Genomic DNA, 72,089 nt, shown 5'->3' with positions numbered 1-72,089 from the left:
TTATTTATTTATTTGATTTATTCCCATTCGGAAAGAAAAAAATTAATTACTAAGCAACAACTGAATGGAACAACACAAATTATATATCATTTTAAAGCTTAGGATCTCAGTTTTTAATGCATCTAATTACATTTATTAACTCCTAACGAGTGCTGAGTAATCCCTCTAAAACCGAGTGTACCGCCAGCAGGCGCCACCTAGCTGCGAAAATATTCATTACCATATTTTTCAAAAATCTTGCCTTGATTAACACAAAGTTGATGTCATTTGAAAGCTTAGAGTCTGAACTTTACAGTGAATGTTAACTCTTAAGTATTGCTGAGTTATTTGCTGATAAATAGAATTTCTTTTTTTTCATAATCTATAAAATAATGTACTGCAATGTGTCAAAAACATCATATAGCTCATGAAACATTCTCAGATAATTGAAAATGGCACTTCATTTTTTTACAGCATATTATTACAATTAAAATGAGCCCAGAATTAACATAATCTATTGCTTTTATGACAAGATATTCTTCATGGAGAAAAAATTGCCCATGAGGGGGTGTCAAAGACTGTACAAAAAGGCTATCTCTTTTCCAAATGCTGTAACTTTTGATTCCTTTATCCAAAAATTATTATTTTTTTATCCAGATGCAGCTAACATGTTGGGGGACTTCACTAAAAAAGAATTTTCCTCCTACCTTATTTCCTTCCTGAGTTATTCCATGACAAATAAGAAAGATATGCAAAATCATAATAAAAATTATATATATATATTGTCTTTTATCCGCCTTTTCTTGGCAGGACAATGTCCAAATGTAATGTAATTTATATTTTCAAAAAATTTAAAAAGAGTTCTTTCAAACGATACCTACCTTTTGTCTCTCCTTGCTATAGTTTTGGAGTTATTATGATTATATACTTTTTATATAGTTTGGGGCAAAATTTGCTGTTTCAGTCTTACCAGTTCATTTCTCTCTCTCTGTGTGTGTGTGTTTGTGTGTGTGGGTGTGTGTGTGTGTGGGTGTGTGTGTGGGGGGGGAGGGTGTCTTATTTGCACTCTTGATGTTTTAGAGTGTCACCCCTTCATTGCTGTACACTTTTTTTCAGCACAGTGGCTGATCTGTAGCTTGTACCACCAAAAGTTTCTCTGAGTTTTCCTATTTTTTCGTATTTCCCATTCATTTCCTATGTCGCCCGTTTTTGACCGGGAGGAAGCTAAGTGTGACTTTTTTTTTACGACTCTTTAACATATCAGAATCATCTCCTTGATTTTTTTGTGTGTTCATATAGGTAATACAACAAAAGTCACCAAGTTTCACCCCCATCCAATGAAGCAAAAAAATTAAACAATTCGAAACGTTCAAGTTTTCGGTCGTTTTCGGACGAAGAAGCCCAGAGGGTTAAAGGGGTCATATAATGCCATTTTTGTACAAGCTAATATGATTCTTTAGGGTCTAAATTAAAAGTTTGTAATATACTTTAAAGCAGTCTTTTAGTGCCGCTTTCAGAGCGCTCATGTCCGTGACAGAGAACTGTCCCGTTTTTTTTTTTTTGTGAAATAAATTTTTAAATAAATGCGACTTATAGTCCAGTGCGACTTAGGCTATATATGTTTTTTCTTCTTCATGGCACATTTTTTGACTGATGCGACTTATACTCCGGAGCGACTTTTTTATAGTGCGGAAAAAATACGGTAGGTTATTTATTCTTTCTGTGCAGCCCGGTACCAAATGTCCCACGGACTGGTACCGGTCCGCGGCTCGGGGGTTGGGGACCCCTGGTTTAAACAACGTGACCAAAATAATTCACGGTAACGGTATATTGCAATTGTAAGGCCCGCTATATTGGTCCAAATGCCGGTTCGCCAATACACGGGGAAGGTATCACGTGTTCTGTCCTCACTCATGCAAAGTATTGGTTGGTTAAATTTGTAATACATTAACCTGTTAACCATTGCCAGTGCGCAGGCGCACTGAAGCGTTTTTTTTTTTTTTTATATATAGTTCAAAGTTACTATCAGATTTAATTTTATACCTTGACAAACTATACATCATTGAAAAGATATAAGACTCAAGTTTCAGTATTTGACCACTATTGTATTCTGAGAAACTTATAGCGACAGTTATTTCTTAATTTGTGTCAGGAGTTATGAAATGAAAAAATGAGTCGATACCTTTAATATGAATTATGCGCGTCAGCCGCTTTCATTCATAAAAAAACTCTGTGCTGTCGTCATGACAGCGATTCACAAAACAACGTCCTTCAGGGCTTTAAGCTAAAAAATGTGCAGATTTGGAGAAATATTGATATATTCTCATAGGTTTACATCAGATTTCTATAGACAGGAATAATATTTATTGAATTTATACCCAAATGCGTCGATGTAATCATTATGAGCGCTTGGATCCTCTGATACTGTGTTATCAATTCATACCAATAGCCTGAGGGCTATATGCACAATAATAGTCCATATATGGAACATGAAGAAGAGCCATGATCATGTGACATTCCACTATGTCACTGATACACACAAAGCTACAGAGATCGCGCTGTAACATGCAGATAAAGATGTTTTGAAGACAATAAACATGATTGCAATGATATTTGAGTTACCTGTGTTTTTCAAGCCATGCCAGGTATTTCCATAATAATAGATTATATTTATAATGTAATGCTAATCGATATAGACTTTCTCATTGTGCAGAACACTATACAATAGTATATTTTCTGTCTGATTTTTTTATCTGAAGCCAAATTAGATCACAGAAGATTATTTAAAATACTCGACTTGCGTTATAAAGTAAGTTTGGAGCACAAACATGGTTTTAATCTCATAAATTGTCGTGTATTGATGGTGTGCTAAGCTAACATGCTAGCTAGCCCTAGGTGCACCTGCCACTAGCAGTTATACTGTTATGATTTTTTTCTAAATAAGCTTACTGAAATGTTTCTTTATTCAAGAAATTCATTTGATACAGTTTAAAATGTGAGGTGAACTTTGAGAAAAGAAATTAGGGACTGAAAACCTATGAATAGCCTGTGAATAGCCAGTCGTTAGTAACTATAATGCAAACAAAAGAAATGCATATTTAGAGCCATAACCAGGCTGGAGAGGTGTGAATGTGTGCAGGGGGAGACTGAGACTGAATGGGGCTCGTCTGCACCACAAAACAATAGAGACAAAAGACTGAATAGATGTTTAGAAGATGACAATAAACATCAGTTGCATTTTAGAGTCAAATCAAAATAAAGTCATTTGACATGGTCTTGAAAAACATTTAACTAAATACAGAGTTTTGGACTTATTATCTTCAGATTTTAAACATAAAATGTTTAGACATGTGGCTTTAGCTGTAGTGCATTTCTAGATTGCTACAGGGCCAACTTCAATTTTATTTTCATGAGGATGTTTCATAAAAATAAAATTCTAATAACTTTACAAAACTTTGAAGCTATTTATAACAATTTTTTTCATTATGACAATAATTAATTCTACATTTACAATAAACTTCCAGGTGTCAGCTTTCAAATGAGATCATTCTTGTGCTTTTAGTGCAAAGGGTTCATGAACTGTATCTGTTTCAGTTTGGGCATGTCATTTCTGGGGATTTTTCAAAAGTGGGCTTGCATCTTAACAGGTTAATCAAATGTATTCTCTCGTTATTTCATCTGACTCCATAAATGAAAAGGTTTTAATGATATCTGTGGATCATTAATCATGAGTGAATGTTTGACTATTCCGTTTAACTCTTCAATGAAAATAATATCAAAGTCAGTTAGAATAATCAAATGTAACAATTTATTATGTCAGGTAAATGTATCATGCCTATTTCATAATCAATTCAAAGATAATCGATACAAAACATCAAATGCTCTGGAATAGAGAGAAGATGCAAACCCAACTTTAAGAAATACATGAGGCTGAGAGATCTCTCTCTCTCTCAGCCTCACGGACCAATCTGAAGTACAGAAAAGGCCTCGATCTCCCTGCTGCATTTCATTAAATAGTCAGACCTCTTTCACATGGAAACATGTGCTAACAAAATAAATTTGCATTCAGAGGTAGCACCTCTTGGGGGTGAGTGACCATTTGTCTTGAGAGACCACCTTCCTTTGTAAGTCAGCTATCCATAAACTCTTAAAACCTAGTCGCACTGTGACATTTTAAATGATACCAAACATGAAAATACTCTGTGATAATCATTCACATTAAACTGTATTTTCTTGGGTGATCTTCAGGTGATCATCTGAGCATGAGAGAGAGGGGGTGAAGGGAGAGGGAAAGAGATGTAGATTCGGATGACTCAGAGGTGAGACTTTCGTCTTGATGGTGCCTGAGAGCCAGTTCAAATGGTAATCTCCAGAGAGGTTCTTTTGTCCTCTCAGGGTCTGGTCACCCCCGAAACAGACTGTCCGGAATTTTCTAATTTATCAATTCTTACACAATATCAGACAAATATATCTGATATCTGAATATATGCTATCGGACAAATTCATCTTTACTGTTTTTTATTCTGTGTTTTGCTTTCTTTTTTCAGCTAAAATGCTATCCGTTTAGCTTAGCACAATGCCAAAATACAATTGATGAGAATAAAAGCATATTTTACTCCAAAATCGTGTTATAGCGTCAGTCATGATTGAAATAACTTCCTTCTGTGAACTGATGTGGCTCTTATCACAGAATGAGGCAGAAATTATTTGATAGTATTCTATACAGTGATAAAGGCTATGTCAATTAGCATTGCATTAATATACAATGTAGATAACTATTGGGTTTCAACATACTTGAATAATATAATGATACATGAAAATACAATATAAACATAAAGCGGTTCAAATGTTGGCCTATACCTTACCAAGGTGCGATTTTTATATAGTTTATTCTCTTGACCATGGTGAACCCTGTTTTGTTTTTAGGCAGTTGAAGCATAAAAATTAAAAATAATAAATAAATACAGTAAAATAAACTATTTTTTTGAATCCAGTACAAACGTTTCTCGCGCTCATCTTCGGCAACTGTCACAGTTGCAACAAGAACAGTCTTTCATGGTATTTTACAATATGATGCATTATTGTACATTAAACTACCCAACAGTATATAAAGTAGTTTAACTTTAACAACCTTGAACATATTCAGAAGTAAAATGCTGCATAAACAGTGCAGCAGCAATATTATGCAAAACCATCATATCACTGTAAAACGTACTCGGTTACTAACGTAACCTCGGTTCTCTCTAGAGAGAGGAACGAGTACTGCGTAGAATACGCTAGGGGAAAATCCTTTTCCACGAGAATACTGAAGCCAAAAAAAATTATCCTTTAATTTTGTATTAATGTAAAACGCGTTGCGACAGCATACAGACATAGGCGAGGCAGCTCGCGCGCCTATTGGCTGGTCTGCTGGCAACTGCTTAAGCCTATCGAGCGAGACCTAGAGTGACGTCAGACCCAATGAGGGCGCTTCGCGCCCTCTGCGTCACGTCCCGCCGAAACGGGCGTGGCTTAGGTCTATAAATACCGCTCGCAGGCATTATTTCTCTGGTTTTTCATAGTCGAAGCAACCAGAGCGCGTGCAGGCACGGCAGGATACGCAGTACTCGTTCCTCTCTCTAGAGAGAACCGAGGTTACGTTAGTAACCGAGTACGTTCTCTTACGAGAGATACTCTCGTACTGCGTAGAATACGCTAGGGGAACCTACTGTAAAACGCCGTGCGTGCTGGGATCTGATACCATAGACTCAAGGGCGACAGCCCGGAGTTCATACAGTACATAATCACCCAGGGGACTCACAGGGAATCCTGGAAGAGAGGGGGGGGGGGGGGGTAATCACTATCTCCCTTATAGCAGCATAGAGCAAGGATTGCAATACTCAATAGCTGCATAACTGACAGCGCCAGTTATGAGATTTTGGCCATACTAGACCGACAGTAGTCTGGCCTGTAGTGCGGGAACCTCTAGGTTGTAAAACCTTATAAATGTAGACGGAGAGGCCCAGCCTGCCGCCATACAAATATCTTGCAAGGCAATCCCACTTGACCATGCCCACGATGAAGCCATGCTTCTCGTGGAGTGCGCTTTGACACCCAGCGGGCACTGCATGCCCTTGGTTGTGTAAGCTAGCGCTATCGCGTCCACTACCCATCTGGATAGGGTCTGTTTCGAAGCGGCTTGTCCCTTAGAACGTCCGCTGAACGAAACAAATAGCTGCTCCGTCTGTCTGAAAACAGACGAGCGAGACACGTAAGCTCTTAACGCCCTGACTGGGCAAAGGGAGCTTTCGTCCATATGTCCTTCAGTGACCGGCAGGGCAGACAGGGAAATGACCTGTGCTCTGAACGGTGTATTGAGGGATTTAGGAACATAACCGTGCTTAGGTTTGAGTATAACTCTAGAGTCATTCGGCCCAAATTCCATGCACGTCGCGCTTACTGAGAGCGCGTGTAAGTCCCCTATGCGCTTCACTGAAGCGAGAGCCAGAAGAAACGCCGTCTTGAAAGACAGGTGTTTAAGATCAATCTCCTGCAAGGGCTCAAATGGATGACCTTTCATGGCTTCCAGTACCGTAGAAAGGTCCCATATAGGGACTGTGGGAGGTCTGGGAGGATTCAGTCTCTTAGCTCCACGAAGGAAGCGAATAACTAAATCATTCCTTCCAATAGACTGGCCGAGCGTGGTCGAAGAGAACACTGCTATGGCCGCTACATAGACTTTGAGCGTGGAAGGGGACCTGCCCTTATCCAACAGCTCCTGTAGGAAGGAAAGAACCTCCGTCACACCGCAATACAGGGGTGACACACCACGAGCTGTGCACCAGCTAGAGAACACTGACCATTTTGAGGCATAGAGACGTCGCGTAGACGGAGCTCTGGCCTGTGTGATAGTGTTTAGCACTCCCTGTGGGAGGTCAGCGGGTACCCATTGATGGCCCACACATGGAGGGACCACAGCTCTGGGTGAGGATGCCAAATCGAGCCGTTGGCTCGAGAGAGGAGATCCCTCCTCAGAGGCACTGGCCACAGGGCGGTGCTTGCTAACTGCATCACAATTGGGAACCAAGGTTGGCTCATCCAAAGTGGGGCTACAAGCAGCACTGAGCATCCTTCTTCCCTGACCCGTTCTACCACCTGAGTCAGGAGGGAGACGGGGGGAAAAGCGTAGAGAGGACGGCGAGGCCACTCGTGGGTCAGCGCGTCCTTGCACTTCGAGAAAAATTCTGGACAGTGAGAGTTTTCCTGAGACGCGAACAGGTCTACTTCCGCTCTGCCGAATTTCTTCCACAGCAGCTGGACTGTCTGTGGGTGCAAAGACCATTCTCCTGTCGGAACTTGGTTCCTGGACAGTCTGTCTGGTCCTATATTTAGGAGCCCTGGCACGTGCGCTGCTCTCAGCGAGAGCAGGTTGCTGCGGGCCCATATCAGGAGGCGCCTGGTTAGCCTGTACAGAGTCAGGGACCTGAGGCCGCCCTGGCGAATTATGTAGGACACCACTGAGACGTTGTCTGAACGTATTAGCACGTGGTGCCCCTGTATGAGGGGACAAAAGCGCGTGAGCGCTTTGCTCACTGCCAACATTTCGAGGCAGTTGATATGTAAGAGCTTCTCCCGCTTTGACCATAGGCCAAAAAACGGTCTGCCCTCGAGCAGCGCTCCCCATCCCGAGGTGGATGCGTCCGTGGACACCACCATCACTCTCGAGGAAGTCCCCAGGCTTACACCTGATTGGTACCAGTCTTTTGCCTCCCAAGGTTTCAAAGCTGCAATGCATGCTTGATTGACCTTGACGCGAAGCTGACCGGAGGCCCACGCTGAGCGTGGTACTCTCTTTCTGAGCCAGAACTGCAGTGGGCGCATGCGCAGAAGGCCCAACTGGAGAACTGAAGATGCTGAGGCCATCAGACCGAGCATCCTTTGAAAAGCTTTGAGAGGGACTATCGCGCCGCAGCGGAACGCGCCGGCTGCGCGACGAATGTCTAGTGTGCGCTGAGATGACAGGCGTGCTGTCATTAGCAGCGAGTTCAGCTCTATTCCCAGAAAAGATATAATCTGTCTGGGGAAAAGTGAGCTCTTTTCCCAATTCACTGCGAGACCGAGATTCTCGAGGTGATCGAGTAAAATGGTCCTGTGCTCTACGAGCTCTGAGTGAGATTGGGCTAGAATCAGCCAGTCGTCCAGATAGTTCAGCACTCGTATGCCCCGTAATCTGAGGGGTGCGAGCGCTGCATCCATGCACTTCGTAAATGTACGGGGTGCCAGGGACAAGCCGAAAGGCAGGACTGTGTACTGATATGCCTGGCCCTCGAAGGCGAATCTCAAAAATCGCCTGTGACGTGACGCTATCTGTATTTGAAAATACGCGTCTTTTAGATCTATTGACACAAACCAGTCCCCCTGGCGGACGTGCGCGAGGATTTTTCTGGTTGTGAGCATCCTGAACTGGCGCTTCATAAGCGCTCTGTTCAACTGCCGCAGATCTAGTATGGGTCTGAGACCCCCGTCTTTTTTGGGCACCAGGAAGTATCTGCTGTAAAGCCCCCCCTCGCTTTGAGCTTGAGATAGGGGTTCTATAGCCCCTTTGCTCAACAGTTTCAAAATCTCGGCTCGAAGTAGATGGGCTACTTTCGATTCTACCGTGGTCTCGACGCGCGCCATGAAGCGGCGAGGGCGTCGGCGAAACTGCAGCGAATAGCCTCCTTTTATGATGTTCAGCACCCATCTCGAAACCCCGGGAAGCTTTTCCCACGCAGGTGCGCGAGTAGCTAGGGGCCGGATGCGAAGCGCGCTCTGATCGGCTCGCGATACAGCGGCTTTTGTGTGCTGTGACATAAGCGTCGCGCTCATGACATCTGAGGCAGGGGGCGCGCTGATAACAGCGGGCAGAATGCCCGCGCTCGACTCCTCCGCAGTGTTTAGCTGAGAGGAGGAGGGCTGGGCTAGTTTCATGTCTGTGTGTGGGCGTGGGCGCGGACACCACCTTTACAGCATTGCTCGCGTGAGCAGAGCATATGCATACGGGTCCTGTATTTACAGGGACCGTGAGACATGTGGGAAGTAGCGTTAGTGGTCACTGGGTAGTGGGCACTTTTGCTACATTTGAAGCGCATTTTTTCTACACATGAAACACCGTCGGCCGTGGCCGGGACACCAGAAAATACACTCTTTAAGGGATTTATCTGGGTAGCCGTAAAAACGGCTTTTGTGTGCAGGCAAGCGGGTAATGGAACCGGCTTGTTGGCTGCTAAATACGCTGGACCAGTCACATTTCCTGGAACTGGACGAGCGGCAAGCTTTGGTGGAAGTCCGGCCGCAGCGGGACTTGGACACCGTCGCTTTCCTAGGCGTGCTAGGATGATTTCGGGGCCTCTGGCTTCAACACAACCTTCTGCCGCGGGCCACGCGGGGCGGGGCGGCGGCCGGATGAGCGAGAGCGCGGTCTCGAGCTCTGGGCTTGGCGGCGTTGAGAAGAGGAGGCGGCGGGCGGAGGCTTAGGCTGTGAGCTCTGAGCAGACGGTTTCGCACGGCCTGCTGCAGAACTGGAGCGCTTCGGGAGGAAGTGCTTCATGGCCTGGGTCGCTTTCTGCACCTCAGCGAACCTATCGGCGAAATCTTTGACCGAGGTTCCGAAGAGGCCGGCAGGGGAAAGCGGCGCGTCGAGGAACGCGGTGCGCTCCGACTCAGACATGTCAGAGAGCGTAAGCCACAGATGTCTCTCAGACACGGTGAGCGAGGCCATGCTCCGTCCGATGGCCTGTGCTGCTGACTTGGTGGTGCGAAGAGCGAGGTCTGTAGCGCTCCTCAAGTCCGGCACACAGATTGCGTCAGGTCCTCTCTCGTCCAGCTGGCGGAGGAGATCGGCCTGGTATATCTGAAGCGTGGCCATGGTGTGCAACGCTGACGCGGCCTGCCCGGCGGCGGAGAAAGCGCGGCGGAGCAGGGTTGACGTCGTGCGGCAGGCTTTTGAGGGCAGCGCCATCTTAGCACGCCGTCCAGCGGAGGGCGGGCATAAGTGCGCTGCGATAGCCTCTTCAACCGGCGGCAGGGAGTGGTAGCCTCTGTTCTTTGCGTCGTCAACAGCGGAGAACGCCAAAGAGACAGAGGACCGAGTCCTGGCCGAAAAAGGGGAGTCCCAAGATTTAGCGACTTCTTCATGAAGCTCAGGAAGAAAAGGCGCTGGCTTGGATGCAGGTGAAACGCGCTCCCCAGGCAGGAAGTAGCCGTCCAGCCGGTTATGAGCAGGCTGCTCAGGCGTAATCCACTCGAGGCCGAGGCTCGCCGTGGCCTGAGTGAGCACGCGCATGAGCTCCGCCTCAATGCTCGCTCTCTTTCCCGTAGAAGCACGGGCAGGAGGGGTGGGGTCCTCAGAGCCCGCCCAATCCTCACTGCCTGATGCTATGAGAGAGCAGGAATCCTCCTCTCGAAGCAGCGCGTCGATCTCATCAGCGTCATCGACAGAAGCGGCGGCAGACCGCGGCCGCTGTCCGTCCGTGAGCGAAGCTGATGAAACCGGAGAAGCAGGCGGGCGCACCGGCGAGCTTTGACGGCTGAGAGAGGGCTCCGGAATCCGCTGAGCGCGGCGCTTCTTACGGCGCGGCACAACAGCAGGTGTGGGCGCAGTCTCGGTGAACAGTGCCAAGCGAGTCCTCAGAGTCGCTAAAGGCAACAGCTCGCAGTGATGGCAGCCTCCATCAGCGAGCGCGAGAGCTGCGTGTTCTTGACCCAGGCAGGAAGCGCAGATGACATGGCGGTCCCCGTCGCTGAGTGCGGCTCTGCACGAGCCACAAGCAGGCATCTTGAAAAAGACGCAGCTCTTTTAGATAGTGTGAGTCGCGCCGGCGAACACACACACACAGTGCAATGAAAAGGATATAGGCGCTGGATAGCGCAGCAGGAAGGCGATGAAGGCGGCGCGGCCAGCAGCTTCTTCGACTCGTCCCGCTGAGGTGCTCCTTCAACAGCGCGGCTTCTTCTCGGATCCAGCGATGTGAGTTGCTTCGCTGAAGGATGAAAAATCAGAGAAATAATGCCTGCGAGCGGTATTTATAGACCTAAGCCACGCCCGTTTCGGCGGGACGTGACGCAGAGGGCGCGAAGCGCCCTCATTGGGTCTGACGTCACTCTAGGTCTCGCTCGATAGGCTTAAGCAGTTGCCAGCAGACCAGCCAATAGGCGCGCGAGCTGCCTCGCCTATGTCTGTATGCTGCCGCAACGCGTTTTACATTAATACAAAATTAAAGGATAATTTTTTTTGGCTTCAGTATTCTCGTGGAAAAGGATTTTCCCCTAGCGTATTCTACGCAGTACGAGAGTATCTCTCGTAAGAGAACCTAATGAGTTAGTTCAACTCAAACCGTTTGAGGAAACCGATTGCCTTAAATCATTTAAGTTTATTAACTCTAACAATTTAAGCATAAAAAAATTATTTGATTTGTGTCCAAGTAACTCAATAACTTATTGTTAAGATAACTTGGGTAAATAAAGTTAACAGTACTAAGTCCATTCAATTAATATAACTCAAATCTATGAAGTACACTGTAAACCCGAATAAGTTGGCAGAACTCAAAACATTTAAGGCAATCAATTGCCTCAAATGTTTTTAAGTTCTGAAATTCAAAGTACATTAAAATGCCTCAAATGTTTTTAAGTTCTGAAATTCAAAATACATTAATTCATACAATTAACTTAAAACTTACATTTAATCTCAATGTGAACACTTTTATTAGTATAAACTTAGCTATCTTTTAAAAGTTAATCTGCTAATATATTAATTTGCTAACATATTAGCAATAGTATGTTATACAGAAGCACTTACTGTATGAGCGCAACAATTTAAATGGATTATTTGCTCTCAAATCAAGCTGCATGCACCACTTGTCACCATGATGGTAACTATCATACGCTGTAAAATTAAAATTTTCTTTAATTTTAAATTCTACTCAAAACACTGTAAAATTACAAATAATATCTGTAAAATAAAAATTCAGCTGTTATTTTAGGTATTGTGACATTAATGACAAATTCCAGTAATTCACATTTTTTATACAGAAAATGTATTGTATTTTTCATATAGTATTTTTTCTGTTTTCTTAAATTACATAAAAATGTAAATAAAATTACAAATATAATCTGTAATTAAACAGTAATAGAACAGTTAAATGATAAAATGGTCAAATGACTGTCAGCTCCCCAAAAAACTGTAAAACATCCTAAATTAAATAAACTGAAAAAGCACTGTTATTTTACAGGGATTTCCTGATATGAATAATCACGATCATACACCTTCATTGTTAAAAAAAAAAAATCGTAAAAAAAGGGTCAAATGACTGGCAGCTGCGGCTGCCAAACTAAAACTATAAAATTAAAGTAAAATATGCTAATTTAAATAAAGTGTAAAAACTTTCAAATAAATTTGATGTCACCATGATTGAGATCAGTGTCTGCTTTAGTTGGGCTCATAACCCTTGAGTTTTTAACTTTAGTTTTCTCTGGCTGCTTTAACTGTGTATTTGATACACATTTGTATTACGGCCCTTGGCCTTTTTCTGGTCGTTATCCTGCCCCTTCTCTCTTTCAGGCCTAATTGCTATCACCTGGGAAGTTGGTGTTTAAAAATTAATGTGTTTTATACACAATAAACTTATGTTTTGCACCGTTTGTTTGTGGTATGGTCTCCTATCTATTGTTATGGCCCTGAGTCAGTCATAACAAAGTGGGGGCTCGTCCATTGGTTTTGCGCGTTTTGTTGCTTGTAATTTGATTTTTCTTTAGTGCGCGTTGTGTTTTGATTTAGTAATTTGTTTAGGAGCGCTTGAGGGGCACATGAGAGCTAGTGACACTCGTAGTAGCTTCTTCTTTGAATTGTGGTTTTCTGTGCGTCTTGATTGGCGGTTGGGGGGAGATCCCGTGACGTCATTGTCCTTATATGGTTAGTTGTTGCGCTCTTGGAGACATGCCTGAGTTTGATTAGTTTTGATTAGTTGTAATTTGTTTGCTGGCGTTCTCGAGCGGGAGTGCTTGGGCGTGTGTTTTGGCAGTAGTTACTGTTTTTTGGAGACGTGTGAAGGTAAGTGACAGTTTGCTAATGTGCACTTCTAAAGTTTTGGGCTGGCGTTTTTCCTTGTAGGCGTAGCAGCGTTTCCCAATAGGGGTTTCGCTGCACTATTGTTTTAGTGTGGAGGTACGGCGGGTAGAGCTTCCCATTTTCCTTTTCCCTACGTCGGCTCGGGAGCATTTCCGTGGTTTCAGAGGGGTTGCCAGCGTGCTGGTCGCCTTTACTGGGCCATCGGGTTGTAAATGCATAAAAACCCACCGCTACGCCTCACGAAGACTAGGGTTCAGTAAGTTAGCTTTTGGGCTAGGTAGTTAGCGGGGAAACGCCGTCCTTGGGCTGTGGTTGAAAGCCTGTGTGTGTGTAACTTACTGATAAATCTGTCACTTAACGTTAAGCTTCTCGTCTCTATTGGTGAATTTGTTAGCCATGGATGAAGTGGTGGAAGATTTTATTGAATCGCCACATGAATGTGGGTTAGATATTTGTACTAAGAAACAATTGATCAAGATTGCAGAGTATTATAAGGTCGATATAGGGGATATCCGAAAGACAAAGGATTATGTTAAAGGTAATTTGAAAGTGAAATTGTTGGAAAATGGTGTTTTGATGCCGGGCAAAGTTGACACTTTGGTTGAATCGTCTTTGTCGGGAAGAGTAAGTCCAGTTGGTCTATCGTTTGAGCAGCAGAAAGAGTTGCTTTTGTTACGTGTCAAAGCTGAGCAGGAGAAAGAGCAGGCGATGGAAAGAATGAGGCAGGATTTGGAGCGGGAGATGTAGAGAGACAAAGACTGGCGCTGATCAGAGAAGGTAAACTGGAGGGTGAGGCACTCCGGGCTGATCGCCCCCTGGTGACACAGGTAAGCATGAAACAGGATGACTTGAGTGATTTGAGGTTAGTTCCCAGGTTTAATGAGGAGGACCCAGAGACATTTTTTTCCCTGTTTGAGCGTCTGGCAGAGGCTCGGGGTTGGTCTGACTCCACACGTATGTTAATGTTACAGTGTGTGTTAACAGGAAAGCACAACAGGCTTTTTCAGCTTTAAGCAGCGCTGATTGTGGTAAATACTCTGTGGTTAAAACTGCTGTTCTTAAAACTTATGAACTTGTGCCGGAGGCATATCGACTACGTTTTCGTGGTTGGGGACGTGGAGATGGGCCACATCTAGAGTTAATGCGTGATTTGGCTATGCATTTTGACAATTGGTGCTCAGCGGCCGGGGTTGATTCTTTTGAAAACCTCCGCGAGTTAGTCATTTTGGAGCAGTTTAAAAACTCTGTGCCGGAGTGCATTGCCACCTATATTAGTGAGCGTGGAGTCAAGTCTGCTAGGGAAGCTGCTGCACTGGCTGATGATTATTTCTTGATTCATACTTCAAGAGGTGGTGCTGGCCCTCATGAAACAAGGGCAAGTAGACCGTTTGATGATAAAAGTGGTCGTATTTCAGGGGACTCGGAAAAAATCTGTTATTACTGTCATAAGCGAGGACATTGGAAAAATGATTGTTATGCTCTTAAGTCTCGTTCAAAGCAAACTTTTCCCAGGGCTAACCCTGTGATGTGTGCTGCGTCTGTCACTGACCAGGAGTTAGCTAGAAGCTCTGGAGAAGGCAATCTGGAGTTGAAATCGTACTTGCCTTTTATTACAGAAGGTTTTGTTTCATTAATGGGAAGCAAAGAGCAAGTGCGCATAAAAATTTTGCGTGACACTGGGGTGTTTGACTCGTTTATTGTAGCTGCAACTTTGCCATTTTCAAATGACACCTTGGTGGGTTCAAGCATTCCTGTAGTGGGAAAGGGTTTAAATGTTTTGAATGTACCACAACACAAAATGATGCTACACTGTGATCTCTTCCAGGGTGAGGTGTCTGTTGGCGTGCGCCCAGCGTTACCTGTGGATGGTGTTGCTATGATCCTGGGTAATGACATAGCCAGTGATAAAGTGTGGGCTGATGTTTCTCCACCTGCCAAGGTGACGGTGACTCCTCTGGTGTGCAGTAAGCCTGATGAGAGTGAGGTACACTTCCCTGATGTGTTTAGTGCCTGTGCAGTAACTCGTTCAAAATGTTTGGACAGTGATCACTCTGAAAGTGTGGCCTCTAGTCCTCACTTAATGTTACCTGTTATCCCCTGGTCTGTTTCTCATGATGAGCTGATGCAGGAGCAGGAAACTGACAGCACTTTGACAGCAATTTTTTCTTGTATGGATGAGATTTGTTCTCTTGCAGAGGTCAGGAATCGTTCTCATTGTTATTTTTTGCACAATAATGTCTTGATGAGAAAATGGACCCCTCAGTTTGAGGGTTTTGTTGGAGATCCGATTTATCAAGTGATTATTCCTTTAAAGTATCGGAATATTGTGTTGCAGATTTCTCATGACCAGTCTGGACATATGGGTGTCAGGAAGACGTATGACCGGGTTCTGCTGTATTTTTTTTGGCCTCGTTTAAAAAGGGATGTGTCTGCATACATTAAGTCGTGTCACACCTGTCGATTGACAAGTAAACCTAACCAGGTTTTGAAGCCCGTTCCACTTTGTCCAATACCAGCTATAAGTCAACCATTTGAACATCTTCTTATTGACTGTGTTGGTCCATTACCTCCATCAAAATCAGGTGCCAGATATTTGTTGACAGTGATGTGTCAAAGTACTAGGTATCCTGCAGCCTACCCACTGCGTAGTATAACAGCTAAGTCTGTGGTTCGTGCATTGTCCCAATTTATTTATATTTTTGGAGTTCCACGGGTCATTCAGTCAGATCAAGGGTCAAATTTTTGTTCAAAATTATTTGATCAAGTGCTGGAACAGTTGAACATAGTTCATAATTTTTCATCTGCCTATCATACTCAAAGCCAGGGTGTTTTGGAGCGGTTTCACCAAACACTTAAGTCCATGCTGCGCTCATTGTGTTTTCAGATGCAGGGTGATTGGGAAGAGGCTTTACCGTGGATGCTGCTGGCTGCTAGAGAGGTAATCCAAGAAAGTACAGGGTTTAGCCCAAATGATCTGATCTTTGGTCATAAAGTGCGGGGTCCTCTGGCTCTGTTGCAGGACAACTGGAAGGAAGTTCAGCCTCCAAGTAACCTGCTGGATTTTGTGAATGGGTTCAGGTATCGGCTCTATATGTCTCAGGAAGTGGCCAGGAAGTATTTAGACAGGGCACAAGCTAAGATGAAGAAACGTTATGATTGTCAGACTGAGCACATAGAGTTTCTCCCAGGTGACCATAATTACTTCTCCGTGGCAAGCAAAATTTTCTGGACCATTTTCTGTATTAAAGAAGCTTTCTGATCAAAACTACTTAATTTCTACTCTAGCTCGTAGGACAAAGGCCAGGCTCTGCCATGTTAATCTTTTGAAACCTTATGTTTCCCGTGAGCCGTTTGGGAGTGAGGTGGAGTTAAAGTTGTCCAAGACTCATCCTGCTTGTTTGGCTATGCCATCATCTTCTGTTGTAGTAGAGATGGAGGGTTTAACAGGGCCTGATGAGGTTATGGTGTCTGGTCGGCTGAAAAATAAGGAAGCTTTAGATAAATTGGAAAGCGTTTTGGGTCATCTAGAGTCATGTCAGCAGGCACAGCTAGTTAAGCTGATTAGAAGTTTCGCTTGCCTATTTGGAGACACGCCATCACGTACAACTTTACTAAAGCATGATATAGACGTGGGAGATGCGAAGCCAATTAGGCAAAGATTCTATCGTGTTCACCCAGAGAAGCGTAAAAACCTGGAAGATGAGATTAAGTACATGGTTCATAATAAAATAGCAGTTCCCTCTGACTCTAGTTGGACGTCACCCTGTCTCTTGGTCCCAAAGTCAGACAATACACCTCGGTTTTGTACGGATTTTCGTAAAGTGAATGCAGTCACTAAGCCTGACTCCTTCCCTCTTCCTCGTATGGAGGATTGTGTTGATCAAGTGGGGGGGGGGGGGGCAAAGTTTGTGACTAAGCTGGATTTACTTAAAGGTTACTGGCAGGTACCACTGACAGACAGGGCAAGGGAGATTGCAGCTTTTATTACACCAGGTGGGCTATACTCCTACAATGTTATGCCTTTTGGTTTAAGAAATGCGCCGGCAACTTTCCAGCGCCTAATGAACTTGGTGGTACGTGACCTGGAAGGATGCGCAGTGTATTTGGATGACGTGGTGGTGTATGCTGACAACTGGGAACAGCATTTGGACCGTGTTAAAGCTTTGTTTGTGCGTCTAGCTCATGCTAGTTTAACAGTGAATTTGGCAAAGTGTGAATTTGCTAAGGCCACGGTGGTCTATTTGGGTCGTGTTGTTGGCCAGGGTTCGGTGAGACCAGTGCGTGCTAAAGTGTGTGCAACTGATGATTTTCCATCACCAACGACAAAGAAGGAACTCATGAGATTTCTCGGTATGGTGGGCTACTATAGGTGTTTTTGTAGGAATTTCTCTTCAGTGGTCACACCTCTAACTGATCTTCTGAAAGGGAAGGCAAAGTATGTATGGTCTCCGGTATGCCAGCAGTCCTTTGAGAGGGTTAAAGCTCTAATCTCAAATGCTCTGGTTCTGGTTGCTCCTCGGTGGGATCGTGAGTTTCATCTGGAGGTGGATGCCAGCATGGTTGGGGCTGGCGCAGTGTTGCTGCAGAAAGATTATGGGGGGGTTAACAAGCCTGTGTGTTTCTTTTCTAAGAAATTTAATCCCCATCAGTTAAACTACTCAGTCATAGAAAAAGAAACGCTTGCTCTTATTTGGGCGTTACAGCATTTTAGTGTGTATCTGGGCTCTGGTCCAGTGGTAGTCTTCTCAGACCATAATCCTCTGACTTTTCTTAGCACTTTACAGACTCCTAACCAACGGTTGATGCGCTGGGCTCTCCACCTCCAGTCCTACACTTTGGATATTCGGCATATCAAGGGGCGGGACAATGTGGTGGCAGTTGTCCCGATCTCCAATGTGTTAGGTAAGATATGCCTCAAAATTTGATAAACTTAGTATCATGGGATTCCTGTAGCTCAAGGGTACCCTTAGGGTCCCTGTTTTGTTGGGGGGGGGGGGGGGTGTTACAGCCCTTGGCCTTTTTCTGGTCGTTCTCCTGCCCCTCCTCTCTTTCAGGCCTAATTGCTATCACCTGGGAAGTTGGTGTTTAAATAGGAGCTTCTCTGCTGCATTGATCTCTCTCTTCCTGCTCGGGTCTGATGTTTAAAGGCTCGAACGCTGCTCGTCCGGGTTCACTCCTCGCTCGGGACGCCAGGATTTTACAGATGCACATTTGAGTTTATTTAAGTTTGTCTTTTATTTTTACACTCAACATTTGCACTCGCACAAAACAATACATCCATGCACCTTCCCTACGCTACTGATACTGACGTTCACACTCCATATTTGGTTCTGTTGTTTAAATTTGTGTTTTATACACAATAAACGTATGTTTTGCACCGTTTGTTTGTGGCATGGTCTCCTATCTATTGTTATGGCCCTGAGTCGGTCATAACATTTATTATATCAATAAATGCAGGAGAAAATATCAGATGATCTTGGTCATTTAATGGTGATGTTATAGTCATCATATGATGATCTGATATGTAAGTCAAATCTCTGAATATATTATCTTAAATTTCATAATATGTAGAAGGGGTTTAGCTTTATACAAAGTCTATAATTAATGCCATAATTTTTCACATAACCTTTGAAATATTGTGGCATCAGTATTACAACAATCTGAAATTTAAAAAATATATATAATATACAGAAAAAGTTTTGAGCTGGTTCTTTTTTAGTGTAGTATAGAGACATCAAGAATCAACATATGAATCTCAACAATGGTGACAACCAACAAAGCCTTTTTGTGACTTTATAGTAGTTCAGAGTTGATCAGATTTTTCATTGTCACCATTGTTGTGATTCATACGCTGATTCTTGATGTCTAAATGAGTCTATATGATCCTGTCAAAACATTTTCTGTATAATGACTTCATAAAATCTGAGTATCACAGCACTGCAGGATCTTCTATAGCAGTGTTATCACACAAAATTAACAACTAATATTTGACTTAAAAAGATATTACATTTCAGATGGTATCAATGAAGCAGAACACTACAACACATGATGATTATTATCACTAAAAAGTGACCAACATCGCCTGATCTGAGTTTCTTTTGGAATCCTACCATAACTAATATGCATCAGAGACACACAATTAAAGCAGCCAGAGAAAAACTTAAAGGGGTCATATAATGGTACATGCACTTTTACAAGTTGATTGTACTGAAATGTGTGTTGGCAGTGCCTGTACACAACCATCATAAAATGATCAAAATCCATCCAGTGTTTTTTTTTTAAATCTCCTTATGTTTGACCCTCTCTGAAATCAAGCCGTTCGATTTTGTGACGTCACAAAATCGACGCCCCTCCCACGATTGGTGATTGACAGCAGCGTTTCAACACAGACCCGCCCTCGCTCATGAGTGAGCTGTCAATCATCATAGTCCGCGGTCTGCGCGTCATTGTTGATACCCTCACTGGAGCACTGTCTATGAGCAGAATGGCGTCTGCAATTGTGTTCTTCGGTGTAATAAGGAACACAGCAGTCATTTTGATGTTCCTAAATCCGAACCGTTGAAGATGCAGTGGCTGAGTTTTGTTTTTGAAGGGATATGCCCAAAGGATTGATGCGGGGATTCCCTCACGGGGATTCCCCACGATTGTCCATGCTTTCATGTTTGCCAGAATCATTTCACAGCAGACAGCTTTACAAACGAGAAAAAACGGATCGGTACCAACGAGTTCCTGCTGAACCTCCAGATGAAGTGAGTGTAATGTTTTATTAACCTTTATATTAATATTTATATTAATCTTTGCAAATTTGCAAACCTTGCTGCACACTTCAGATGAATGTGTCTAAGGTTTTCACTCAGGGTACATTACAGCATGTTTTCTATGTACGACGTTCTCAATATAATTCATAATCCCACGTTTATAATGAACAATGTGTTATGGTTATTTCAAACGGTGAACGCACAGAACAGAGAGGCGGGGTGAGCAAAGCTCATTATCATTTAAAGACACATGCACTGAAACGGCGTGCTGAAAACAGAGCTGTTTTTGACCAGGTAAAATGAGTGTTTTCTTACAATACTAATGAGAATTTTTAATTAACCCCTTAACTGTCACCCCCCTTTTTGAGAATCACATTAAAATGCACTATTCAAGCTTAAATGGTTGTAATTCAAGAATGCTTTGGAGTATAGACCCAAGTTTGGTCTTGTTTTAAAGGGGAAAAATAGCAGATTATTACTGAAGTGAAATCACTTCAAAAAATTAAAGTATGAAAAAGTTATGGAAGTTTAAATTTACATTAACCCTCTGGGGACCAAGGTGTTTTTGGGGCCCTTGAGATGTTCTGACATGCCTTGACATTTGTGCTTTTTTCAGTTATTTATAAACATGTTAATGACAAAGGTGTAAATTCACTATATATAGCACAAACAGGGCTACCATAATATGCGAGCAACTTGTATGTAGATGTTTGTATTTTTAAGAGAATAATGTTTATGCATGGTTATTGGAAAAAATAAAAATGAAAGTTGCTGAATTAAGACCACAAAACACATATTAAATATGTGTCCACAAGACTTTTGACTAATGGATGTGGTCCCTTTGAGTTCTAGCTTCAAAATTATATGAAAATAGTCTTGCTTTATCGTTCACAAAAAAAAAAATACATTGATTTAAATGGTGTTAAACAGGTTTTGCTTGGAAAGCCAATATGCGAGGGGGAGGAGTAGTTTACACCCACTCTGCATAATGACTCTGCCTAATGAGCCATTCTTTCAGGTGTGACACTGACTGAGCCACAATGCAAGGACAAAGGATGTATTTAGAAGAAGACTTATATTGACCATTTAAGATTTTGCTTACATCTCTCTTGTAAATATGTTTTGCTATTTTATTAAAAATGTTACAATTACAACAATAATTACAATTTCAACAATATTTCAAGTGTACTCTTTCTTTGTAAAAAAGAAAAAGAAAAAAGATTATAGGCCTACATTTTATCATATGTATTCATTAGTTTGAATATAGCCAACATTGGAACATCTAACATCTTACCCAACCAACATGTTTATCTCACAGTGATCTCTCCATATGACCACAATGTGAGTTCACAGTGAGCTAAAAGTGTAACCGCACTGTGCACTCACTGTTACCCCTTTTCCACCAACAAGAACCGGGTGCTGGTTCAGAGCCAGAGCCAGAGCTGGTTCAGAGTTGGTTCGACTGACGAGCTTACTAAGAACCGGTTTGCCTTTCCACCGGCTAGAGAGCCACAACAGAGCCAGATCTTACGTCACTGTATACGTCTCATGTTGCCCAGCAACCGCTAGTGCGGTAGCGCCAAACACAAACACGCCAGGCTTGTTCGAGATGCATCGGCTTCTCGCAGATCGATCGCCACATGACATCAAAGCACTGCGATAGCGATCTAAAAGCACAAGTCGTATGCTCTCCAAACACTCCCGCAGCTCCGATCGGTCCTCGCCGCTCCGATGCATCTCGAACAAGCCATCAACAATAACGGACGTTGCAATACAATGGATGCTCATGGGTTTGCAAAAATACATCGGAATCCAACGCGTTCGTGCAGCTCGCCGTAAGTTACATAGACGGATATTATAATCGAGCCGCTATTAGCTCGACTAGCTGCTATTTAAAAATGGCGGTCACAAGTTTCTATTCGTCTTGTTGGTCACGGTAACCCCGCCCCCAGCCCCTGACGCAAGCGGTTCTTTCTTGGCTCCGTTTAGACCCTGCAATGATTTGGTGCTACTTAAGAACCAGTTTTACTGGTTCGGAGCTGGTGCTTTGGCGGTGGAAAAACAAAGAACCGATTTGAAACTAGGCTCTGGCTCCGAACCAGCACCAGTTCTGCCTTGGTGGAAAAGGGGTATGGGTGCTCATATTATGGACACTAGGGCTGGGCGATTTAAATCGCGATATTGTTATGCGCATCTCGTCAGTAAAGCCGGTTCCTTGATTAGTAGTAAATCACCATCACCTGCTTTCAGATGAAGCGGCATTTAGGGCTGAGGAGATAATTAAGTGATTAATTTAGTGATGATTGAGCATTATTGAAGACACCTGATGTTAACAAGCAGAATCACTGAAGAAGAAAATCACAAATTGTAAGTTACCATTAAGGTGATGGGTGTTTGCTTTAGTTGGGCTCTAGACATTATATGTTTACTTTAATATTTACTGTTGTTTGTCTGCTGTTATTGATTTATAACAGTTACATGAACAAAGTAAAATGTTATGTTATAGTGGTGGTTATGTTTTGACATAATCATGCTGTGATCTGAAAAAGGAAACTTATTGAGATAGTTTGGTTTAACTTAGCAGCAGTTTAGTGATTCTTCAGCCTATGATTACCAGTACTTTACTTATAATTCAAAATATTTAATAAACATTTTTCTGATCAATAGACATTCAGATAAATTCATTTAAAACACAGACATCAATAATCAGCCTGTGAATCTCAACAATGGTGACAATAATAAAGCATGTTGCAGTGGCTGCCACCAATCACAACTCATTAATGGCTCCCATCATGCATTGCGGTATGAATAAATTATGATCTGAATTGTCTATGTAATTTACTTTTCCTAATTGAATATTCTGCTCCTCACCATTGTTGAGATGCATAGACTGAATCTTGACATCTGTGTGTGCCTAAAAGAATGATTTTTTTTTTTTTTTTTTTTTTTTTTTTAACAACTTTTAAGAAATCCTTTATATTATATAAAAAAATTCTGGGCATTTATGCAGATTCACTAACTAACAACATAAATCGAAGTCAGAAAGAAGGATTTTAATGAGTTCAGTGATCAAGTTCAAATGATGATTGTCATAACATAATCAACATCATCAGATCACTTTATTCTTTGTTCAACTGGTGATTATAATTCAGAAACAACAGCCAAACAAAATCTAAAGTTAATAATATATGGGCCTAGAGCCCAACTAAAGCAACCATTGATCGTCATAACGGTAACTTACAATTTGAGATTTTCTCCTTCAGTGATTCTGCTTGTTAACATCAGGTGACTTCAATAATGTTCAATCATCACAAAATTAATCACTTAATTATCTCATACACTCCCAGGGGTGTTAATTTAACACTGGAGTTTTTGCTGTGTACAAAGAGCCGTAGTTAACTGACAAGCTGAGCCATATCGCATTAATTATCGCTGGCGATACGTCCGTGATATTAATGCGATATGGCTCAGCTTGTCAGTTAACTACGGTTCTTTGTAGTCAATGCCACTCCATCTGAAAGCAGGTGATGGTGATTTACTACTAATCAAGGAACCGGCTTTACTGATGAGATGCGCATGACAATATCGCGATTTAAAGCGCCCAGCCCTAAGACCAAAGAGCCCAACTACAGCAAACACTGACCTCTACAATGGTGACCAAACTCTTCAAACAAACTTCAACATGTAAGCCTCTTAAACATAATTTCTAAACATCGAAACTTCCCGCTATAACTGTCTAAGAATGTTAGGGGGGATAATGTTCTATCAATGTCATCACTAAACATGTTTGAAATGTTTATAGAGAGTGTTATCCTACCTTTTAGGAGAACATTCTGGTTACAAAAATAAAATTAACTACAGAAAATATTACAAGAACATAACATAATGCTCTCAAAACATTCATAGAACAATAACATTTCTAGCTGGGATGAGCTCATATTGTGGTCATAGTTTGAGCACACAGTGAGAGCGCTGTGCGGTTACACTTTTAGAACACTGTGAACTCAGATTGCAGACGTTGTGACCACATGGTGACATCACTGTGAGATCATAGTGTTGACTGGGTAGTCTATGACTTTATTTTTGACAAATATATATATATATATATATATATATATATATATATATATATATATATATATATATATAAAACGTTAGATATGAGCAGAAATTGTTAAACAAAAGCTTATTTTATGTGGCAGTATATTTTACAGTAGCCTAAAAACTGTACCCAAATCTAGTCAACAAGTGACTGACTGTAACGTTGTTTTTATGAAATATTAGGGCATATAAATGCTAATTTGCAGTTTAATACGTTGCTTATACAAATACATTTTATTTCAACATATTCCAGTTGATTTTTACTCATCTCAGTAGGCTATAGCAAAGCAGTTTATTCTTTCACACACATACGCGCGATTTATATTTAGGCTAAACAGTCTTTACAAATATGTACCCTTTATTCATCTCACAGAAAGGCGAGTCATATTATAGAAATGCGATTCATCTTTTTGCGGTTTGCATAGGCCTACACTAACGTTATTCCATAACGTTATTCCACACTTGAGAAAAGAAAACAGCCTACCTCACTCCTCAGCGGGATCTGCTCCTCATATCAGGATATATTGTTCCTCATATCAGCACTGTTCTGAGGAATCTTTTCTCCATAAGGTAGGCTATATTATGCCTCACTCGATCGCGACGCGCTTTGTTTACAGCTGATGTGGGCGTTTCACAGATCTTCAATAGTTCTCAGAATTTGCGTTTGAATAGCACGCGCTCTCCGGGGAGTGGTCACATTACTGTGAATTAGCTCGTAATGAGCTCGACTGGAGTCGCTCTCTTTTTATACAGATTACAGAAGATGAGAATATTTGTTTTTTATATAAGTTACTTCATTTAACAGATGCGATCTCAAGCTTTATGCCCGTGGGTCTGTTTGCCTGTTTGACTGAATTTTCGCGGAGTTATAGATCATTTTCGAACGCGTTTCAAATGGGAGTTTACTGACAGTGAGAAGGCAGAAATCGCATCATGTTAATTTTTCTTTATTTGTCAAAAAGCAAAACACTTTATTTTTATTGTGAGTATACAGAAAAAAAATAGAAACTGAACAGGATCGTTTGATGTATTACACGAAAATGAAAGATCAAAATTAACAGAGCATTTAGTGTTTATTTTCATTGCTAAAAAAAAAAAAAAACGAGCAAAACGCGCGGGCGCGTTTTTGGTCCCCAGAGGGTTAAATTAAATATTATTTATTTAATATTTTTATTTTATATACAATATATTTTTTTCAAAATTTATTTTACAAAAAAAATACTATAAAATCAAAGCCATAAATCTAACCAAGTTGTGTACCAAATTTGAAGTTGATATCACAAAAATTGAAGTTCCCATGAGATTTTGTTTAGGGGTATTACCAAAAATAGCCACCGGGTGTCATTGAATTCCATTGAATTTAAAACTTTCACAGGGACCTCAAACAGAAAGCACAAAGCCTGTCTTTAAATTTAATTTCGTTTTGTATTAATTGTATCTTAATTTTAATCAATGTTTCATCAACCAATTGCCTGGATTTAATAAATAAGAAGTATATATATATACTAATATATTAGAAAATAGATAATCACGACACGGAGGCGCCGGCGCGTGAACTGGAGCTCGTCTCATAAATGAACCGAAACTCAGTGATAAGGTAGCCTACTTGCCTCACAGACCTGAGACATAGAAAGCTTGAAATGTCTACTTTTAAACAGAACAATTCAAAACGAAATAAAACAGACTGCTCTCTGCTTATGTAATTCGTATGAAATGTGCATTTCTCTCCGGCGCGTTCACTACTGCGAAGATCGCGAGTCAGCATCATCAACTTCATCTTTCCAGCCGACACTGACACAGAAAACACTTGTTTATTAATAAACAATTAAAATGTATCCTGCTATATTTTACATATTCATAATCATTCATTTTGTCGGTTCATTGTGACAGATTTTAGGTGCTTTATTGGCAGCGCCACCCTTACATGTTACATAAACGCATCAGCACCGAAAACATGGAGATTTTTTTCTTTTTGGCGGCATTTTGTTTGTGTTCAGGCTTTCTCAGTTGTCTTTAGGCGCGATGTTACGAGGACGCTGCTAATAAAGTTGCGAGCAGGCCTACACATTGGATTCATGTTTATTATTATATTTAAATTTGCCGGTCGTATCATTTTTATTTTGTTGTATTTATCCGCCACACCTTAAAGGCCGGTCCGTGAAAATATTGTCTGATATTAAACCGGTTCGTGGCGCAAAAAAGGTTGGGGACCGCTGGTTTAAACAATCTGATATCATGACAGCCCTAATGACATCAAACAACAATCTCATGTTTAGCAGGCATTACTGGACCTTTCAGTGGGACTGGGTTTGATGGTCAGATGAGACCAAAATAAAGCTTTACACCCAGTGAATACACCCTTTAAGTAAACTGTAAAAGCTTCCTTTTATTTTCACTGCCCTCTGACAGAGTTTGTCTTGCTGTTAATACTCAGCTCATTTTCTGCTTATCATTAAACTTGTTATCAGTGTCAATATGCAGGGCTGCATTTCCCAAAAGCATCGTAAGCCCAGGTTGATCGGGAAGTCCATTGACACCAATGCTTACGGTGCTTTTGGGAAACGCCATGGCATGAGACCAAACCAAGAGAAAGGGCACGAGATCACTGTGATTTGTTAAAAAGAAAAAGAAAAAATATATAAATTCGATTCAATTCAAATGTATTTGTATAGCTCTTTTCACAATACATTGTTTCAAAGCAGCCTCTATATTACAATTTAGAGTGAGATGTTATCAGATGTGACTGTGTTATGTACTTAAGTTATCAAGAGTAAAAGTAAAGGTATTCTGCAGAAAAATCCTCCTTTATTAAGAAGCATGCTGGTAGAAAAGAGAGGAAGAAACATGTATTAGAAAGAGCTTTGCTGGAGAACGAAGAAAAATGCAAGCATTACCGTCGGCTGTGTTGCGGACGAGGTGCAGGAGGCAGCATAGAAGAAAAGTCTGAAGAAGCAGAACAAAGAGGCGAAAGGCTTTACATAGACAGGTCCGAAAGAAATTCCCAGAACTCATGACACCTCTAGACTTCAGATTGGATAAGTTGTCTGTAAGAGACTGGTCAATTATGAGGGGAATTTTTAGTACTGATGACCTTAAGGATTAGGAAATGTTTGATTGTTTGTAAATGACTAATGAATTATGAGGTGATTTCCAAAGATGACGACCTCAAGAATTCAGATGGTCTATAAAAGGCTGAAAGGAGAAGATGAAGGATCGCTGATTCGTAGGAACGGCCTCTCCGGTGTTTGATGCCATTGAAGCCCCTGACAGACAATGCTTGTGAACAATTAACTTTTGATGTTGTTTTTTCTTGTGTTTATATATTAGTACTTTATATGTAAACTAATTAACCTTTAAATAATAAAACTATATTTAATTGAAACTAAGAAGCTCGCCTGCCAAAAGTCTTTGATTTCTACAAAAGTGAGCTGAACAGACCACAGAGAAGTCTTCTGACCTACGGATCGTGAGAATGAAAATTCAGATGCTTATGATTTGATGTGATATGATATGATTTAGGACAGATTCAACTTATTTGACCTAACCTGAGAAAAATCAAAATAAGGTTAAAGGTGTCTAGAAATACACACCATAAAACAGATGGTTTTGCATTAATATTACTGCTGCACTACTGTTTATGTTGCATTTTACTTCTGAATATTGTAGTGTAGGAAATATAAGCTGACTACGCCACCTCCTTATTTAAGGCAGGAGGAGCCCTCTAGAGGTCACAATACTTGATTCTAGACAACAAATGTAGTTTGTAAAACAAGATCACAATTTTTATTGTTCCAACTCGGACATCAAGTGTTAAAACAAATCAATAAAAAAATTCACAAAAGTAGGAAATAGCTCTCCTCAAGACTGCAAGAGCGTCGGGCATGCTCTTATGGACCTCCTACCACCTGTAAAAGACAGAAGAAACCCCACAGCATACACCGCAAATAAGAAGTAACCTTTAAGTCACCGTTTCAGTGCCAAACCTTCTAGTACACACAACAGTGCCACACCACCCAAATGACCTACACCGAAGGAGGTTTAGTGTCAATGCTAGCCCGGCCCTGTACAAAATCACTGAGTACTGTAACACACAAAAGGAGGAGAGCAGTAGCACAGAAACAAAAGCAAATGACAAACAATATTTAAGATAATCACATTAATCAATATCAAATAACAACAATAAACCTCAAGATAAAACTAAAATATACAAGAAACAGTGGCTGGTCTGCCCCTTTAACAATAAAGGAAACATGCATGTTAGTACACATCAATACAGCCCACAATATAAAACAAACAAAATATAGCCTACTTTAGCAAAAGTACAACTGAGGCAGTTACCCAATCTCAGCTATCAATCCCCAAACATGATAGATAAAAAGGTACTATAAAACAAGAGCACAGATATCAAATACATTTTCATGTATTAATTGCATCAAACTCATAAGCGATCGGCCTCAATAAAGTGTATACTGCATTTACCGTTATTCAGCATTTCAACACAGCTGTCAGCCCATTGAAGGTACTGCAGCAATCAATGTTTGTCTCCCCCGCTTCCCAGACAGAGAATAAAAACCTCTCAAATAATCAACCTAAGAGAAGAAAAGATCACATAAAGATGGATTTGTGCCGTCAAGGCAGTCATTCAACACGATCATATACCTTTATTGAAAAAAAATCTTAAAAAAGGGTCAAATGACTGGCAGCCACAGATGACAAACAAAAAAACATATAAATTAAAGTAAAATATGGCAATTTAAATAAAGTGGAAAAAAAAAAGTTAAAATAAATGTTATGTCGCCATTATGGTGATCTGTGTTTGCATTACTTGGGCTCTTGACCCTTAAGATTTTAACACTGTTTTTTCTCTGCCTGTCTTAACTGTGTTTCTGATATAAGTTTGTTTTGCCAAAAATGCAGGAGAAAATCTCATCAGATGATGATGGTCACTTATTGATGATGTTATAGTTGTATAGTCCAGGGGTCAGAAAGTAGAAGTCCTGCCATATATTTATTCCACCCATGAACTCAGTCAGCTGATTTCTATCTCCTGGCTGAAAAACTGCTAATTAGCAAATCCAGGTGATTGGAACAAAATTCTGAGCAGGACTTTTACTTTCTGAACCTGGACTTTACACCTCTGAAGAGAACAGAAAAAGAGACGAACAGAAACACAAGAACTACAACTGACTTCAGACACAGCCTCAGATGAAATCAACTGAAGAGAAAAGAAGACATTAAATCTGTGAAGATCTCAGCAGAGGAGGATTAAACAACTCCACAAACAGCATTACCAGCTTCACTTATTACTAACCAGACTGACTATATTTCTGTTAGAACTCCTTATTGAGATGTGTTTAATTTGAAGTCACCATAACAGTGATTATCGTTTCCATTAGTTGGGCTCTTAACTCTTATCATGTTTTATGTCTTTTTTGGCTGCTGTGACAGTGTGTTTGTCAAACACATTTGCAGCAGCAAAGAAAGCTAAATTTAATCAGGGCAGGTGATGTTGGTTACCTGTTGATGGCTTTGCAATCTTGATGCTGTTGCCTGAATCACTGATGTAATTTGTATAATAAAGTTGTTTTGTTCAAATAATATATTAATATCATAAACCCTGTGTTACTGCAGTATGAGATCAAGCAGTATTATAACTATCAGTTAAAATATTGTAACAAACATTAAACAAAAATTTTACATATAGTGTGACACACACACTTATCAACAATCAGCGTATGTGTCTCAACAATGGTGACAATCAAATATATTCAGATAAACTGATCAACTCTGAACATTACAAAAAAGCTACTAAATGTCACTCCAAAAACAACAGCAAAAAATAAAAGCACATATTTAACATTAAACAAAATAATAGGACAATTCAGCTGCATAATTTATTCATGTTGCAATGCATGCTGGGAGTTTTGTACTATGCTGGTACCCAGCATGCATTGCAGCAAGGTACTTTTGATTGTCACCATTGTTGAGATTAATACGCTGATTATTGATGTTTGTCATAGTAGATTAAGGTTTAGTGCTCAAGTTTATAAAATTCTTCGTACTGATGTAAATGATTCGTATAATACTGATGTATCTCATACTGCAGTAACTTGGGGTTTGTGATGTGAAAAAATTAATGGAACACAATTGTTAGATTTGAAAAGCGTCGGTGGATCTTATAAAAACTATAATAAAACTAATAATTATAAAACCACCGACAGGTAATCATCATCACCTGATATATTTTCACTTTAGCTTTCCTTGCTGCTGCAAATGTGTTTAACAAACACACCGTCACAACTGCCAGAAAAGACAAAAGATAAAATCAGAGTTAAGAGCCCAACTAATGGAAACACTAATCACTCTTATGGTGACTTCAAATGAAACACATTAGAGTTAAACCTCTGTTAGTTCTCAATAAAACTTTTGTAGATGTCTGACAGAAATAAAGTCAGTCTGGTTAGTAATAAGTGAAGCTGGTAATGCTGTTTGTGGAGTTGTTTAATCCTCCTCTGCTGAGATCTTCACAGATTTAATGTCTTCTTTTCTCTTCACTTGATTTCATCTGAGGCTGTGTCTGAAGTCAATTGTAGTTCTTGTGTTTCTGCTCGTCTCTTTTTCTGTTCTCTTCTTTCCTTCAGTGATTCTGCTTGTTAACTTATTAAGGCTGAGATGACTCCATATTTAATATACACAGATTTTGTGGCACAGATAAGGTCCAGTTCTGGTTTATTTCTTGTAGTACCCCAGAGTGCAGTCTGGACGATGGGGCGGGGCGACACTTTTAGGCGGGGCGACACGTGTCGCTCCGCCCACACCCAATTTAATTGGTTTATAATACCTCAATCTTATTGGTGTAGACGATTCAGGTCTGAGCATGCGCATTCCTTTAAGTACGATTTTATGAATGATTTGGCCGTATTAAAGAAATATTAAATGCTAACTTTAATCGTAGGCTATATGTCTATCTTGTCGGTTTACCATGGTAATTTTAGTTAAGATCTATTGGCTAATGTTTTATTGTAGGCTACTAAAGAAACAGAAGGGATGAAGTTATTGTTTAAAAACGAATGCAGGCAGGCCTACTTCAAGGAGATGTTTTACAAACTCGGGATTTTACGCAAAGGATGATAATTCACTGTAAGAATGTAAAAGCAGCTGATTTTAATTTTTAAAGCACGACCGTTTTTTGTTTTCATTTTTTTAACGAGATGTTGTCCAATGCGTGCATTATTTGGTAGGCTACAAAGTGCAAATACAATGTTTAATGGCAAACTCACGTTTCTTTGTTAATAAAATGAGGGCCTGTTGGTTCTGTAAATCCCTATGTTATAGTTTTAAAGATTCAACGTTTTCTATAAGTGTCAACCGTAGGCTACTTCGATCTGTTACTGTGACATCAGGCCATTGGGTTTTGTGCGTTGGCTACAATAGAATTAAAACCGTGTAGTGCTGAAATGTGAAAATAAATAAATAAATAAATATGTATTAACTTAAACAGATTTATTATATTGATCTGGGCTATAGGGGAGAGCGGGGCACAAAGTAACGCCTTTTGACTTTCTCAGTTTGTGTAAATCTACTTATGGTTCAGAGTATTTATTTTTTCCCACATTAATTTCCCACGTCTACTACAATTATGTGTTTTTGTTTTATTAATACAGTATATGCTTTTTTCTTGATATACCCCGAAAGAATGGAAGTGAAATGTGACAACATGCCCCATAGGTGGGGTACATTGTAACATGTGCAGGGGCACATTGTAACATGACATATGGCAGCTTAAAATGTTATCTGATCTAATTAAAAAAATATACAAAACAAACAAAAATATTTTCTAAATATAATAATTAAAAAACGTTTTCATATAAAATAATGGCAATTTTTAATAATTAAATATAAACTCATTTTTGAGTTTTGACTACGAACACATGAAAACACAGCTATACAACATAGTTCAAATCAAATAAATAATTAGTAATTTCTGAACATTGACTCTCAGTCTTTATTCACCTTTTTCTCAATAAAATTAATAAAAGTATAGAATATAATAGCATATTTCTAATAGGGGCACAATGTAACGCAGTGTGACAACATGCCCCGCCTGCACAACTGGGATATAAACCCTGCTAGTGTCTTCTGCTAGTTAGCGAAGCATTAAAGAACTATCTCAACTGTTAAATAACATCTTAGAGATTAAAATAATATCAGATTTGTCTTATTTTAAATAAACACAAAAAATAGAGATGAAAAATTAACTTAAGTAAGAAATTTACTTTGGCTATGGTTTAATAAATGTCTATGGATATCTTCCAAAAAAACTTTTTTGGCGGAATTTTTTTTATATATAGCCTATAGTGTTGATATGGCAACTAGTAAATACACAAAGTTTCGTCATCCAAGCATGTGCGGAAGTATTTAAAACAAGCGTGTTACAACCTACTATTTGGTAGGCTAGCCTATTATTGTCTTATTTGTCACTGTGGTTTTGCTTTAAAATAAAATAAAACAAAACACACTTTCGGATTTATCCGATGTTTTACTGAAATACAGTGAATTATCATCATTTGTGTAAAATCTCACTGATCCTAATGGAAAAACGAAGCATTTACGAATGATTTGAAATTCTGACATGCGAAAAAATATTGTCTAGCCTATATATCAGCCTATAGAAATGATCTCTCCTTTGATAGCCTATGCCAGTAATTTCATGCTGTCATGATCATTGCTCACTAAAAGTGGCACTGACTAGGCTAAATCTCAAACAGTAATTTATCAGCAACATATTTCGTGATATTGCCTAGCCCTAAAACTGCTCAATATTAGCCTAAAGCTTACAATATGATTTTTTGTAATTGTAAAGCTGGTTTGAGACGATGTGAATTGAGCGCTATACGAATACATTTTGACAGTAACTTCATCTAACTTGATTCGTAAATTCAGCAAAATATTATCCAATTGATCATTAGGCTACTGAAATCGGAAATCCCCATGGTTATCATCACTTAATATTTCTGTAGTATGGCCAAACAGCGTCGTAGTCATAGATCATTCATAAACTCCTACCATAGACTCGTACATAAAGGAATGCGCATGCTCATGCCTCAAGCGTCTACGCCAATTAGATTGCTGTATTATAAACCAATAAAATCGGGGTGTGGGCGGAGCGACACGTGTCGCCCCGCCTAAAAGTGTCGCCCCGCCCCATCGTCCAGACTGCACTCTGGGGTTACTCTATTTCTTTGCTCTTGGCTGACATGTAGTCAGAGGTGTAAAGTCCAGGTTCAGAAAGTAAAAGTCCTCCTCAGTATTTTGTTCCAATCACCTGGATTTGCTAATTCAGACAGGAGAGAGAACTAATTAGTTAAATCAGATGACTGAGTTCATGGGTGGAATAAACATATGGCAGGACTTTTACTCTTTGGCCCCTGGATTACCCACCTCTGTTCAAATGTCCTCCACTCTTTTGTTTTTTTACCTCTCTTTTGGAGATTATTTACATCACATTGATCTGGTGCCCCTTTTCTCAATTTGGCCAACTGTCCCTTCAAATATTTGAGAACAGCATTTGTTGGTCCTGCAAACATGTTTATTGAATATACAGTGGGTTCACACTCCCCTCCAGTATATAAAAAGATAAACCAGGGCTCCACTCCACAACGCAATATCCAGACGTTGATATTGATCTACTGAACTGGTTTGTGTCACAAAAATACAAAACTTTGTAATAATTAATTCTGAATATTTCTGTTTCAGTATTCGTTGAGAAACAATGATGGTCTGGACTGTCTTACTGTCTCTCTGTCTTCTCATAGCTTTGAGTGCTTCAGGTAAGAGCATTATTCAACGTTTCACATCATTACTGTTATTTTAACAAGAATTATAGCACACCTCCCAGCCAGCAATGACATGTGGGGCCCAGATGAGGGCTTCATGGGCGGCAAATGTGGGCCCCATTATGGGCTTGCACCTGGGATCCACATTGGGGCAAGCCGTGGAAGCCCAGACGTACTAAAGGTGGGACCTGTAAGGGTACTGCATGGGTCTTAATTGGGCAATTCATGTCAGACCCATTTGGGCCCCACATGTCATTGCTGGCTGGGTGGTGACTAGCGTGACTTGAAATGTATTGAGTTACAATTACACTGTAAAAAATAAAATCGTAAAAAAACGGTCAATGACTGTCAGCTGCGGCTGCCAAACAAAAACCGTAAAAATAAAGTAAAATATCCTAATTTAAATAAGTGCAAAATACTTTTACAGAAATCTTCATAAATCTTTTTTAACAGAAACACACAGTTAAAACACAGTTATTTCACATTTATTTTCTGATTTTTTTTACTGAAAAACATGCAGTTAATTATATGCATGATTTGTTGTGACTATACGTCACTGCATCAGCAACTACACAGTAACTGTCTGATAAATAAAGCAACATGTAGTAGTGATGGGCGGATCGATCCTGAAGTATCGATACTTCAATACTGACGTGGTATCAAAATGGATCGATCCTCACATAAAAATATCGATCCAAATGGGTGTTTTTTTTACCAGTAATTTTTTATTAATTTAGCACGCAATTCAGTGCGTAAAATAAGCTTCTAAGTGGAAAAATAAGCGAATGTTAGCGGATAATTGTGTAGGATAGAACTTTTTCTCCTAGTCATCTGGATACAAGACGAAACCAATCAATCACAGAGAGCGTTCGATGCTGGTGCTTCGCTGAGCTCACAGGCCCAGTGCGTTTGGGAAACGAAGCCTTATTTCGCAATAAACAAACCAAAAGTGTACATAACGGTTCAAAATGTTGACGTCAGTAAGTTTTTTTTTTTTTTTATGAAATTAATATTTTTATTCAACAAGGATCGATGCATTAAATTGATCAAAAGTGACAGTCAAGGGTTTTACACTGTTAAAAAAAATCTACTTCATATAAATTGTTCTTTCAACTTTGTTCATCAAATAATTCTGCATAAAATGTATCATGGTTTCCACAAAAATATGAAACTGTTTTCAACATTGATAATAATAAGAAATGTTTCCTGAGCAGCAAATCAGCATATTAAAATGAAATATCATCATGACTGGAGTAATGATGCCGAAAATTCAGCTTTGATCACATGAATAAATTACAGTTTACTATGGCATAGAAAACAGATAGCCTATGTTAAATTGTAATATTACAGTTTTTACTGTATTTTTGATCAAATAAATGCAGAAGAGAATTAAAAATCTTACAGACCCCAAACTTTTGAACAGTAGGCTAGTACTATAATCAGGGTAGTTTTGTAAAAGTCACTGACTAATTACAGGCGAGTTGAGAGCACAAATCACAAAATATTTAGGCCTAGTAGTAGGGCTGGGCGATTTAAATCGCGATATTGTTATGCGCATCTCGTCAGTAAAGCCGGTTCCTTGATTAGTAGTAAATCACCATCACCTGCTTTCAGATGGAGCGGCATTTACTACAAAGAGCCGTAGTTAACTGACAAGCTGAGCCATATCGCATTAATATCGCGGACGTATCGCCAGCGATAATTAATGCGATATGGCTCAGCTTGTCAGTTAACTACGGCTCTTTGTACACAGCAAAAACTCCAGTGTTAAATTAACACTCCTGGGAGTGTATAAGTCCACAGTCAAGAGTGTTTAAGTTAATGAGATAATAAAGTGATTAATTTAGTGATGATTGAACATTATTGAAGACACCTGATGTTAACAAGCAGAATCACTGAAGGAGAAAATCACAAATTGTAAGTTACCGTTATGACGATCAATGGTTGCTTTAGTTGGACTCTTGACCCATATATTATTAATTTTAGATTTTGCTTGTCTGTTGTTTCTGAATTATAATCACCAGTTGAACAAAGAAAAAAGTGATCTGATGGTGTTGGTTATGTTATGACAATCATAATTTGAACTTGATCACTGAACTCATTAAAATCCTTCTTTCTGACTTCGATTTATGTTGTTGGTTAGTGAATCTGCATAAATGCCCAGAATTTTTGATATAATATAGGATTTCTTAAAAGTTGTTTAAAAAAAAAAAAAAAAAGTCTTTCTTTTAGGCACACACAGATGTCAAGATTCAGTCTATGCATCTCAACAATGGTGAGGAGCAGAATATTCAATTAGGAAAAGTAAATTACATAGACAATTCAGATCATAATGTATTCATACCACAATGCATGATGGGAGCCATTAATGAGTTGTGATTGGTGGCAGCCACTGCAACATGCTTTATTATTGTCACCATTGTTGAGATTCACAGGCTGATTATTGATGTCTGTGTTTTAAATAAATTTATCTGAATGTCTTTTGATCAGAACAATGTTTATTAAATATTTTTAATTAAAAGTAAAGTAGTGATAATCATAGGCTGAAGAATCACTAAACTGCAGCTAACAAGTTAAACCAAACTATCTCAATAAGTTTCCTTTTTCAGATCACAGCATGATTATGTCAAAACATAACCAACACTATAAGATAACATTTTACTTTGTTCATTTAACTGTTATAAATCAATAACAGCAGACAAACAACAGTAAATATTAAAGTAAACATATAATCAGGGGTGCACATAACTGGCCCAAAATGTTGGTACTCAAAAGCGCTTCCTTCCATGTTTTCTGCTGCGCGTCGTTTATTTTTACCACACGTGAGCACCAGTTATGTGCACCCCTGCATATAATGGTCTAGAGCCCAACTAAAGCAAACACCCATCACCTTAATGGTAACTTACAATTTGTGATTTTCTTCTTAAGTGATTCTGCTTGTTAACATCAGGTGTCTTCAATAATGCTCAATCATCACTAAATTAATCACTTAATTATCTCCTCAGCCCTAAATGCCGCTTCATCTGAAAGCAGGTGATGGTGATTTACTACTAATCAAGTAACCGGCTTTACTGACGAGATGCGCATAACAATATCGCGATTTAAATCGCCCAGCCCTACCTAATAGTCATGAAAACGTATTCAGATTTAGCATATTAATGATGCATTCACCTCATAAATCATGACACACTGCTCTAGCACAGGAAAATGCATACAAGTTAAAGTGCATGCTTTGAAAATGAAAAAGTATTGGTATCGGTATTGATATCGGTATTGATATCAGCGATACTGGCCCTGTATTTACTTGGTATCGGATCGGTACTGAAATTTGCAGTAACGCCCATCACTAACATGTAGCTTTTCATCAGTGTTTCCATGCTCATTCTGAACTGAAGCTCAGGCTCTACTCTTCAACACAATGGTGACACACGAAACACACCATATAGAAACACTTTAAACCCCAACAGAACATTAAACACTAACAGATCTCTCAGGATCTCAGCATCTTCACTTATTACAATCCAGACTTTATTTCTTTCATACTAACATTCTTATTGAGAATTAACAGAGGTTTATAAGTTGAAGTTTTATTGAAAAGAATAAAGTTTGATGTCACCATGATGGAGATCAGTGTTTGCTTTAGTTGGGCTCTTGAACTTTCAGTGTTAAACTTAAGTTTTTCTCTGGCTGCTTCAACTGTGTGTCTCTGATGCATATTTGTTATTGCAGGAATTCAAGAGAAACTCAGATCAGATGATTTTGCTCACTTTTTAGTGATAATAGTCATCATGTAGTGTCCTGCTTTATTAATACCATCTGAAGTGAAATATTTGATGATGTCGTTAAATATTAGTTGTTCATTTTGCATGATAAAACTGTTGAGAAGATCCTGCAGTGCTGTGATACTCAGATTTTATGAAATCATTATACAGAAAATGTTTTGACAGGATCATATAGACTCACTCAGACATCAAGAATCAGCGTATGAATCACAACAATGGTGACAATGAAAAAAAAATCTGACCTACTATATAGTCACAAAAAGGCTTTGTTGGTTGTCACCATTGTTGAGATTCATATGTTGATTCTTGATGTCTCTATACTACTAACAAAATGAACCAGCTCAAAACTTTTTCTGTACAATATATATATATATGTATATATATTTATTTATTTATTACATTTCAGATTGTTATAGTACTGATGCCACAATATTACAATGGTTGTGTGAAAAATTATGACATTAATTATTGACTTTGTATAAAAGTAAACTCCATCTACATATTATGTAATCTAAGCTAACATATTCAGAGATTTGACTGACACATCAGATCCTCATATGATGAGTTATATGATCATCTATGAATGACCAAGATCATCTGATATTTTCTCCTGCATTTATTGCTAAAATAAATGTGTATCAAATACACAGTTAAAGCAACCAGAGAAACATTAAAGTTAAACACTAAAAGTTCAAGAGCCCAACTAAAGCAAACACTGATCTCCATCATGGTGACATCAAACTTTATTCTTTTCAATAAAACTTCAACTTCTAAACCTCTGTTAATGCTCAATAAGAATGTTAGTATGAAAGAAATAAAGTCTGGATTGTAATAAGTGAAGATGCTGAGATCCTGAGAGATCTGGTAGTGTTTAATGTTCTGTTGGGGTTTAAAGTGTTTCTGTATGGTGTGTGTTGTGTGTCACCATTGTGTTGAAGTGTAGAGCCTGAGCTTCAGTTCAGAATGAGCAGAGAAACACTGATGAAATGCTGCATGTTGCTTTATTTATCAGACAGTAACTGTGTAGTTGTTGATGCAGTGACGCATAGTCACAACAAATCATGCATATAATTAACTGCATGTTTTTCAGTAAAAAAAATCAGAAAATAAATGTGAAATAACTGTGTTTTAACTGTGTGTTTCTGTTAAAAAAGATTTATGAAGATTTCTGTAAAAGTATTTTGCACTTATTTAAATGAGGATATTTTACTTTATTTTTACGGTTTTTGTTTGGCAGCCGCAGCTGACAGTCATTGACCGTTTTTTTACGATTTTATTTTTTACAGTATAATTGTAACTCAATACATTTCAAGTCACGCTAGTCACCACCCAGCCAGCAATGACATGTGGGGCCCAAATGGGTCTGACATGAATTGCCCAATTAAGACCCATGCAGTACCCTTACAGGTCCCACCTTTAGTACGTCTGGGCTTCCACGGCTTGCCCCAATGTGGATCCCGGGTGCAAGCCCATAATGGGGCCCACATTTGCCGCCCATGAAGCCCTCATCTGGGCACCACATGTCATTGCTGGCTGGGCTGGGACTCTGTAATGACTAATTGTTGTGTTCTGTGAATCATTGTGATACTGAGTATGTTCGCTTGAGGGCAGTGAAATCCTGATAAAGGAACTGAGTGTGTGAGTGAGACGGTGAAGAAGTGAAGTGGTTGAAGATAATGTCCTGTTGGCTGCTGTTTGCTACATTAAATACAGACGTTCGGAGTTAGTGTTTTTGTTTTTATTCTTTTAACATCTTACAACACCACAAATTGGCGACGATGATGTCTGTTAAAGTTCCTGCGCCAGCGATGTTTTTGCCCTGTCCGGGAGAACCATCGATGCCTTTTGATATGTGGCTGCGTATGTTTAATAACTACCTGCTGGTGATTAATGCGAGGGGGATGCTTGGCCAGACATCCGCAAAAGAGCCACATTACTCCATTGCCTAGGACCGGAGGGACAGCGGATATTTTACGCTCTACCAGAAACAGGTGACACTTATGCCTCTGCTGTTAGTGCACTAGAGAAACATTTTACGCCCAAAGTCAACGTTGTTGTCGAACGCTATGCATTCAGGAAGCGAGCTCAATTTCCACATGAGACTATTGTGCAATTTGTAGCTGCCTTGCGTGCTCTTGCAGCCACCTGTGGTTTTGATGACAAATCAGATGACATGATACGTGATCAACTACTGGAACGCTTGTTGAGTGACACTATTAGAGAAAGGTTGTTACTGGAGTCAGACCTAACACTGGACACAGCCGTAACTCTTGCAATACAGATGGAAGCTGCTGCTGATCAAGCAAAAAAAATAATTTCAGACAGTGGTGTTCTGGATAAAGGAATTCCAGTACAGACTGTGCACTCTAAATCGCACAAAACCACAAACAAACAGCACTACCGCTCAGCTAAGCCACATGCTGTGGCCACTTCTTCTCCACGCAGATCTTGTTTTAGGTGTGGTTCTGACAAGCATCTAGCCAACTCCTCTCAATGCCCTGCTGTAAATGTCCAATGCAAGTCTTGTAACAAGAGGGGTCATTTTGCTCGCGTATGTCGTTCTGTTCCGACCAGTAAAGTACATGAGGTGCAGTTGCCTGATGTGACTATATTGTATACAGGCAATATTGATGAGCATGCTCCAAAGAGACTGTTTTGCAGTGCCACCATTCACACACCTGCCTCTGCTGCCAAGGAGATACAACTTACTGTAGATACAGGTTCTGCAGTCTCTATACTACCACACCATGTCTATAAACAATATTTTAGCTCCACCGCCTTGTCTCCACCTTCCGCTAGACTGGTGACCTACACACAAACACACATTCCAGTACTTGGATGTCTCCATGCCCAGGTGTGTGTAGCAAATTCGAGCACTTCCGGCACATTCTTCGTAGTAGAGGACGGCACTGCATTGCACGGTATGGACTTAATCAGGAACTTGCATCTCTGTATTAATGATGATACGGTTACCACCTCAGATGCAACGCCAGCTACTCCTGTTCTGTCCACAACCACTGCTGAACCTCTCACTGCCCCCCTACCTGAGATAGGGTGTGTGAAACAGTTTGTGCACAAGGTCAAAATCGATCCTACAGTTCAACCAGAAACTGCGGCATTTGCCATTTGCAGTTAGGGATGCTGTTTCGGCCGAACTCGATCGTCTGCTGCTGGCTGGCATTATAGAAGAAATTGATGCTTCTGCTTGGGTTTCTCCCATTGTCGTTACGAAAAAAAAGAATGGAGGCATACGGATGTGCACTGACCTTCGTGAACCAAACAAGGCTGTGATCACTGACTGCTACCCTTTGCCACACGTCGATGAGCTTTTCTCCAGCCTGCGAGGTGCTACTCTTTTCTCCACTATCGACCTGGCCAATGCGTACTACCAGGTGCCCCTCCACAAGGACAGTAGAGACATTACGGCTTTCATTACACATAAGGGCCTATTTCGATTTTGCCGGGTTCCATATGGCCTGGCATCGGCGCCATCAGCATTTCAAAAGATGATGGCAACTATTCTGGAAGGAGTACCTGGTGTCCAGAACTACCTAGATGATCTAATAGTTTACGGTGCCACTACTGACGAACACGATCAGACACTCCATACTGTCCTGCAAAAACTGAAAGAGGCTGGACTGGTTCTGAACAATGAAAAGTGCCATTTCAGAAAGACCACACTGCGCTATCTTGGCCATGTCATTGCTGCAGATGGTATGTTACTGCCGTACTGCAAGCTCCAGCACCATCTGACGCTGCTGCCTTACGATCCTTCTTGGGCCGTGCTTCATGGTACTCAAAGTTTATTCCGAATTTTGCAACAATGGTGGCTCCCATGCGCGAATGTGTCAAGGATAAAGAGACTTTATCATGGTCTGAATCGGCCCAGACCAGTTTTGATGAAGTCAAGCAGCTCTTAGTGTCCAGCTCTGCCTTAGCCCTGTACGACCCCTCCCTTCGCTCAGTGATCTCGACTGATGCCTGTGATTATGGACTGGGTGCTGTGTTCACACAAATTCAGCCGGATGGTACAGAGAAACCGGTAGCGTTTGCTTCACGTACACTTACAATGGCAGAGCGTAAATACTCAATAGTGGAAAAAGAAGCTCTTGCATGCGTATGGGCTACAGAAAAGTGGCGCACGTATTTGTGGGGCCGACGCTTTACTTTGATGCAGATCACCAGGCACTCACAACCTTACTCACTACCAAAGGGATGAATAGGGCTGGATTGCGCATTGCCCGCTGGTCGGCACGTCTGCTTTGTTTTGACTATGATGTCATTTACAAGCCAGGTTCACAGAACTATACAGCAGACTGCCTTTCACGTCTCCCTCTGCAGGTTCCAGCGGATCCTTCTACAGATGGGGAACCTGAACTTGTGGCTCTGATTTCTTCCACTCTGAGTTCCCTTCCAGTCCCTGACTTCGAGAGTGCTTGTTCCTTGTGTTTGGAAATGGTAGCTCTTCGTGAACAAATTAGCCGTGGCTGGCCTCCGTCTATACGGGCCGTTGCCCAGAATCTAACGCCCTATTACAAAGTGAGGGATGAGCTCTCAGTTCTAGGCCATTACATCTTCCGGGGTTCCAGATTGCTGGTGCCTGTTTCACTGCGTCACACACTGATCACCCTGGCCCATGAAAACCACCAGGGGATTGTACGCACTAAACAGCATCTGCGTGACCTTTACTGGTGGCCTGGTATGGACGCTCAGGTTCAGACCTACATATCTGTCTGTGCCCCTTGTCAGTTTAACGACAAAACAGCTCGCACTCATCCGTCTCCTTTACAACCTGTTCCACTCCCTGACGGACCCTGGAAAAAATTAGGCCTTGATATTGTTGGGCCATTTGAGACTGCCATTCCTGCCTGTCGGTATGCTGTGACATTGACCGACTACTTTTCAAAGTGGCCTGAACTTGCCTTTTGTCCATCTGCCACAACGGACAGTGTCTTAGATTTTCTGAACACCGTTTTCAGCCGTCATGGCAATCCTGAAAGCATTGTCACCGATAATGGGACACAGTTCACATCAGCCGCCTTCGCTGAATTTCTCAAGACCCGGGGTATACACCATAACAAGACATCTGTGTACTACCCTGCAGCCAATGGAGCTATTGAGAGGTTTCACCGTGCTCTGAAGGGCTGCATACAGACAGCCATTCTGCAGTCACAGCCGTGGAAGGACGCTGTGACCAACTGGCTTCAAGTGTATCGCGCAACACCCCATGCCACTACCTCAACCTCACCCTACGAACTGCTCTATGGACGTAAAATGTGTACCAGAGACTGGACATTTTGCCAATTGCTTCTATGTTGAATTCATCTGTCCGTGAAACTGTGGAGAGGAACCAAGCCAAGATGTTAGTTATGTTAATTCAAACTGCACCTTCTTATGTAACTACTGTTGCCACCTTTATTGCAATAATCTTATAATATGAAAAGTGGTTATTTACTTAAGCAGTGTTCTTAAAAGAGAGGGAATATGTTGTGTTCTGTGAATCATTGTGATACTGAGTATGTTCGCTAGAGGGCAGTGAAATCCTGATAAAGGAACTGAGTGTGTGAGTGAGACGGTGAAGAAGTGAAGTGGTTGAAGATAATGTCCTGTTGGCTGCTGTTTGCTACATTAAATACAGACGTTCGGAGTTAGTGTTTTTGTTTTCATTCTTTTAACATCTTACAACACCACACTAATCAGAAGAATGATCTAATACAGTATGTGCACTAAAGTAAACCTGAGTTTGTTTCTTAATTATTATGATAACATTTAGACAATAAAACAACAATTATATCAGCTAAAGTTATTGATTCTTATTAATGTATTTTATGTTTATTGTTGACAAAAAAAACAACAACAAATACGCATGTTAAATCTGTAGTATATTTATTATTATTATTAGTAGTAGTAGTAGTAGTAGAATAGCAGTACCACTACTACTGCTGCTGCTATTAGCAGTTCTGTTTTAAAAATGTAGTATTTCTTTCTTTTAAAGTGGAAGCGTGGCCTTTTGGAAGTAAAAGTGGCGGTACACAGCAAAATCCCCAGTGTTAAATTAACACTCCTCAGTGTTTATGTGTCCACACTACAGGGTGTTAAAATTAACACTGAAGCAGTGTTGAAGTTAATGAGATAATTAAGTGATTAATTAAGTGAGGATTGGCCATTAGTTATGACAGCTAATGTTAATAAGCAGAATCACTGAAGGAAAGAGAAACAACAAGAACAGAAAAAAGAGAAACACAAGAACTACAACTGACTTCGTGCCATTACAAATTATTGCACTTAAAATTACCAGTTTGACTTTATTTCTGTCATACATCTAGAGATTCAACAGAAGTTTAGACGGTAATGTTTTATGCAATTTTCCGTTTCAAGTCACCATTATGGTGGTCAGTGTTTGACTATGGAAGTAAAATAATGTCAAACGTTTTTGAAACAAAAACCTGTTGAATTGCACTACTTGAAAAAAAAAATGCATTGCATTAACCATGCTTGCATTTTAATGCATTGTATTTTTAGGGCTTGCATTTTTATGTGCTGAAATTCAACATGGTTGAATATTTAAGCTGTGAATATTTCAATTAAAAAAATTTCAAACACATTTTCATTATTAAAATTTCAATAATCCATATTCACCTTTCATATTTCACTTCCAAAATATTCAAACTGTTTAAAAATACAACCTATAATATTCAACAGGCAATTTTCGGTCCATTTTATTTAGCTTTACAAATTCGCTTCCACAAATTCAGTGGTTCAAATTCGACAGTAAATTCAAAGGAACTGCAGGAAAAGCAGTAGATTACCGAGCATACTCTCCATCTGCTGTTAGTAAACCCCACCAGCAGGTGGTGCAAAAGCGTGTGTTGTTGACGAAGACCAGCAACAGTTTAGAACAAGCCATTCATTCATAAAATGAAAATGATTATCTGTGTCAGTATGCGGAAAAGATGATAAAGACACAAAAGCTGTGTTTATGTTTCATTCAATAACTTCATTGTTACTTTCCCTGTGTAGCCTACATGTCATCAGCTTTCTCTACCATGAACAGGATTATAATCGGTTTCCCTCATACCTCATCATACTCAAGGATTTCCCTTCTGTCGGGACAAAACGCTTAACGTAGCTTTATGGACTAATACAGTGATATAAAAGACCAAACTCGCATCTTATTGGGGATGTAGGCTGTAGGCTACTATATAGGCTAAAAGCAAGCATGGACTAAGAATATGAACTTAATGCGCAAAGTTTCATGCACACAGCAAAAACGCCAGTGTTAAATTAACACTCCTGGGAGTGTATATGAGTCCACACTCAAGAGTGTAAAGTGTTAAAATATGAGTGTTAAATTACCCCTCAAGAGTGTTAAAGTTAATGAGATAATTAAATGATTAATTTAGTGATGATTGAGCATTATTGAAGACACCTGATGTTAACAAGCAGAATCACTGAAGGAGAAAATCACAAATTGTAAGCCATCGTTATGGTGATCAGTGTTCGATTTAGTTGGGCTCTTGACCCTTATATGTTTACTTAAAATTTTGCTTGTCTGCTGTTATTGATTTAAAACAGTCCGATGAACAAAGAAAAAATGTGATCTGATGGTGTTGGTTATGTTTTGACATAATCATGTTGTGATCCGAAAAACGAAACTTATTGAGATAGTTTGGTTTAACTTGTTAATTACAGCAGCTCTGTGGTTTTACAAATGATTTTCAGTATTTTTCATACAATCCAAAATATTTAATAAACATTGTTCTGATCAAAATACTTTCAAATGAATTTATTTAGAAACACAGACATCAATAATCAGCCTGTGAATCTCAACAATGGTGACAATAATAAAGCATGTTGCAGTGGCTGCCACCAATCACAACTCATTAATGGCTCCCATCATGCAGACCATTGTTGTTCATACCGCACCATTGTTGAGATGCATAGACTGAATCTTGACGTCTGTGTGTGCCTAAAAGAAAGATTTTTTGTGTTTTTTGTTAAAACAACTTTTAAGAAATCCTTTGTATTATATCTAAAATTCTGGATATTTATACAGAATCACAGTTATTCTGTGATCAACAACATAAATCTTTGTCAGAAATAAGGATCTTAATGAGTTCAGTAATCAAGTTCAAATGATGGTTGTCATAATATAATATATAACATAATTTCTTTGTTCATCTGGCAGTTATAACTCAGATACAACAGCCAAACTAAATTTAAAGTTAATAATATAAGGGTCAAGAGCCAAATTAAAGCAAACACCCATCACCATAACGGCGACTTACAATTTGAGATTTTCTCCTTCAGTGATTCTGCTTGTTATCATCAGGTGTCTTCAATAATGATCAATCCTCACTCAATTAATCACTTAATTATCTCATTAACTTTAACACTCTTGAGTGTTAATTTAACACTCATATTTTAACACTTTTCACTCTTGAGTGTGGACTCATACACTCCCAGGAGTGTTAATTTAACACTGGAGTTTTTGCTGTGGCAGAGCGTTACGTGATATACTGGCACAAAATCAACACTTGATCAATTAATACTAACACTTTCTTTTCATATATATATATATATATATATATATATATAGAGAGAGAGAGAGAGAGAGAGAGAGAGAGAGAGAGAGTATAGTATACGTGTATTGCATTAGCTTAAACTGGGAAGAGTCATAGCACTTGCATATTGTTGTCCTCCTGTTGTTAGTTTAACTGTAAATCGCTTTGGATAAAAGCGTCTGCTAAATAAATGACTAAATGTAGCCTAAATGTAAAATTGGCTTGACATTGGACATTCGCACATTTAGGGACCGTCTCCAAAGTTGCATACAACATTGGCATACACGTTAGAAACGAATTCCAAATAAATATTTGAATAAATATCAAAAATCCAAAGGGTGCGCATTATGCCTGACACCTACATGAACACTTTACAGTTGGTTTTATGACGTTCTATTCAAATGCTATTGAAGTTAGAAACGTGTATACCAAAGTCGTATACACTTTAGAGACGGTCCCTAAATGTGCGAATGTCCAACGTCAAGCCAACTTTATGCCAGTCTATCACTGGGAAACGCTCAGCGTTAAACTTTGCGCGTTATTCTGAGTCCATCTGCTTGCCTGCGAGTTTGGTCTTTTATATCACTGTAATTAGTCCATTCAACTACGTTGAGCGTTTTATATGTCCAGCAGGAGAATCCTTAAGTATTGAGGGAAACCCTAATAGCCTGCATGCAGCACATTGCCACAATATAAAGTTAAGGCAACTAAACAACCAAGAGAAATATATGTCAACCTCAAAAATGTAACATTGGATCTGTATATCCGCATCAGGGAATTACATTATAATCTCGTTCACGGTAGAGAAAGATGCATGTAGGCTACACAGGGAAAGTAACCATGAAGACACTGAATTTAACATAAAACCGCCTTCATAATAATGACAAATACACTTGCATTGCTGTAAATGAGTTTTATGAATGAATGGCTTGCTCTAACTGTTGGTGGTCTTCGTCAACAACACGCGCTTTTGCACCACCTGCTGGTGGGGTTTACTAACAGCAGATGGAGAGTATGCTCGGTAATCTACTGCTTTTCCTGCAGTTCCGTTGAATTTACTGTCGAATTTGAACCACTGAATTTGAATATTATAGGTTGTATTTTTAAACAGTTTGAATATTTTGGAAGTGAAATATGAAAGGTGAATATGGATTATTGAATTTTTAATAATGGAAATGTGTTTGAAATGTTTTTAATTGAAATATTCACAGCTTAAATATTCAACCATGTTGAATTTCAGCCCATAAAAATGCAAGCCCTAAAATACAATGCATTAAAATGCAAGCATGGTTAATGCAATGCATATTTTTTTTCAAGTAGTGCAATTCAACAGGCTTTTTGTTTCAAAAACATTTGACATTATTTTACTTCCATACTTGACCCTTTTAATTTTTTGACGAAAGATTTTCTCTGACTGTTCCAACATTGTGTTTATAAAGCACATTTGTTACTGCAAGAGAAAACATGACCTGCTCACAATATGTTCTGATGATAACATTATCATCATGTAGTGTCCTGATTTCCTGATGTCATTCAGAGTCTAAATCTTTGACTATATGCTTGATGTTTCGTTTTAATATTGATGATTGCAGTCCTGAAATTTTACAGTTTAAGATCCAATAACAATATGAACAATTTTAAAAATGTTTTTACACTGAAAATGTTGTTTTTAAACACACAGATATCAAAAATCAGCATATGAATCTCAACAATGGTGACAATAAACAAACTAGTGACAAACAGATGAACTCTGAACATCACAAAACTAAAGTCATAATAAAACAATAGCAAAATAAAAGCAAACAGGGAAAAAAAATGAAAATTACAGGACAATTCAGCTGCATAATTTATTCATGCTGCAATGCATGAAGTGAGCCATTGATGCGTTCTGATTGGTGGCTCCCATCATGCACTGCAACATGAAGCATTTGTTTGATTGTCACCATTGTTGAGATTCATCTGTAGATTCTTGATGTCTGTGTGTGATTTTAAATCCTTCCATTTTTTAAAGCATTGCTAAAATTAATCACTGTAATGAAAAAGTATTAAAGCATTTGTATAATCAGTTTATAATATTGTGACTGAAAAACATGTTTGCATGATTAATGTAAATAAATACTAAAAAAAATACTTGTTTGATTAGTGCAAAATGTTAAATGCTTTTTCACATCATGATGCTTCTCTGTTAAAAAAAATGAAATGAAATAATTCTTTGTTTAATTAAGGTACACTATGTAGCTTTTTTTGTTCAAAATAATCAACATTGTAAGTAATGAGTCAATACATCATCAATCCTTCTTACAAAACATGATTCACTTATTCACTATATTGGCAGGGATTAGCTTTCACATGAGCAAGAAAGGAAGAGATGGAGCAGCAAAAACCCGTTTTAAACAAACACCGAACAGAGGAGAAAAGAGAACGCGACAGAACTCGTAATAAAACAAGAATCAACACCAGCTTTAGGAGATGGAGAGTACTGAGGGTAGGGCTGGGCGATTTAAATCGCGATATTGTTATGCGCATCTCATCAGTAAAGCCGGTTCCTTGATTAGTAGTAAATCACCATCACCTGCTTTCAGATGGAGCGGCATTTACTACAAAGAGCCGTAGTAACTGACAAGCTGAGCCAAATCACATCAATATCGCGGACGTATCGCCAGCGATATTTAATGCGATATGGCTCAGCTTGTCAGTTAACTACGGCTCTTTGTACACAGCAAAACCTCCAGTGTTAAATTAACACTCCTGGGAGTGTATGAGTCCACACTCAAGAGTGTTTAAGTTAATGAGATAACTAAGTGATTAATTTAGTGATGATTGAGCATTATTGAAGACACCTGATGTTAACAAGTAGAATCGCTGAAGGAGAAAATCGCAAATTGTAAGTTACCATTATTGTGATGGGTAGTTGCTTTAGTTGGGCTCTGACCCTTTTATGTATACTTTATATTTTGTTTGGCGGTTGTATCTGAGTTAAAACTGCCAGTTGAACAAAGAAAAAAAAGTGATCTGATGGTGTTGGTTATATTATGACAATCATCATTTGAACTTGATCACTGAACTCATTAAAATCCTTCTTTCTGACTTCGATTTATGTTGTTGGTTACAGCATAACTGTGAATCTGAATAAATGGCCAGAATTTTTGATATAATATAAAGGATTTCTTAAAAGTTGTTTTAAAAAAAAAATCATTCTTTTAGGCACACACAGATGTCAAGATTCAGTCTATGCATCTCAACAATGGTGAGGAGCAGAATAGTCAATGAGGAAAAGTAAATTGACCATTCAGATCATAATTTATTCATACCGCAATGCATGATGGGAGCCATTAATGAGTTGTGATTGGTGGCAGCCACTGCAACATGCTTTATTATTGTCACCATTGTTGAGATTCACAGGTTGATTATTGATGTCTGTGTTTTAAATGAATATGTCTGGACATCTTTTTGATCAGAACAATGTTTATTAAATATTTTGAATTATAAGTAAAGTACTGATAATCATAGGCTGAAGAATCACTAAACTGCTGCTAACAAGTTAAACCAAACTATCTTTATGTTTCATTTTTCAGATCACAGCATGATTATGTCAAAACATAACCAACACTATAAGATAACATTTTACTTTGTTCATTTAACTGTTATAAATCAATAACAGCAGACAAACAACAGTAAATATTAAAGTAAACATATAATGGTCTAGAGCCCAACTAAAGCAAACACCCATCACCTTAATGGTAACTTACAATTTGTGATTTTCTTCTTCAGTGATTCTGCTTGTTAACATCAGGTGTCTTCAATAATGCTCAATCATCACTAAATTAATCACTTAATTATCTCCTCAGCCCTAAATGCCGCTCCATCTGAAAGCAGGTGATGGTGATTTACTACTAATCAAGGAACCGGCTTTACTGACGAGATGCGCATAACAATATCGCGATTTAAATCGCCCAGCCCTAGTTTTAGTGTTACATGTCTGTTCACATCATGATGTTTCTCTGTTAAAAAAAAAAAAATCCTTTGTTTATTTAAGGTACACTATGTAGCTTTTTTTGTTCAAAATAATCAAAATTGTAAGTAATGAGTCAATACATAATCAATCCTTCTTACAAAACATGATTCACTTATTCACCATAGTGGCAGGGGTCAGCTTTCACATGAGCAAGAAAGGAAGAGATGGAGCAGCAAAAACCTGTTTTAAACACTGAACAGAGGAGAAAAGAGAACGCGACAGAACTCGTAATAAAACAAGAATCAACATCAGCTTTAGGAGATGGAGAGAACTGAGGGGTTTGAAATGTTGTAAAAGCGAAGTGGAGATGATGGTGTTTTTATTACTCAAAGGTGTTTTATTGAACAGATAGACTGTCTAACAGAGTTCACTGTAAAGCATCTATTGTGAAGCGTCGTCTTCATCTGCACTGTCATGCAAAGCCGAAGCACGACCACAACAATGTTGCATTTTGTGTTTTAACTGGTAAAGGGACAAAAGTTACACACTGTACCTTAAAATTATTAATATAATTACATGAGAGGTCATTAATGGTAAAAAAGAAATAAAAAATAATAACACAAAACTTCCCTTTAACAGACCCTTTAACAGGCTGTTCGTCAGGATGGTCTGGCTATGGATGCAGATGCTTCAAGTTTTTCAATGACGCTGACACATGGATTGATGCCGAGGTATGATACATTCATCTTCTAATATGACATAAAAATCATGTAAGTATATTCTTGGTTAAATACAATTTAAGCTATGTAAACATCTGTGACAACTGTCAATTATCGCAGGAAAATAATTTCAAATTGTTCCTCAGTTTAAAAACAAAAATATGTTAACAGTAAATAAATTACAGTGGAGCTCTAGGAAAATACAGACACAACACATTTCATGTTATCATGAGTGTAGTGTGTTAGGATCACTTAAAAACTAGATTAGTTATATCTAATCGATACAGTACAAGCAGAACCTTTTCTACAAAAGTAGTTCCACCTCAAAAGGCAGAATTTAGACTTCATGGGTAAAATAACACATTTGAAGGCATGTCACAGATTTTGGAAAATTTATTTAAAATAACAAAAAAAGTATTTATTTTTTTATAAATAGTGGTGTTTGTTCATGTCTCCGCCTCTACAGAAAAGCTGTTTGGGCCATGATGGGCACCTTGCTTCTGTGTACAGCCATGAGGAGTACACTTTTATACAGAGCCTGGTTAGATCCGCAACTAACACCGGAACTCGTACCTGGATCGGAGGCTATGATGCTGTTCAGGTATGCAATTATTTTTTTTATCATACTTTTTGTGCTACTGGGCATTAACAGTTACATTTACATTAAAACAAATTTTACATTAAAACATTTTTCAAAATGCATGAAGATAGACGTGTTTATATAATGTTTTTTTTTTTGGTCCTCCCGAATAGTTAGTTTAGGGCATTGGCAACCATGAGATGGGCACCGCTCACCATGATCATGACATACTCGAGTGTTTGTATTGTGAAACTTGATGTGAAATAGATGCTGATATGATAATTGAATAATTTAGCCCTGCCTTAAATATTTTTCATGTTCTTTACTGATACCTTTTCTGTGAAATAATTTCTATTCATTTCTGTTTATATTTCTGACATTTTTAAAGTGGAGATGGGGTTAGGGTTCATGAGGAATCATATTTTAGATGAATAAAGATTCAATTAAGCTTTGTAAGCTGTGGACATAAACACAACTCTGTTCACAGGAGGGAGATTGGCTCTGGAGTGATGGATCCCAAATGAACTTTCAAATATGGTCGCCTGGAAATCCCAATAACCAGCAGGAAAATCAGCACTGCCTTGAGATGAACTTCAGTAAGTTACTGCTGTTAATGCTCATAAACTATCTAAATAAACTAAATAAACTTTTTTTTTTTCAGAATGCACAAATGATAAAAACAAATATTTTATTCTATCTTGCAACAGATGGCAACTGGAATGATGACGTATGTTCTTTAAAGAAGCCGTTTGTGTGTGTGAAGAGAACCAGCATGTGAAAAATCAGTGTAGAAAAAAAACAAGCTACTCATATACTTCCCTTTAGAAATGTTCAATGGAGGTAATAAATGTGTTTTAAAGACGGTTAATTGTGTTTGTTTGATTGTGTTTTGTGAATAATTAATGACTCAGTGACACCTGTTAAACACCATTTTATAATTTAGGCATCACTCCACACTCTCCCAGCCAGCACAGCCATGTGGGGCCCAAATGGGTTTGACCTGGGCTATCTAACTGGGGCCCAGCCAGTTTTGCACCCAGTTTCCATGTAGGCCCCACATGGGTTTGCCCAGATGAAATGAACACTGCTTAGTGTGCACTCTACAGGCTGTTTAATGTAACACTTAATCAGTGTTGGAGGTAATGAGATAATTAAGTGACTGAATAATGATTGTGCATTAATGATGAACACCTGCTGTTAACAAGCAGAATCACTGAAGGAAAGAGAAACACAAGAACTACTTCCAGCTAGGGCTGTGCGATATATCACACAATATTGTTATGCGAAACTCTCATCAGTAAAGCCGGTTCCTTGATTAGTAGTAAATCGCCATCACCTGCTTTCAGATGGAGCGGCATTTACTACAAAGAGCCGTAGTTAACTGACAAGCTGAGCCATATCACATTAATATCGCGGACGTATCGCCAGCGATAATTAATGTGATATGGCTCAGCTTGTCAGTTAACTACGGCTCTTTGTACACAGCAAAAAAACAAGAGTGTTGAAGTTAATGAGATAATTAAGTGATTAATTTAGTGATGATTGAACATTATTGAATACACCAGATGTTAACAAGCAGAATCACTGAAGGAGAAAATCTCAAATTGTAAGCCATCGTTATGGTGATCATTGTTTGCTTTAGTTGGACTCTTGACCCTTATATTATTAACTTTAGATTTTGTTTGGCTGCTGTATCTGAGTTATAACTGCCAGTTGAACAAAGAATAAAGTGATCTGATGGTGTTGGTTATATTATGACAATCATCATTTGAACTTGATAACTGAACTCATTAAGATCCTTCTTTCTGACTTCGATTTATGTTGTTGTTTACAGCATAACTGTGAATCTGCATAAATGCCCAGAATTTTTGATATAATATAAAGGATAAAGTTGTTTAAAAAAAATAAAAAAAAATCGTACCTTTAGGCACACGCAGACGTCAAGATTCAGTCTATGCATCTCAACAATGGTGACGAGCAGAGTATTCAATTAGGAAAAGTAAATTACATAGACAATTCAGATCATAATTTATTCATACCGCAATGCATGATGGGAGCCACTAATGAGTTGTGATTGGTGGCAGCCACTGCAACATGCTTTATTACTGTCACCATTGTTGAGATTCACAGGCTGATTATTGATGTCTGTGTTTCTAAATGAATTTATTTGAAAGTCTTTTGATCAGAATAATGTTTATTAAATATTTTGGATTATAAGTAGTGATAATCATATGCTGTAGAATCACAAAGCTGCTGCTAACAAGTTAAACCAAACTCAATAAGTTTCATTTTACAGATCACAGCATGATTATGTCAAAACATAACCAATCATCAGATCACACTTTACTTTGTTCATTTAAAAAACATATAAGGGTCAAGAGCCCAACTAAAGCAATCACTGATCACCATAATGGTAACTTACAATTTGTGATTTTCTCCTTCAGTGATTCTGCTTGTTAACATCAGGTGTCTTCAATAATGCTCAATCATCACTCAATTAATCACTTAATTATCTCATTAACTTTAACACTCTTGAGTGTTAATTTAACACTCATATTTTAACACTTTACACTCTTGAGTGTGGACTCATATACACTCCCAGCCCCAGGAGTGTTAATTTAACACCACTCCATCTGAAAGCAGGTGATGGCGATTTACTACTAATCAAGGAACCGGCTTTACTGACGAGATGCGCATAACAATGTGATGCGATATATCGCCCAGCCCTACTTCCAGCCACTGCCTTGGATGAAATCAACTGAAGATAAAATACATCAAATCTCTCAAGATCTGATTAAACAACTCCACAAACAGCATTACCAGCTTCACTTATTAGTACACAGCAAAAACTCCAGTGTTAAATTAACACTCCTGGGAGTGTATATGAGTCCACACTCAAGAGTGTAAAGTGTTAAAATATTAGTGTTAAATTAACACTCAAGAGTGTTAAAGTTAATGAGATAATTAACCCTCTATGGCATGACTTTTTGTTTTTTGGGAAAAAAATCTTTCACCCCATTTTTTGGGAGCTTGGGGGTCCTTGATAACATATCCATCATAAAATGTGCACCCCCCTCCACCCCTGAACCAGATATGGGTTTGTTGCCTCAGGGCAACACTGTGCTACGAGGGTACTAAAACTCAAAGGTTTTCTACATAAGTGGAATAGGGAAAACAAGCAATATGTGCATTAGAAAATTATTTATTTTGACAAACATCAATCACAAATGGTTTTAACCAATCACAAACATCAAATAATCAACAAAAACAACTATTACTACTAATTACAACTAACACCCCCCCATATGTATGTGTATGTGTAGTGTTTGGTGTAAATGTTCATATGAAAATGAAAATTTATACATAAAGTGTTATAGGGGGTGTTAGTTGTAATTAGTAGTAATAGTTGTTTTTGTTGATTATTTGATGTTTGTGATAGGTTGAAACCATTTGTGATTGATGTTTGTCAAAATAAACCTTCTAATGCACATATTGCTTGTTTTCCCTATTCCACCTATGTAGAAAACCTTTTGAGTTTTAGTACCCTCATAGCACAGTGTTGCCCTGAGGCAACGAACAAAAAAAACACAGTTTTAGTATATAAATAAAAACAAAATAAATATTTAAACAATCAAACATACTTCTTTACATACTGATGCACATGCATATATTTTTTAATAAAACAATATTTTAACTTAAACGTTAAGAAGTGATATTTATCTTACTAATTGGTGGCACTCTGTTAGCCTGACTACGTCAGACTTCCTACTTCCGCTAATTTCATTTCGCTCCTGTAGTCAGTCTGAGATAGCAGCGTATCTTTCAGTTTTCCACCGGCCTGAAAACAGCCGGGCCAATCAACGAACAGAGGGCGGGCTGAGAGCCGTGACGTAGACGCTGATTGTACCGTGGTGGATGCGTACTTGCGTAGATTTACTTCACATAATCTGCAAAAGTCGTTCACAGCCATGTTCACTCTGGTATTTCGCTCGATGGTTTAGTTTTTGCATCATACATGTGTTTACAGTGGAAGTTAGATGCGGCTGAGCATGCGCATAACACACGCCATAACCAAACGTTATGTGATTGGCTTACGGGTAACCAATGATTTTAAACTTCAGACAAGCGCCCCCCCCGCGAGAGAGAAAACACTTCTCTATTATGCTATTCCAGACTCTCTCTACGAAGCAAAGTGAAGTAGCAGAGTCTGGTATTACCAGGCTAGCACTCTGTAGCATGTGGTTTTGCTTCATTAAAGCACAGCTCCACCCCCCCAAAAAAGGTCACACCCACTTTAGCCCCTCATTTCATTGGACAGACATGTCAGGTGATATTATATATAAAAAAAAATATATATATAAAAAATTAAAGGGGCGGTGTGAGGTCCAAAAATGTGGTTTGTTGCCTGAGGGCAACACCATGCCATAGAAGGTTAAGTGATTAATTTAGTGATGATTGAGCATTATTGAAGACACCTGATGTTAACAAGCAGAATCACGGAAGGAGAAAATCACAAATTGTAAGTCACCATATTGGTGATCAGTGTTTGCTTTAGTTGGACTCTTGACCCTTATATATTTACTTTAAATTTTGTTTGTCTGCTGTTATTGATTTATAACAGTCAAATGAACAAATAAAAGTGTGATCTGATAGTGTTGGTTATGTTTTCACATAATCATGTTGTGATCTGAAAAACGAAACTTATTGAGATAGTTTGGTTTAACTTGTTAATTACAGAAGCTCTGTGATATGATTTTCAGTATTTTTCATATAATCCAAAATATTTCATAAACATTGTTCTGACCAAAATACTTTCAAATGAATTTATTTAGAAACACAGACATCAATAATCAGCCTGTGAATCTCAACAATGGTGACAATAATAAAGCATGTTGCAGTGGCTGCCACCAATCACAACTCATTAATGGCTCCCATCATGCATTGCGGTATGAATAAATTATGATCTGAATTGTCTATGTAATTTACTTTTCCTAATTGAATATTCTGCTAGTCACCATTGTTGAGATGCATAGACTGAATCTTGATGTCTGTGAGTGCCTAAAAGAAAGTTTTTTTTTTTTTTTTTTTCAAAACAACTTTTAAGAAATCCTTTGTATTATATCTAAAATGCTGGATATTTTTGCAGAATCACAGTTATGCTGTAATCAACAACATAAATCTAAGTCAGAAATAAGGGCCTTAATGAGTTCAGTGATCAAGTTCAAATGATGATTGTCATGCCATAACCAACACCATCAGATCACTTTTTTTTTTCCTTTGTTCATCTGGCAGTTATAACTCAGATACAACAGCCAAACAAAATCTAAAGTTAATAATATAAGGGTCAAGAGCCCAACTAAAGCAAACACTGATCACCAAAACGTTGGCTTACAATTTGAGATTTTCTTCTTCAGTGATTCTGCTAAGTTAACATCAGGTGTCTTCAATAATGCTCAATCGTCACTCAATTAATCACTTAATTAATGAGATAATCTTGAGTGTTAATTTAACGCTCATATTTTAACACTTTACACTCTTGAGTGTGGACTCATATACACTCCCAGGAGTGTTAATTTAACACTGGAGTTTTTGCTGTGCATGTACGACGATCTCAATATAATTCATAATCCCATGTTTATAATGAACAATGCGTTATGGTTATTGTGTTATTGTGTTAGAAACGGTGTACGCACAGAACAGAGGGCGGGGTGAGCAAAGATCATTATCATTTAAAGACGTATGCACTTAAACGGCGTGCTGAAAACAGAGCTGTTTTTTACCAGGTAAAATTAGTGTTTTCTTACAATACTAATGAGAATTTTTAATTAAAGTATATTACAAACTTTTAATTTAGCCCCTAAAGAATCATATTAGCTTGTACAAAAATGGCATTATATGACCCCTTTAAACCATGCTAGTACAATTCCACTAATCCCAACATAGTTTTTGAGTCTATTTAAAAGAATGTTGTGGTCAATAGTATCAAATGCAGCACTAAGTTCGAGTAACACTAATAGAGAGATACAACCACGATCGGATGATAAGAGCAAATCATTTGTGACTCTAATGAGAGCTGTCTCGGTACTATGGTACGGTCTAAATCCTGACTGGAAATCCTCGCAGATATAATTTCTTTCTAAAAAGGAACGTAGTTGTTAAGATACTGCCTTTTCTAGTATCTTTGACAGAAAAGGTAGATTCGAGATCGGCCTGTAATTGACTAATTCTGTAGGATCAAGTTGCGTTTTTTTAACAAGCGGTTTAATCATAGCCAGCTTAAAGGTTTTCGGTACATATCCTAGAGACAAAGACGAATTAATGATATTAAGAAGAGGATCTAGGACCTCTGGAAGCATCTCTTTCAGTAGCTTAGTCGGTATAGGGTCTAACATACATGTTGTTGATTTAGATGATTTAACGAGTTTAGTAAATTCTTCCTCTCCTATAGCAACGAATGAATCAATTTTTTCTTCAAGGAGACTACAATGCACTGCCTGATGCGATACTGTAGTAGACGGTTGCATAGTTATAATTTTCTCCCTGATATTATCAATCTTGTTAGTAAAGAAGTTCATAAAGTCATTACTGCTGTGCTGCTTGGAAACTTTTGGGGTTGAAGATTTATTTTTCGTTAGTTTAGCCACTGTTTCAAATAAATACCTAGGGTTTTGTTTATTTTCTTCTAATAGGGTTGTAAAATAAGCAGATCTAGCAGCTTTTAAAGCCTCTCTGTATGCAATCGAACTCTCTTTCCACGAAATGCGAAATACCTCTAGTTTTGTTTTCTTACAGTTGCACTCCATTTTTCTGGCTGCTCTCTTAAGGGCCCGAGTGTGCTCGTTGTACCACGGCATTGGACTATTTTCTTTAATCTTCTTTAAGCGCAAACACAACTGTGTCTAAAGTGCTGGAAAAGAGAGAGTTAAAAGTTTCTGTCGCAATATCTAGTTCTTCTAAGCTATCCGGGATGCTGAGATGATAAAACTGATCAGGAAGATTATTAATAAAGCAATTTTAGTGGCAGAATTGATAGGTCTAACATATTTGTAACATGGAGTCGACTTTGCAGCCTTGGCTAAATGAAGTTTACACAAGACTAGATAATGGTCTGAGATGTCTTCGCTCTGCTGCAGAATTTCAACGGCATCAACATTTATTCCGTGTGATAATATTAGATCTAGAGTATGATTACGACGATGAGTAGGTCCTGACACGTGTTGTCTAACTCCAATAGAGTTCAGAATGTCTTTAAATGCCAATACCAATGCGTCTTTTTCATTATCCACATGTATATTAAAATCACCAACAATTAGGACTTTATCTGTAGCCAATACTAACTCTGATAGAAAATCAGAAAATTCTTTGATAAAGTCTGTATAGTGCCCTGGTGGCCTGTATACAGTAGCCAGCACAAATGTTAAACGTGATTTATCATTTACACTAGATAGTGTTACATTTAGCAACAACACTTCAAAAGAATTATATTTAAAACAAGACTTCTCAGTAATTCTAAAGATATTACTATAAATTACAGCAACACCTCCCCCTTTGCCTTTCAGACGAGGTTCATGTTTATAACAGTAATCTTGGGGGGTGAACTCATTTAAAGTAATATAATTGTCTGGTTTTAGCCAGGTTTCTGTCAAACACTGCACATCTAGATTATAGTCTGTAATCATATCATTAACAATAAGTGCTTTTGAAGTAAGGGATCGAATATTCAGCAACCCAAGCTTTATCATTTGCTCATTCGTATTATGTCTGTTTTTTATTTGTTGAACATCAATTAAATGTTTACCCTTGAATGGGTTTAGGAGTTTTTTGTATGTCCTAATTCGGGGAACAGACACAGTCTTATATGATCATATCTAGGTGAAAGAGTCTCTATGTGATGGGATTTATCTGACCTGGGTGACGCGAGGCTGCTAGCAGACGGTCGGTTAAGCCAGTCTGTCTGCTTCCTGACCTGAGCCCCAGATTGTCATGTTTGAGCTCTAAGACTATGTGCCATATTACAAGAGAGAAGAGCACCACCATCCCAGGAGGGATGAATACCATCTCTTTTCAACAGGTCAGGTCTGAGATGCTGGATGATCCATCCCACCCACTTTGCTCAGAGTTTTCCCCCCTCCCCTCTGGACGTAGATTTTGAATGCCCCTAACAAAAACCAAAAGTGCCATTACACAATTTGTGCCGAGGAGCTTTCAGTTACTGAACAGATCAGACACAGGCACATAGACATTTTTTTAAATGTGTACTATTGATTATTTATTTAATTATTTATTGATTCATTTTAGTTATTGGACTGATGATTGCATGTCACCACCATTGCTGTGTTGTTGTTGTTTGTTTTGTTGTACTGTATCCTCTGTGTTATCTGTGTTAATGTTCAATGTGGCTCCCTTGAGTGCAAAACAAATTCCCCTCGGGGCAATAAAGGTTTCATTCAAATTAGAGCATGAGCTTCATTTCTCTGAGAGTCAAACTCATATAGATGAGAGCAGCTGCTGTGATTGTCTCTGAATAGGACTGGTCAGTGGCCAGTGATGAAGAACAAGGAAATGTGCTGCTATCTACACTGTTAACCCTTGCTGTAAAAAAAGGCCAAATTCTGACAATATCATACCATTTTCCATTAAAACAGTAATATACCGTAGAAAATAAAACTAGCCTACAGGAATATACTGTGAATTAACAGTGCTCAAAGTCGACGCTCAGAGGCTGTTTTCCCAATCACACCCTATACCCTCATTCACTATTCCCTACATTAGTTCACCAATATAGTCCACTTGAATGTAAAGAAGTGAGTGAATTGAGAAACTGATGAACACCTGATAAGCAGAATCACTGAACGACAGAGAATCAAGAACAGAAAAAAGAGAAACACAGAAACTACAACTGACTTCCAGCTACACTGAGTGTGAAACCAGTTTACAAACCAGTTTATGATTATTTCTTTCATACATGTACAAAAGTTCTTGTTGAGAATTAACAGAGATTGAGTTAATAATAAAGTTTATTGTCACCATGATGGAGATCAGTATTTGCTTTAGTTGGTCTCTTGTCCCTGGACTTCTTACCTTTCATCTCTCTCTGGCTGCTGTAATAGTGAGTTTATAAAACACATTTGTTATAGCAAGAAAAAGTCAAGAGGAAGATGATTAGTTGTTTTTGGCTTTTGTGATGATTTAACATTCATCCTGGACATGTCTGATTTTCAGATCTTTCCTGTATATATTTGAATTTATAGGTATTTCATATTTATCTGTGAATCTACAACATGAAATCAATATCTCTGTAATCATGTCTTCTGAACAATGTTGTAATCATAGAGTGCATTAAAACATTTTTAACTTCTGCTTGACACAGACACACACAGACACCAACAATCAGCATATGAATCTCAATAATGGTGACAATCAAAAGTTTCATGTCGCAATGCTTGCTGGGTTCCAGGATAATATAAAACTCCCTGCATGCACTGCTGCATGAATAATAAAAAAATATTACCACCATTGTTGAGATTCATGTGCTAAATTGTGATATCTCTGTGTTTCCAAAAGACAGCATAGCTCTGTTTTTTTTTTTTTTTTGGTTTATGCATGATGTGTAAAAAAAAAAAAAGTCATTGTAATGTATTGCTGTGGTTTCACAGTGGTGATAATGTAACACTTTTGATTGAGGATTAAACTCTGAATGAGTAGGAATGAATTCCTTAGTGAATGAACAGGCTATATGATGATTTTATCACCATAACCACAATCATTCATAAACTGTGCGTGTGCACAAGTGTGATTTACAAAAACACAGCTCAAGCAGCAAAAGAAACACTAATGTTTTAGCATCAGCAACCCAACTAAAGCAAGCACTGATCTCTGTAATGGTAACTTCAAACCAAACATTTTCAATTAAACATCTCAACAACAACTTCTGTAGATGTATGACAGAAATAAAGTCATAATAATAAGTGTAATAATGTGTAATGTCTGGAAGTCAGTTGTAGTTCTTGTGTTTCTCTATTTTCTGTTCTAACAGCAGGTTTTCATCACTAATGCTCAACAATCTCTTACATATTCACTTAATTATCTCACTGCAACACTGTCTCAATGTTACTTTTTACTCTTTGTAGTGTGGATTTCCCTGTGGGGTTGAAAGGGTTAACAGTGTAAGATAAAAAGACACACCCACAAAATGTATTTTAACAGTAATAAACTGTAAGTTATAAAACAGGTATATACTGGCAACACTGTTGCCAGTATTTTACTGTAAAATCTTATTTTTTGGGTCACCATTGTGCTGAAGAGTAGAGCCTGTGCTTCAGTACAGGAGACGATCTAGAGACATTGATGATACGCTGCATGTTGCTTTATTTAACAGACGGTGACTGTGTAGTTGCTGGTCCAGTGGAAATCTCTTTATTTACCTATTTTTGTGGTTTCAAATGAAATAAGTTCACAGTAATACTTTGCTCACTTTATTAATGCATTATAAATTTTAGTTAATACTTTTAAATGACAGTTGGTTAATTTAAGACAGTCGGTTTCTGCAAGTGAAATTAGTTAACTCGAGTTTTAGTGCATTTTTACAGTAACATACTGTACAATTAACAGTAAATTACTGGCAACAGTGTTGCCAGTATTTTACTGTAAAAAACCCCGGTAAGGTCTAACAGTGTACTCACATTCAATGATTTTACTGGCTTTGTATTGGAAGAAGTGACCTCAGAATAAGTCACATGATCATCTGCACTGCAAAAAGAGATGTGTCAAAAAACAACACATGTGACTGTGTAGATAGCATTTTGACATGTTGTGTAGATTTTAGCACACAATGTGTGTTAAAATGTAACTCTGGATAGAATAGCACTGGGTGGAGGGCAGTTTGTGTTTATGAAAAAAATTATAGGTATATTTTATATTGTATCCCATAAAATGCTCTAAAATAAATAAAGCAATACTGTTACGTTCCTCGTGTATTTGTGTGTGTGCGTGTGTGTGTGTTTCTGTTCTGTCTTCATTCATTTCAGGTGGTGATTGAGCATTGGCTGTTTGATGGCATGTGTCATCATTTGCTCTTCCAATCCATTGCTGTGCCGTGGGTTTAAAAGGCTCATTCACAGATCTGAAGGGAGACCCTCGCCAGGTCTCATCCGCTTGCGCGTTTTAAGCACTTTGTAAACCAACACCACTGTTCACGTTATGACTTTCTGACTGTCGTTTTGAGTAGCCTAAGCACTTTTGTCCGATCTGAGATTTGAGAACATGGAGAATATTGAGAATGTTTGAGATGCCTAATTAACCTGATTCCATCTAGAGCACGAGCTTCAGCTGTCGCGGAAACACCAACGGGAGGTAGGAAATCATCATTGTTAGTCAGGCGTAGAGTGTTCGCCACTTTTGTACTTTTGTTTTTCAGTTAGTATAGTTTAGTTAAGGCGGCGTACCCGCTGAAGAACTCGGTTTTGTTTCTACATTTTTATTTGATAGTTAGTTTAGTAGGTACGATTAAAAATAGATATCAGTTTGGATTTGATTGTTTCTTTGATTTGGCGACACTCTTGTTTTTTCTTTTTTTTTTTTTCTTATATTATCTATATCGAAATAACCTGTTGTTCAAACGACCATTCCATCTTTCATTCATTGAAAATAAACGTTTTTAAACGTTTAATTGTCGTTTCTTGGTTGTCTTTCCTGCATCCACACACAGCAACAGTGTCTCGCATAAATGTTATGTGATCATCCCTTTTACATCTTTAAACACGTAACATTTGGTGGTGGCAGCGGTGGGATATTCCTTTAATGGGATATCTTATTTTTTTGGGATGAGTTTTGTGAGCGCTGTTGCTTGTGTGTGGGTTGGAGTAACCTTGAAAGAGGTATTGTCTGAATGAAAGATCTTAGGAGGGTACTTTGGAGTTTAGCGTTTGCGGTGGTAAGTTTAATTGGAATGGCTGATTTTGATCTGGATAGTTTTACGAGCGCACCTACCGTCGAACAATTGGATAAGTGCAGGAAGGATGATTTATTGAGCATTGTGGAACATTTCCATATTAGAGTTTCTAAACAGCAGCTTAAGCGTGAAATTAAAAACGTTGTGGTACAGGAGTTGGGGAATTTAGGTGTGTTGAAATTGGCTGATAGATGGGAGGAGGATCCTCTGAGCTCTGAACTTTGCCATTCAGGTGAGGAGGATGCGAAGGAGACTGGTGGGGTGGAGGGCATTGAAGCCAAAGCAGCCTTACCGCCCTTCGAACCTTTTTCTCCGGCTCTGACTGGGTCGGGAGATCAGTCGCGTCTCAGAGTACGTTTGGCAAGGGTCCAACGGGAAGAGCGCGAGAGGGCAGAGGATCGTAGAGCTCAGTTAGATCTGCAACTTCAAGTCCGCCGTTTGGAAATAGAGGCGGATACACAAATCAAGTTGCGTGAGCTGGAGCTTAGAGCAGCCAGAGACGCACCGGTTCCCAATGTGATCCCTGTATCACCTGCTCAATCTGGGCAGCGCGCTACTGTTGCGACAGGTGCGAGTACGTTTGATGTGAGTAAACATATTTCTCTTGTTCCACAATTCAGAGAGACTGAGGTTCCCAGCCAGCACAGCCATGTGGGGCCCAAATGGGTTTGACCTGGGCTATCTAACTGGGACCCAGCCAGTTTTGTCCTCGGTTTCCATGTTGGCCCCACATGGGTTTGCCCAGATGAAATGAACACTGCTTAGTATGCACAGTACAGGCTGTTTAATGTAACACTTAATCAGTGTTGGAGGTAATGAGATAATTAAGTGATTGAATAATGATTGTGCATTAATGATGAACACCTGCTGTTAACAAGCAGAATCACTGAAGGAAAGAGAAACACAAGAACTACTTCCAGCCACAACCTTGGATGAAATCAACTGAAGATAAAATACATTAAATCTCTCAAGATCTGATTAAACAACTCCACAAACAGCATTACCAGCTTCACTTATTACTAACCAGACTGACTTTATTTCTGTCAGACGTCTACAGAAAAGAATTAAGAAGAGGTTTAGATGTTGATTACTTATTTGAAAGTAATAGTTTGGTTTGATGTTACCATTGTGGCGATCCGTGTGTGCTTTAGTCAGGCTCTTGACTTTTTAACATTAGTTGTTCTCTGGCAGCTGTGTCTGTTTGTTATGGCGAGAACAGCAAGAGCAAATATGATCAGATGCTGATTGATGATATGAATATGATCGTCATATAGTGACTTAACTCATTGATTATTTGTGAGGTTCATACGGTAGTATGTTATTCATTTTGTTTTATTGTTGTGATTCTACAACAAGAGAATAATAGAATTTAATCAGAACGTCAGATTATTTTTAAAACTCCATTTACATATTTTGGGCTCCTCCTAATCTTACTCACACACAGACATCAAGAATCAACATATGAATCTCAACAATGGTGACATGCTTCATGCTGCAATGCATTCTGGGAGCCATGGATAAGTTTTGTATGATGCACTCAGAATGCATTGCAGCATGAAGCATGTCACCATTGTTGAGATTCATATGCTGATTCTTGATGTCTCTGTGCAAGTGGAACTTTCTGTAGTCCAACATGTGTAAATGGTGTTTTAAAAATCATTTGATGTTCTGATTAAACTGTGCTGGATCTCTTGCTGTAGAATCACAACAATAAAACAAAATGAATAACATCTACCCGTATGAACCTCAAAAATAATCAATGAGTTAAGCCACTATATGATGATTATATTCATATCATCAATCAGCTTACAGCATCTGATTATATTTTCTCTTGCTGTTCTCGCCATAACAAACAGACACAGCTGCCAGAGAAAAACTAATGTTAAAAAGTCAAGAGCCTGACTAAAGCACACACTGATCGCCACAATGGTAACATCAAATCAAACTATTACTTTCAAAAAAGTAATCAACATCTAAACCTCTTCTTAATTCTTTTCGTTAGATGTCTGACATAAATAAAGTCAGTCTGGTTAGTAATAAGTGAAGCTGGTAATGCTGTTTGTGGAGTTGTTTAATCAGATCTTGAGAGATGTAATGTATTTTATCTTCAGTTGATTTCATCCAAGGCTGTGGCTGGAAGTAGTTCTTGTGTTTCTCTTTCCTTCAGTGATTCTGCTTGTTAACAGCAGGTGTTCATCATTAATGCACAATCATTATTCAATCACTTAATTATCTCATTACCTCCAACACTGATTAAGTGTTACATTAAACAGCCTGTACTGTGCATACTAAGCAGTGTTCATTTCATCTGGGCAAACCCATGTGGGGCCAACATGGAAACCGAGGACAAAACTGGCTGGGTCCCAGTTAGATAGCCCAGGTCAAACCCATTTGGGCCCCACATGGCTGTGCTGGCTGGGTTGACTCATACTTTAATGTATTCGAACGAGTTGCTTCTATGCTTAATTGGTCAAGAGATGTATGGCCGTTGTTGCTCCAATGTAAGTTGACGGGAAAAGCTCAGGAGGTATGTGCTGCACTGTCTTTGGAAGATAGTTTAGATTATGACATTATTAAAATGACAATTTTGAGGGCTTATGAGCTTGTACCAGAGGCTTACAGACAGCGATTTAGGGATCATAAGAAACTTTCAAATCAGACGTTCGTTGAATTCGCTAGAGAAAAAAGTTTGCTGTTTGACAGGTGGTGCGCATCGAATAAAGTATCAGATTTTCATGCTCTCCGTGAGTTAGTTTTGTTAGAGGAGTTCAAAAGTTGTATTCCTGATCGTATTGTTGTTTATCTAAACGAGCAGAAGGTAACGTCATTGTCACAGGCGTCTGTTTGTGCGGATGAGTTTGCGCTGACGCACAAGAGTGTCTTTACTCTTGCTCGGACTGAGAAGGCTTTGTCTGTTTCTTCTGTGTCGAAAGATCAGTGGCGTTCGAAAAATGTTCCAAAAGCTAGAGAAGGCAGAGAATGTTTTTACTGTCGCAAACCGGGACACCTTATTGCTGATTGTCTAGCTTTAAAGCGCAAGGAGCAAGGTGTCAGTAAAAGTGTCGCGTTTGTGAAGACTGTTGATCGCACAGATTATGAGAATTGTGAAGTTTTAGATGTTAGCTATCAACCTTTCTTGATGGAAGGATTTGTATCTGTCAGCGATCAATCTCCAGATTCAGTCAGAGTTACTATGTTGCGTGATACCGGAGCCATGCAATCGTTTATAGTAGCTGACGCATTACCGTTTTCTGAACGTACTTTCTGTGGAAGTCATGTGTTAGTACGTGGACTCGAGATGAGCACTATGAAAGTTCCTTTGCATCAGATTCATCTGAAGTCAGATTTGTTTTCAGGATTGGTGAAAGTTGGAGTTCGTGAGAGTTTACCAGTGCACGGGGTGAACTTCATTCTTGGTAATGATATTGCAGGTGGTAAAATTTTGCCGCTATTAGAGGTTTGTGATAAACCTATTTTGTCCGATGACCCTGATGAAATGTCACAGAAATTCCCCGAGGTTTTTCCTGTTTGTGCTGTGACGCGAGCGCAGGCTCGTAAGTTCGCTGATGCCGATGATTTATCCTCCACTTTCATAGCACCTACGTTTGTGAATGATGCTCTGTTGCCTGATAAGGCAGATGACGCAGTCATTGTTTTGAAATCAGATGATTTGAAATTAGAAGTCACTAGTGAGAAAATCATTGCAGCCCAAAATGATGATTTTTCTCTGCGTAAATGTTTTTCTTCTGTCATTTCCATGGAAGAGGCGCACAAGAAGAGAAACGCTTACTATATGCAGAACGGGTTGTTGATGCGTTGGTGGTGTGCTGACGTTACGAGTGATTCAGAATGGTCTTCTGTGACTCAAATTGTCATTCCGACGTGTTATAGACATTTAGTACTTTCGCTCGCTCATGATCATGATTTATCCGGTCACTTAGGCATTAGGAAGACGTACCATCGAATCTTGAGACATTTCTTTTGGCCCAGAATGAAGGCTGATGTAGCCAAATTTTGTAGAACCTGTACGACATGTCAATTTTCGGGTAAGCCAAACCAGGTGATTCCGCGCGCACCGGTGGTTCCGATACCAGTGATGGGAGAGCCTTTTGAGCACGTCATTGTAGACTGTGTTGGACCTTTACCTAAGTCAAAATCCGGTAATCAATATTTGCTTACAATAATGTGTACAGCGACGCGTTTCCCGGAGGCGATTCCATTGCGGAAGATTACGGCGCCGGTGATCAGCGGCTCGCTCGTGAAATTCTTTTCCATGTTTGGTCTACCGAAGATTGTACAGTCTGATCAAGGTACGAATTTTTTGTCAAAGATTTGTACTCAAGTATTAAAGACTTTGAATATTTCTCACAGAATTTCAAGTGCCTATCATCCTGAATCTCAAGGTTCATTGGAACGGTTCCATCAGACCATGAAAGCGATGTTACGTCGTTACTGTATGGACACAGGTAAAGACTGGGACGAGGGGATACCATTAGTTTTGTTTGCTGCTAGAGAAGCAGTGCAAGACAGTTTAGGATTCAGTCCTGCTGATCTTGTTTTCGGGCATACTGTCAGAGGTCCGTTAAAGATGCTCAAAGAGAGTATTTTAGATCACGAATCGAGTGTTAAAACCACGGTGTTGGACTATGTTAGCAAATTTCGTGAGCGACTGCACAAAGCTTGCACTATGGCAAGAGAATCATTACTGAACGCTCAAGTGACGATGAAGAGTAAATATGATCGTAAAACTGTTCAACGTCATTTTAAGGAAGGAGATCAAGTGCTCGTTTTATTGCCTGTCATTGGTTCTGCTCTATCTGCACGCTTTTCAGGTCCATATGAAGTGCTTAGAAAAATGAGTGACACTGATTATGTGATTCGTACTCCAGATCGCCGGAAGAAATCTCGCGTATGTCATGTAAATATGCTGAAGGCGTATTTTGTTCGAGAGTCATTGCAAGATGTTCTGAAAAATGAATCGAATACATCTTGTGCTGCTGCACTTACGTGCGAGACGTTTGATTTTACTTCTGCACACGACAAGGAAGATGGAGTTTTAATACGACACACGTATCAGCAGTGCGCCAGGTTGAAAAATTCTGAAGTGCTAGCTGATTTAAATTCTCACCTGTCTCATCTGTCCGAGTCTCAGATTAATGATGTGAAAGAAATCATTCATGACTTTCCTTCGTTATTTAATGACGTTCCTTCTCGTACTACGATTTTAGAACATGACATTGACGTGAGTAATGCTGTTCCTATTAAGCAACATGCTTACAGAACAAATGTTTTTAAACGTTCCGTGATCAAGACTGAAGTTGACTATTTGTGTGAACATGGTTTAGCGAAACAGAGTTTCAGTCCCTGGAGCTCACCTTGCCTACTCGTGTCTAAGAGTGATGGATCCGCTAGATTCTGCACAGATTACCGAAAAGTAAACTCCGTAACTGTTCCTGATTGTTTTCCATTACCTCGTATGGAGGACTGTGTGGACAACCTGGGGTCCGCTAAATTTGTCAGTAAATTAGATTTACTGAAGGGTTACTGGCAGGTGCCGCTAACATCGCGTGCATCCGATATTTCTGCTTTTGTGACCCAAGATGATTTTCTACAATATTGCGTAATGGCATTCGGAATGCGTAATGCTCCGGCCACATTTCAGCGGCTCATAAACATCGTGCTTGCGGGTGTCCGAAACTGTAATGCATATTTAGATGATCTTGTGATTTATTCGCCTACATGGTCTGCACATGTGTTAACGATTAGAGAGGTGTTTGAGCGTCTTGAGAAAGCTTCACTGACGTTAAACTTGGCGAAGTGTGAGTTTGGTCAAGCTACGGTTACGTACTTGGGCAAAGAAGTGGGTCAAGGTCAAGTTCGACCCATTGAGGCAAAAGTGACTGCAATTGCTGAGTTTCCTGTTCCTGCTACGCGCAAAGAACTTCGTAGATTCTTAGGAATGGCCGGTTATTATCGGAGTTTCTGCAAGAATTTCTCGACTGTGGCCAATCCTCTAACGTCACTCCTTAGTCCTTCACGCACTTTTCTTTGGAACGACGAATGTCAGAATGCCTTTGATAATGTCAAAACTTTGTTGTGCAGTACGCCTGTTTTATCAGCTCCTGATTTTGCACGACCTTTCAAGCTCGAGATTGATGCAAGCTCTGTTGGTGCGGGGGCAGTGCTGGTGCAAGAAGACGTTTCTGGTATCGACCATCCAGTATGTTACTTCTCACGTAAGTTCAATAAATACCAATTGAACTACTCCACAATCGAGAAGGAAACATTGGCCTTATTACTGTCTTTACAGTATTTTGATGTTTATGTGAGCTCAACTAATCTGCCTGTGATTGTGTTCACGGATCACAATCCTCTAGTGTTTTTAGGCCGCATGTACAATCAGAATCAGAGGCTGATGCGTTGGTCTTTGATGGTACAAGGCTACAATTTAGAGATCAAACACAAGAAAGGTTCGGAGAATATTATTGCGGATGCTTTGTCCAGAGTTTAAACTGTTGTGCTTTGAAAACCTCTTAGAATGATGAAAAATGTAAAGAAAAAGAAAACATGTTTTTTTGTTCATGTTTAATGTTTTTTCTTTTTTTTTAGGGGGGAAGTGTTACGTTCCTCGTGTAGCCTATTTGTGTGTGTGTGTGTGTGTGTTTCTGTTCTGTCTTCATTCATTTCAGGTGGTGATTGAGCATTGGCTGTTTGATGGCATGTGTCATCATTTGCTCTTCCAATCCATTGCTGTGCCGTGGGTTTAACCCTCTGATGGTCTTTTTTTATGTCTACACTTGAGTTCTTTGGGGTCTCTAGAGACCCCAGACAATAACATTTAATTTTGTAACAAGATAATAGTTTTTTTTTTTACAAATGTAATTTTATTCTGTTTGTTAATGTTTTTACTCAACATTTGTGCAGTTTTTGGAGAATTTATGATATTTTTTAAATTTCTATAAATAAATAAATAAATAAATAAATATTTAAATAGCCTTTTTACAAAAAAACAGCATTTGATGTAAAATTCACTTTATAAAAGACCCAGATTTCTAACTTTCATTCATGGGGATAACATGGATGATTTTAAATGGTTTAATGTAACATTTATGCCCATTTTTTGGAAAATGCAGTTTTAAAATAAAAAATAATAATTTTAACCACTAGATGGCTATAGAGCTCCAGTATATGCTATTTGCTATTAGACTACCTGAAAGATATCTTTTCACAAGTTGGATTCAGTTGGATTCATATCAAAATATTATAAAATCACAATTATAACAAAAATAAAATATTTTTGTAAAAGTTTAGCATTTTTTGTACCAAAAAACCCCCCAGTTTTTCAATAATGTTACATTATGATTAGAATCAAACCTGAACAAAATGTTATAAAGAGAAATGTTGGAGTCTTAAGATTTTATCATTTATTTCAATCATTTATTTTTAATCTACAGTAATTCTAGATTCTAGACACTCTCAATTGTGTGTGTGTGTGTGTGTGTGTGTGTGTGTGTGTGTGTGTGTGTGTGTGTGTGTGTGTGTGTGTGTGTGTGTGTGTGTGTTGTGCACATTTTTCAATGTGTCAGTGTCACCAATTTAGTTTTGTGGTGGTACTGCATTTTGGATGATTTTATTTGACACATTATAGCCTTACAAATGTTTATGTTTGTGTGTGTGTGTGTGTGTGTGTGTGTGTGTGTGTGTGCACATTTTTCAATGTGTCAGTGTCACCAATTTATTTTTGTGGTGGTACTGCATTTTGGATGATTTTATTTGACACACTATAGCCTTACAAATGTTCCTGTGTGTGTGTGTGTGTGTGTGTGTGTGTGTGTGTGTGTGTGTGTGTGTGTGTGTGTGTGTGTGTGTGTGTGTGTGTGTGTGTGTGTGTGTGCACATTTTTCAATGTGTCAGTGTCACCAATTTATTTTTGTGGTGGTACTGCATTTTGGATGATTTTATTTGACACATTATAGCCTTACAAATGTTCCTGTGTGTGTATGCGTGTGTGTGTGTGTGTGTGTGTGTGTGTGTGTGTGTGTGTGTGTGTGTGTGTGTGTGTGTGTGTGTGTGTGTGTGTTTTCATTTTCAATGTGTCAGTATCACCAATTTATTTTTGTGGTGGTACTGCATTTTGGATGATTTTATTTGACAAATTATAGCCTTACAAATGTTCCTGTGTGTGTGTGTGTGTGTGTGTGTGTGTGTGTGTGTGTGTGTGTGTGTGTGTGTGTGTGTGTGTTTCATTTTCAATGTGTCAGTATCACCAATTTATTTTTGTGGTGGCACTGCATTTTGGATGATTTTATTTGACAAATTATAGCCTTACAAATGTTCCTGTGTGTGTGTGTGTGTGTGTGTGTGTGTGTGTGTGTGTGTGTGTGTGTGTGTGTGTGTGTGTGTGTGTGTGTGTGCGTGTGTGTGTGTGTGTGTGTGTGTGTGTGTGTACATTTTTCAATGTGTCAGTGTCACCAATTTATTTTTGTGGTGGTACTGCATTTTGGATGATTTTATTTTACCAAAGATAAGATAACAGTTTTTATAGTCTCAAAAATGTATTCCTCTATGTGTGTGTGTGTGTGTGTGTGTGTGTGTGTGTGTGCGCTTGTTGTGAGCAAAATAATTCAGCATTGTGGATGCTTTTTGAATTGGTGGAAGTGTGCCACTTTATTTCTGTCATTTCTGTCGATGTGTTCTGCGTTGTTTCTGATTTTGATGATGCATTTTGTCTATTTTGATTGCGGGGTCTCCAGAGACCCCGAGGACCTCGAGTGTCACAAA

The 72,089-nt window shown here is 39.0% G+C and overlaps 1 protein-coding gene across 1 annotated transcript; it reads left to right on the top strand.

Moving 5' to 3' along the window:
- The first annotated feature begins 33,516 nt into the window (after positions 1-33,516).
- Positions 33,517-52,224, top strand: LOC307163930 (galactose-specific lectin nattectin-like). The gene is made up of 5 exons (XM_079880274.1): positions 33,517-33,752; positions 50,699-50,790; positions 51,245-51,379; positions 51,846-51,954; positions 52,066-52,224. Exons 1-5 carry the CDS (start codon positions 33,695-33,697, stop codon positions 52,134-52,136), a joined length of 465 nt encoding a protein of 154 aa, XP_079736400.1. The 5' UTR covers positions 33,517-33,694; the 3' UTR covers positions 52,137-52,224.
- The last annotated feature ends 19,865 nt before the right edge of the window (positions 52,225-72,089 follow it).

This window comes from Squalius cephalus, assembly GCF_949319135.1.
Source record: "Squalius cephalus genome assembly, chromosome: 1".
NCBI classification, from domain to species: Eukaryota; Metazoa; Chordata; class Actinopteri; order Cypriniformes; family Leuciscidae; genus Squalius; species Squalius cephalus.
The sequence above is the reverse complement of the archived record's forward strand: the minus strand, read 5'-3'. Positions and strand labels throughout refer to the sequence as shown.

Coding starts and splice junctions, on each gene's coding strand:
- LOC307163930 (XM_079880274.1), top strand. CDS start 33,695: ATGATGGTCTGGACTGTCTTACTGTCTCTCTGTCTTCTCATAGCTTTG. Junction 33,753..50,698: donor CATAGCTTTGAGTGCTTCAG/GTAAGAGCATTA, acceptor TCCCTTTAACAG/ACCCTTTAACAGGCTGTTCG. Junction 50,791..51,244: donor ACACATGGATTGATGCCGAG/GTATGATACATT, acceptor CCGCCTCTACAG/AAAAGCTGTTTGGGCCATGA.